This window comes from Cupressus sempervirens, chromosome 2, assembly GCF_028749045.1.
Source record: "Cupressus sempervirens isolate cs-2001-9-10 chromosome 2, ASM2874904v1, whole genome shotgun sequence".
Classification (NCBI taxonomy): Eukaryota; Viridiplantae; Streptophyta; class Pinopsida; order Cupressales; family Cupressaceae; genus Cupressus; species Cupressus sempervirens.
Window position 1 is genome coordinate 686,657,040 of NC_143119.1, and position 72,089 is coordinate 686,729,128.

At 32.6% G+C, this 72,089-nt stretch overlaps 1 pseudogene; it reads right to left on the bottom strand.

The window, feature by feature from the left end:
* Window positions 1–42,390: 42,390 nt before the first annotated feature.
* On the bottom strand, window positions 42,391–50,206 carry LOC149575246 (serine carboxypeptidase 1-like; annotated as a pseudogene).
* Between the last annotated feature and the right edge of the window lie 21,883 nt (window positions 50,207–72,089).

Below are 72,089 nucleotides of genomic sequence, written 5' to 3' on the forward strand. Positions count from 1 at the left end.
CAATATCTGACCGATGTACCCTAGCAAGACCTGGCCCCACTGACATGTGGCGAAAGGGTGCCATGTCGCTATGGTAAAGATCATGCAACTTCACCATGGTGACATGGCACCTTCCATCGATCTGACTTAATCTGATGGCAAGCAAGATATACTACTCCTTAGTGCATCGATCAATAGAAAATGGCCACATACCAACCATCTATATTTTTTGCGCCTCCAAACTTGGACCCACCAAAAACGTGTCCTCCAAGCGCCATGTTGTTAACATAAAATTTTTGCGGCTTATCCATAGCATGATGGCACCTACCGTTGATCTTCGCAGATCTGACGGTGTTGATCTTAACCGTTTCATTCACTGGCGATGCTGACTATATTCTGACCTGGCATACGTGGTTGCTCCTCATTGGCCTAACGAAGCACCACCTTGGTTTGACAAAGCACCAACCTGGAGGGTTTGTACCACCTTGTCCCTACTGAGGGACACGTGTCAACTAGGTGCTATGTCACTAATGAAAAACTCATGAGTTTTCCATTGATGCCATGGCACCTTGCCGCATTTTGAAGCTTTTTGGCCTGGGAAACTGACCGCCCGCCACTAACTTTCCCGGTGACGCAACTTGCCCACCGTCAGACCTTTCCGTTGGGCGTTGTGTCACTATGCAGATTTTCTGGCTAACACATGATAGCGACATAGCGCCCACAGTGCCACAAAATTTTTTCGACCCCCTGAACCTGTTGCCTGGCCTATTGGACCCACCGAACACATGGTGAAAGGGCGCCATGTTGTTAACATAAATCTCGCCCAACTTCTAATGTTGAGATAGCGCCGACCGTAGATCTGACTCAGATCTGACGATAGAGAACCTGCAGGCCATGGAAACTTTTATAAGGTTTGATCGTTTAGATTTTTCAATGTCTCCTAGGCATTAAAATAATATTAATTCAGGGACTAGCCATTGGACGGGCTGGACATTTAAAATTCGAATCCTTGGCAGGTGAACAAATGATAACGGCAACCATCACATAAGTTATAAATTGCCATTTCAGGAACACACCCAAGGCAAAAGGTACATTCTCAGCATGGGATGAGTATATGAGGAAAAATTGGCTTCATTTGATTAATCCTCCCTTAGTTTATCCTAAAAATGATAATATAGCTAAGAAAGAATGTAAATCGGTTGCACCTCTGATAGGATGGAAGAAATTAAACTTTGATGGAGCTTGAAAGTAGGATTGGGCTGTATAGTTAGATTAGAAAATGAAGATTGGATATTAAAATGAGCTAAACCATTAGGTATTGTAACTAATAATATAGCTGAATTGGAAGTATTAAAATAAGGATTAAATTAGGCATCAAAAATAATATTAGAAAGTTAATTATTGAAGGTGATTCAAAAATTATCCTAAATGCAATTAGAAAGCAACAAACACCAAATTGGATATTAAATGCTAAAATAGAAAGTGTACTTAATCTTATAAATCAATTTGAAGAGATTACAATACAACATATTTATTGTGAAGGGAATTTAGAAGCTAATAAATTAGCAAATAAAGGAGTGGAGGGAGAAGACGTTATATATTTAGCAAAACAGAATTAAGTTAAGTAGAATACTAAGATTAGAGCAAAGGATAATTCAATAGAAATATGATGCACCTTTATTAGAAGTAATTATTAGATAGGCATTCATAGCAAGAAAATATACTTGCATTTATAAGACATTTGTGTAGGAATCAATCAATGCTTAACAACCCATGAGTCATCATCTATTATTTAAGACTCAGAATACTAAATCTTTTTATTACTCTTCTTTCTTATCAAACCTTATTGTTTCTTTGTGAGCATGGACTCTACTATTGCCCTCTTTCATGCTTTGGAAGTGTGGACAATGATATTTAGAGGGGTTGTCAAATAGGAGAGGTGGAATACAATCCTTAACCTAGTAGATGATATTTCTAGGTTTGTAATCTCCTAGGCAATTGGGGAGAGCTTGTTTAATTATTCTCCTCTTAAACTCATAAGTATACAATAAGAATAAGAAGAATCAATGAACATATAAAATTATTGAATTTATTTAATATAATTTTGATTAATCTATTCATTCGAACTAGATAAGGACCCTGAATATCTAATCCACTCTATGTATAAACTATAAACTTATTACGTAACAAGATGAGATTCTAGATAAAGATTCATATAAAGCATATTATAAGATCTTCTGATTAACTCTATTGGTACAATTTATGATTTTATTGTACAAAGAGTCTCTCAGTATGTTGATTGTTCTCTTTACTCCTCCCATTTTTATGATTACATTGAAATGGTACTAATCCCATATTGGAAGATAGTTGTATTTTGTCATGCAAATGGTAGATGGATTATTTCTTCTTGATAGTATCCTTACTAAATTTGGTTTGAAACCTTGCCTCTCTCCAGTTTTATGTTCCCTTTTCTAAGGATGTCTATATGTTATTACTTGCTTCATCAAATTTTGTATTAACCTATATAAAGTTTCATATAAACTTGGATATGCCCCTTTTATACTATATAATATAGGACTCAGTCTTGGAAATGCCTCAAGGCTTTCTTGAGCTCTGTTGTTTCCTACTAGTGCCCACTCGAACAAAGAATTCTATAAAAATAGTCATAAATTGATGGAATTATAAAGTAAAAAACTAAAAAAAATGAAATAATATAATATAAAACAAAGTAAAATACCTAGTAGATTGAAAAAAATAGTTGGGGGTTAGCGAAAAACACAAAATGGGCTCCCATTTCTAAGCATAAATTGGACTCCTGTTCCGTAATGAGAATGAAAATAAAAAACCCACAAAAAATGGATTATATGTTTTTTGAAAATTGGGTACTGTTTGAGTACTTGATTTGTACTAAATAACTAGGTGCCCTATTTTTGAATATGGATTGGGCACCCAAAGCATAAGGGGTACCCAATTCTAACAAATTGGGTACCCATTTTTGAAGACGTCTCATTCTACAAAATTGACTTTCGTGGAATTGCGACCCAACTTCATGCATTCAACCACTATGTTATCACTTAATACACAAATTACAATAAGTTACCTTGGTGCTGACCACTTTGGGTCACAAACCACTATTGCAAGCCACTCGTAAAAACATGTACTTTGACAACCTCCCCTAGGCACATAAACCACAATTATGTCCCATACCACAACACTCATAATGATCAAATTCAGTTCCTCAATAGGCAAACCACAAATAAGTTATTTCTTAAAACCCAAGTCATAATATATGCCCATGAAATAAATCTCATAAACATAAGCCTCAATTTTTAAACATAAAGCAGATTGTGACATCTAGTCAAATAATCATCATAACAGAAATCTTAAAAGATGACTCTGGTGCACATCCTAGCTTGGCCAGCTAAATAGTTCACATAAAAGCCATCACAAAATAAAACATCACATTAAAATTTCCAAAATCCATCATAAAATAAATATCACAAAGCCTCAAATAAACACACATCAAATAATACAAGGTTCCATCGAATAATTAGGATTAGATTATTTTCAAAAAATTTGTTTGATACTATAAATGGTATATAACTATAGATAAATTTAGTATGTTAATTAAATACTAAGTGTAGAATTAATTATTATTATTTCAAAATCAATCGTATTTAACAATAAAGATAGAATATTTTCAAAGTTCATACAAATGAGTTTTTATGCATTTCTCTATGTAAATCAACTAGTAATTTAAATGTTATAATCTCATATTGGATGATAGGGATCTGCAACCTATATTGATGGACATATAATTTAATTTCACATAGTTTTCATTATTATGTGTCCTAAAGAAAATCTCATTTGGATGGTCTAAAATATAAATCTTCCTAGCAACACAATTCAGATTTGAAGGTTACTAGTTTAGAAGAAAGAACAAAACTTTTGTTTGGATCTTCATCAAAATCAAGAAATATATTCATAATAGACCTATTTACAATAAAACATAAGATATTTCCCTAAATGTATACTTTACAAAAGTTATAAGTGACTATTTGTGTGTCTCTAATAAAAAATCAAGCTCAAATAGGTCTAGTTTTAGCATGATAGTCAATATTTGACGATGTCCATAAAAAAAAAATTATATATTTTTATATATGTTAAATAAAATCCAAATGGGTTCTAAAAGTATCTTTACATTTTTGATAAAATATAATAAATAAACATTATAGCAAAATTACATGTTTCAAAGCTTCAAATTGACACACAAGTAACTGCAAACAAATTTATTCATAATCAAGAAAACACAGAGAATACAATCTTTCCAATAGAAATTGCAAAGAGATTTAAAAGCCCCTACCTTCAAACACCAAGTTGATTTTTTTAATAGAATAAGAAAACCCAATTGTAGACTTTATTTCCAAGCTTTGAAAAAAAATCTTTTACTTCAAAATCTGAATGCATAACTAGTAAATTTTCTTCTAGAATCTTTATTCTAAATTATCTAGTTGTTCTCCAAAAGTCCTCCTTTTTCCTTTAATTTTTTTTTTTTAAATGACCAAAATGACTTAAAAATAAATAAATAAAACTAATAAAACTAAAGTTTCTAAAATGAGTAAACTTACAAAAGATGGTAACTCAACTAAAATAAAATAATGTATTTTCTTTTTTTTCTTATATTTTTCAAAAATAAATAAAATTACCTTACCTTTTTGTATAGAAAAGAAATAAATATTTTTTAATTTTTATTTTCCTTTCTTTTAATATTAAATAAATAAATATTCTTTATTTATTTACTTTCTTTTCATGAAATAGATTTATCTTTTTATAATAAAATAAATAAAAATCCTTTCTTTTGAATTAAATATCTTATTTTTGACTCAAAAATTTGATTTTAATTTTATTAATTAATGTGCAATTGAATTGCATATAATTAGTTTAATCATTAATAATAATTAAAACCCACTAATTATGTGCAACTCTAATTGTTTTTATCATTGATTAAATAATTTGATAAATCAATATTTAGTCTTTAATGTTTTTATTTATCAATTTTCTTACTTTCACATTTAGACTTTTTAAATCAAGTATTTTAAATAAAATCAAATATGTAATTATTTTAATTTCCTAATTAATTAAATATCATGATATTATAATTCTTTGTTTTAAATTTAAATGATATTTAATAATTATAATACTATGTGATTGATCTAAATATCATAATTAGAACTTTTACCAAAAAAATAACATAGTTAAATTCATATAAGCAAAACCATTCATAGCCCAAACTCAAACAACACATGCAAAGATAAAATTGTGGGTTTATAAAGGGGTAGAGAGTCAATTACGAGTCCTCCTTACAGGACAAGTATTTAGCCTATGGCTAGGATTGGACCAAATCATTATTTTCTCATTATTACCATTGAGTTATTGTGATAGGGCACGCTCATCGTGGTAATTTAGGGAAGTTGATGCCCAGTACCTACAACCTGCATAAGAGATGAGCATGTACACGTATATACATATATATAACTAAACTAGACAGATAATGGCAAGGAGTGGTACATTGTGTAGATGTTCACTAGTAGGTGACTATGACTCCCTCCCTTAACCACATTAGACATGTTAGATAGAAAAGTCAAATAGATACACACACCATATGCATGCAAGTATGGAGTAAGTACCATCACAAATCATGAGTCAACTCATCAAATGCTTAGATATAATAATATATTACTATGAATGCAAAATAATCATCATTAAAGACATATCATTTGACCTCATTATGAAAGAAATCACATTTACTAACTAAGAATCATTAGAACAATATTAACATGTAAGTAATCATAATCATTAGACAACAGATGAAATATAATCAACTATGTAATGTAATCATAAATGATATTTTTAATTTATGAAATAATAACATACCATATATCTCTGAAACTAACACATGTATGAAATAGGCCTAAAAGTGTTCAACATATATAATAGAAAGTAAACTAAGGGTGGGCATTACATCTACCCCCTATAATTAGGCTTACTCTTGGATGCCTACTACTATCACTAGGATAACAAATGTCAAAACACAGTATCAAAAAATAATTATAAACAACTTAACTATGTATATACTTTCAGTCATTAAGAGCAATATGATTCTGGTTTAAGAATAAATTGAGAACTATATTGATCCAACATTCATCTATTTAACCATTACAAAAAAAAATCTAGACCAAGAAACCATCTTTTCTACTGCACCCAAAATCAAGAAGACATCTCAGAATCCATTAGAAAATGTAAGGATGCAATGCATAGACATAAAGTGAGATTCTAGAACATAGATGTTAGGAGTTTTCAAGTTTCACATAAAAAAATTCTATCATTCCAAAGTATGTTGTTCAATTTTTTGGATCTAAGTTTGATGTCAATAAATGTTTATTTTTTAATCATGTTTCAAGTTTACTAATTGTTTAACTAAAGTTGCACAATATGCCTAGAGTTCCCAATGTTGAAGCTCAAGCTCTGATACAAGATATAATGCCCCACTCAAGAACCCAAAATAAATAAACCTAATATGTTACAATGTTTATCGAAATATTTTTTTCTAAAGTTTATAGAACATCAAAGTAACAATGTAGAAGCAATATATACAAACACAACATTTACACATGGAATTACAATATAGATTTCATTCCTAAAGGGTTCCTTCATGTTGAGTCATGTTTAAGATTTTACTATCAATTTTTTAAGACTTAAGTACAGTGTCCATTATCATAAAATATAGCATATTAATCTCATAACAAATGCATGAATATAACTGATACAATGAAATACATATAATGGATAGCATCCACTAAACATGTCGCAGGGTATGTGAGAATAGATACAATTATATCAAAATATAATCTATACATGATAACATATAAATACATCAACTTAATAGAAGTCTACAAGATATGGATAAGAATGATAAAGGTGTACAACTACATCATGAAACTTCCAACATCTGTAAATCCAAGGGGGACCCAAATGGTAAGAAGCCACTACCTCCAGACTATGTGGTTACCTAGTTAGGCTTTCACTCCCACCATGTAGTGAAGATAATGAATGATCCACATATGAAAAATCAAACCATAAAACATTCCTAGGAAAGGAATCCTAATAGCCAAATCTACCTCAAGGGTAACACAAATTACTTAACAAAAAAGAGATAACGAAATATGAAACACTCATCCAATACCAACACCACATACCAACTCAACATACATATACCAAGTATATATCTAATACCAAAATTATGAGTTAAATTCCAAAAAAGATATCCACCTCAAGTCAAAAAAAATATGTCAAAACTATAATCACCATCAATTAAAGTAAACATCAATAGTAAATACATCCAACAATAATTGCACCACTAGAGGAAAATATAAAATCTATGGAGGAGACTCAGGCTATCTACTAGGAAGTGTCATCACATCATCAAACTACTTGAGTTTCCCTAGACTGGTCTCTCATTAGACCACGAACCCTGAAGTGTCAAGTTACCCTGGATTGGTCACTTTGAACCCCAAACCCTCAATGTGACACATGTAGAACTAGAATACCATCTCATGAAGATGAGGAAAAATAGTCATATTTCTCACTAGGTATAATCTCGTTCCCATCCTTAGCTTGTACAAACACTCAAGGCATGTGTGAGGCACATCTCTAACTTATATTTTTAATGTATCTCAAGGAAAAAGAAATAGACAAGATATTTTCATTCCTATGTTATCACTTATTACACAACTTAAAAATAGGTTACCTTTGTACTAAGCACTTTAGGTCTCAGACCTCTATTGCAAGCCACTTCCAAAGACATGTACCTAGACAACCTCCCCTAACCACCAAAATCATAATTATGTCCCATACCACAACACTCATAATGATCAAATTTGGTTTCTCAATAGGCCCATGAAAGAAAATTCTTACTTATTACAATTCTAAAAATTACCATATTTGGTAATTTTTGGGAAAAACAAAATTTTCATTTTTTGGTAATTTTCAAAACCCATCCTACGAATCCTGATTTTTCCCAAGAAAATCCCCTAACTAAGGCAAGATGAATTTTCAACTAATATACAAAATCAAGAATATGATTTTGGATTTATTACAAAAAATAACTTTCTAAAAAATTGGAAAAAAAACAAAAAAAAAAAAAACCTAATTTCAGAGGTCAAGATGATATTGCAGGCTCCCAAAAAAATGTTTAAATAGCCACCTATCAAGTTTAGCTCATTGGAGATCTAAATAACTCCTCATGCAACTACTTGAAAATTTTCAGCCAAAACCCATCTTTGATTCAAAAGTTATGACTCAAAAATTGATGCATCATTCTCCCCTTCTTGAAAGAAACACAAGAACTTTTCCCAAAGCTTTTTTCCCATCTTGCTCCATGTTTTGATGTAATCCTTTTATTTTCTGGTTCATTCCTTTTGAAGGTGATCCCACCATATCATTGCATGTCACTTCAATTTTGTGCAGGAAAGTTTCATCTTCTTTCCCTCTGCCATAGGCTTCCATTCAAAACATTTACCCATCTCATTTAGCCAGTCTATGAACTCTTCTAGCTTACGATTACTAGCATAGTTTGAGACTTCAATCTTTATTGCCTTATTTTTTCCTTCTAAAGCCTAAAGCACTCTATCTTCATAGCTCAACTCTTCTAAGGGTTCTTCTTCATTTTCTTCATTTTGATTAACACCTCTTTGAATTCCTTCTTCATATGATTCATCCTCTCCTTGTGCTACCAGTATTCCTTGATTATCCATTCCCTCATTCAGTCGTTCAATATGCCTCTACATATCAAAAATAAGTCTTTGCATTGGAGTGACACGTCCTCTTCCTCTTCCTCTTCCTCGCCCATCCATTTTCCTGCTCTGATACCAAATGATTAAGCCCAAACCCTTTCAAAATAATACTCAAAAAATATTAACCCAACATAAATTTTTAGAATATTAGATTCTTCATTCAACTTCTCCAACTCTGCTCTAGCTTACAATGAAAGAAAACACCTACTTATTACAATTATGAAAATTACCATATTTGACAGATTTTAAGGAGAAATTGAATTTTTCATTTTTGGTAATTTCCAAAAACCATCATATGAATCCTATTTTTTCCGAAGGAAAGCCCCCAAGTAAGGCAAGATGAATTTCCAACCAATCTACAAAATCAATAATATGATTTTGGATTTATTACAAAAAACAACTTTCTAAAAAATAAGAAAAAAATACAAAAACCTAATTTTAGAGGTAAGAGGATATTTTAGGCTCCCAATTGTTTTTTCCAAATGACCACCTATTGATCTGAGCCCATTTAGCAATCCAAATAACTACTCACACAACTCCTTATAAAATTTTAGCCAAAACCCATATTCGAGTCAAAAGTTATGACTCGTAAAAGTTGATGCATCAAAATCCAGGTCATCACATATGCCCATGAAATAAATCTCATAAACATCAGCCTCTATTTTGAATCATAAAGCACATCCTAACATTTACTCAAATAACCATCATAAAAGAAATCTAAAAGGACGACTATGGTACATAGCCTAGTCAGACCAGCTAAATAGTTCACATAAAAGCCATCACATTAAAATTTCCAAAATGCATCACAAAAAAAATTACCACAAAACCTCAAATAAACACATATCAAATAATACAAGGTTCCATCGAATGATTTGGATTAGACTATTTTCAAAAGTTTTGTTTAATTATATTAATGGTATATATGTATAGATAAATTTAGGATGTTAATTATATAATAAGTTTAGAATTAATTATCATTATTCTAAAATCAATAATATTTAACAATAAAGATAAAATATTTTCAATATTCATAATATTGAGTTTTTATGCATTTTCTCTATGTAAATCAGCTAGTAATTTAAATGTTATAATCTCATATGGGATGATACAGATCTACAACCTATATTGATGCAGAGATAATTCAATTTCCCACATTTATTATTATTATTATGAGTCCTAAAGAAAAGTTCATTTGAATGGTGTAAAATATAAATTTTCCAAGCAACACTTTTTAGTTTTGAAGGCTACTATTTTAGAAGAAAGAGCACAACTTTTGTTCGAACTGTTGGATCTTCATGAAAATCAAGAAAACTATTCATAATAGACTTATTTACAATCACAATGAAGATTATTTTCTAAATATATATTTTGAAAATGTTATAAGTGATTGTTCATTTGTCTCTAATAAAAAAATCAAGCTCAAATAGGTCTAGTTTTAGCATGATAGTCAATATTTGACAATGTCCATACAAAAAAGTCTTATTTGATTTTTTATATATGTTAAATAAAATCCAAATGGGTGACTAAAAGTATCTTTACATTTTTTATTAAAAATATAATAAATAAAAGTTATACAAAAATTATATGTTTCAAACCCTCAAATTGACACACAAGTAATTGCAAACAAATTTATTCATAATCAAGAAAACATTTAGAATACAATCTTTCCAACATAAATTGCAAACAGATTAAGAAACCCCTACCTTCAAACACCAAGTTGATTTCTTAACAAGAATAAGAAAACCTAATTATAGACTTTACTTCCAAGCTTTGAACTTTTTTTTTTACTTCAAAATCCGAATGCATAACCGGTAACTTTTCTTCTAAAATCTTTTTTCTAAATTATTTGGTTGTTCTTTAGAAATCCTCCTTTTCCCTTTTTTTTTTAAAAATGACTGGAATGACCTCTTAATAATGAAAAATAAATAAATAAAACTAATAAAACTAAAGTTTATAAAATGAGTAAACTTACAAAATAAGGTAACTAAACTAAAATAAAATAATGGTTTTTCTTTTTTTTCCTTATATTTTTAAAAAATAAATGAGATCACGTTACATTTTTTTAAAGAAAAGAACTACATAATTTTTGTTTTTATTTTTCTTTCTTTTAATCTTAAAAAAATAAATATTCTTTATTTATTTACTTTCTTTTCAAAAAAAAGATGTATCTTTTTATAAAAAAATGTCTTTTCTTTTAAATTGAATATCTTATTTCTCACTCAAAAATCTTGTTTTAATTTTATTAATTAATGTGCAATTAACTTGCATATAATTAGTTTAGTCATTAATAATAATTAAAGCTCACTAATTATGTGCAAGTCTAATTTGTTTAATCATTGCTTAAATATTCATGATAAATCAATATTTAGTCTTTAATATTATAGTTTTATCATTTTTCCAACTCTCACATTTAGACTTTTTAAATCAAATATTTAATTAATTTAATTTTCAATTAGTTAAATGTCATGATATTATAATTATTTCTTTTATTTAAATATTATTTAATAATTCTAATACTATGTGATTGATCTAAATATCATAATTAAACCTTTTACCAAAGAAAAACATAGTCAAATCCACATAAGCAAAACCATTCATAACCCAAACTCAAACAACACATGCAAAGATAAAATTGTGTGTTGAAATAGGGGTAGAGAGTCAGTTATGATTCCTTCTTGCAAGACAAGTAATTAAGCTATGGTTAGGATTGGACTTGATCATTATTTTTTTATTTTTGCTATTGAATTATTGTGATAGGGCACACTCATCGTGGAAATTCAAGTAAGTCGATGCTTAGTATCTATAAGCTGCATAAAAGATTAACATGTACATATACATGTATATAAATAAACTAGACAGGTAATAGTAGGGAGTGGTGCATCGTGTAGATCTCGACTAGCAGGTGACTATGACTTCCTCCCTTAACCACATTAGATATGTTAGACAAACAAGTAAAATAGATACGCACATCATATGTTAGAGTAAAGCATTAATTTCATTTCATTTATTAAAAGTGCTTTACTCCCTTCTTAAGATTTCACTTTATGCTTCTTTTTCATTCTTGTTTAATAATTAATTAGTAATTATTAAATAGCATTTACCTTTTAGGTTACCCTTTTCAGGTTTCAATCTCCTTCTATAAGAATAAATCATTTTAAATTATTTTACATTTATTCCATTTTTGAGAATACAATTTAAATATTTTCAAAGCAAAACCATTGCCTCCTCTTGTCTTTTTCTTTTCTGTGATAGGTTTTTACATGCAGGTATTCTTTGGGCTTTATGGATTTGTATTGCTAAAATCCTTCATGGTATTAGAGATTTGGCATGCTTGATTGCAAGCATGCTTCCACACCTTTTCAGTTAGGTGTTGTTTTATCTACCACTTTCTCTACTCCTACAATGGATTCCACTTTATAAAGGTCCAACTTGTGGGTAGTTTATTGTACTTGACATACACACATATTGATATTTCCTTTGTGGTTGGACTTGTCTCTTGATTCTCACATGATCCTTGTGAGAGTCATTGGCAAGCTTCCAAATGTATCTTGAGGTATATTTGAGGTACAACATGTTATGGCATTCACTACACATCAGGGGATCTTCACATTGTTGGTTTCACAAATTTAGATTGGGCTAGTGATATTGATGATCACAAGTCTACTTCTATCTTAGTTCTAGTCCTATCACATGGTCTTGCAGGAAGTAACATGCTCACACATTATCATCTACAGATGTAGAATATAGGGCAGTTATTTTGGCTAGTCAGGAGGTTATAAGGCTTCGACAAATGATGAAAAAGTTTAGATTTTTTCGTACTAGTCCCACCTTTCTTTGGTGTGACAATCAAAGTGCTATACACATTTCATGTAACCCAATTGAGTATCAACAAACCAAGCAAATTGAGCTTCACATGCACTTCATCAGGCACCTAATTTAGGATGGCACTTTGAGCTTGGAGTATATTCCTACTACTCAATAGGTTGCAAACATCTTCACTAAACCTTTTACATCCCTGCAGTATTTTTAACTATGTTCTATGCTTGAGGCAAAGAAAGTTTTCCTTGGGGGTCTCAGTGATGAGTCCTTCCTTCCTTCTTTTTCATGCTATCCCTTTTTGGAGTAGAGTTTTTCCCATTGGGTTTCCTCTATTTTTCTATTCCATAGTGATTTAGCTGTGATTTGGTACCTCATCAAACCTTGTTGTGAGGATCCTATTTTGCTTTCAGAATTGCATTGTTTATTCCTTACTCTTTCTATATTGTTAGTAGTTGCATTGTTGCTCATCTTAAGGGGGGTGTTAGAGTAAATTATTAATTTAATTTCATCTATTAAATGTGTTTTACTCCCTTCTTAAGATTTCACTTTATGCACCTTTTTCATTCTTATTTAATAATTAATTAGTAATTATTAAACAGTATTCACCTTTTAGGTTACCCATTTACCTTTGAGATTACCATTTTCAAGTTTCGATCTCCTTCTATAAGGATAGATCATTTGTAATTATCTTATATCTTTTCTATTTTTGAAAATACAATTTTTATATTTTAGAGAAAATCCCTTACCTCCCTTTGTCTTTTTCTTCTCTATGATAGGTTTTTACATGCAAGTATTCTTCGGGCTTTGTGGATTTGTATTTGTCAAATGCTTCATCATAGACATGAAATTATGGGGTAAGTACCATTATGAATCATGAGTCAACTCATCAAATGCTTAGATATAACAATGCATTACTATGAATGTAAAATAATCATCATTCAAGACATACTATTGGACATCATTATGATAGAAATCATATCTACTTAAAAAGAATCATTAAAGAAACATTAATACATAAGTAATCATAATCAATAGGAAACAAATGAAATATAATCAACTATGTAATGTAATCATAAATGATATTTTTAAGTCATAAAATAACATCATACCATATATCTCTAAAATTAGCAAATGTATGAAATAGGCCTAAAAGAGTTCAATATATATAATATAAAGTAAACTAAGGGTGGACATTATAGGAAGAAAAGCACAAGTACAACTACCAATACAAGTGTAGGATTAGATGATGAAGATTCACATAATGTGGAGCAACAAGTACAACATGAAATGCATCTAGAATACTTAGAGATTGATATTTCATCCTCTACAATTGGTATTAGGAACCACGAGGTTCAAGAGACATAAAGGGATGGTTGGGAGTTTGTGGGTGCTCCTAGGAGTACTAGAGAGTGGAGGCAGCCAACCAAGTTCAATAACTATGTGGCATTTGTTAGTTGGTAGATAGTAAGCCTTCTAGCTATTAGGAGGTTGTAGAGCATTAGGTATGACAAGATGCTATTGTTGAGAATATCTGACAATAATGTAGAATGATGTGTGGGAGGTAGTTCCTAGACCAACAAATAAAGAATTAGTTGGATCACATTGGATCTATCAGATAAAGCATGATGTAGATGGTAGCATTGAGAATTACGAGGCATAGTTTTTGGAAAAGGGGTTCTCTTAGGATGGAGTAGACTATGAGGATACATTTGCTCCAGTGGCTAGGTATACTTCTATATGTTGTGATCTAATGTGCAAGACAGATGGGATTGTAGATGCATCAAATGGATGCCAAAAAAACATTCCTTAATAGTGAGTTGAAGGAGGATGTATATATAAAGTAACTAGAAGGCTTTGTAGTACACAAAAAAAAGACCCATGTGTGTAGATTGAAGAAAGTCTTGTATGAAATCAAGTATGATCCCAGAGTGTGGTATGAGTGTAATAATATGTACTTGTAGAAAATGGGATTTGTGAAGAGTGAAGTGGATGCTAACCTCTACTACTTGGTAGTTGAATGTGAGGTTCTCATTCTTGTTCTTCATGTGGATGACTTGTTTCTTAAAAGTTCACTAGGGGGCAAGAGGGACCATGTAGAAGAGTTAAACATGAAAGATCTAGTACTTATACACTACTTTATAGGCATGGAAGTGTGTCAGACAAATGGAGAGATTTTTTGTAGTCAAGGGAATATTTCATTGAAATCTTGAAAAGATTCAAGATGGATGATTGCAAATCCATGTCTACACCCATGATAATGAATTCAAGTAAGGTAGATATATAGAGGGAAAGGTATATTGATTGGTTCAATTATGTATTTGGTCAACACCAGGGCAATTATAACATTTGTAGTAAACTCTTTTAGCTAGTTCATGGTTGAACCAAAGATAATGCATTAGACAACAGGTAAGCATGTGTCATGTTACTTTCATGGTAAAAATGAGTATGGGATCAGATATGTATGAGGTGAAGATATCAGATTGATAGGCTATACTGACACATATTGGGCAACCAATACAATGAACAATAGGAGCACTTTAGGATGTTGTTTCAATTTGGAATCAGGAGTTTCGTCTTAGTTTAGTAGGAAGTAAAATTCTATAGCACTAAGTTCAACAAAAGAAGAATATATAGAAGCTATAATGGTGACATGTGAAGCTATATGACTTTAGAAGTTGTTAGTAGCCTTGTTTGGTCAAAAGGTTGAGACTATTGTAATACACTGTAACAATTAGAGTTGCATCAAGTTGTTTGAGAATCCAATATTTCATGATAGGTCTAAACATATAGACATTAGATATCACTTCATCAAAGATTTTGTACAATGAGGGGTTGTTCAACTACAATACACACCTACAGAGGAGCAAGTAGAAAAAATTCTATTTAAGGCATTGGTGAATGCAAAATAAATCTTCTTTAGAGATAAGTTGGGTGTCATGCAAAACAACTTCCTCGCTAAGAGGGAGTGTTAGTTTGTTAGCTTTGGACAATTCTTTGTCCATATGCTATTATTTAGCAAATAAATGTTTTACTAACTAATGAGTTAGAGTAGGGACAGCTATTTGTTAATTAATTTACTCATTTTAGAAGCAACTAGAAACCAACTTGATTAAGATTGTTAAGTTATTTTTAATTTTGACCATTGATTGAGAATCAATCTTGGCCATTGGTTTTTCAATAGGAGTAGTATATAAGGGGGGTCAAGGGGCATTTGAAGAACATAAGTTGGAGAAACATTTGTAGTGATATCAAATAGTCTAAGTGTAGTATTATCAATGACACATTGATAGCATTAGGGAGAGTAGCAGAAGAATATTAGCAACAGAAATTGAAGGATTGTCAATTTTTTGCTAGTAAGAGGCAAGGAATTTTGTATCTCTTGATTTTATAAAGTTAATATAATTCATGATTTATAGAACTGGTTTTCCCATAGGATTTTTTCTAAGGACAGTTTTTCTCAAAATATTGTGTTCATTGTGTTTCTTATTTCTTTTCATATTTTATTGGCTAAGTCATAGTTGTGTTATTTTTTGATATTAATTGTGAATTAATTTTTGGTAGTTAAATAATCATTTAAGATAAGAGATTAATAATTAGTGTTTGCAATATGAATTTTCATATTGGAACCCCATAAATCCATAGTGTGACTTGCTTAGAGGGAAAACAATGCTTCTTAGTGACATCATCAAAGAATAAGCTCACAATGGAAGCCTTGACCTTATTTATAGTCTTGGAAAAAGAGTCAAGAGAGACAATCTTAGAGTCATAAAGAAGGTCAAGCATTTTGGAAGTGTAGTCAGATTTGTCTAGAATTATTGTCACATTTCCTTTATTTGCTTTTGTAAAGACACCATCATGATTATGAACAAAGTTCTTAAAAGAAATAATTTTAGACTTAGGAATGTTGCACTTAGGTGGCTTGGCTCAGCTAAGAGCCACAACATAATCTTGTCTAACTTCATTATCTATAGAGGAAGGTATACCATGAACCATGTTCTCAATCTCGATAAGAAAGCTAACATGTGGAATAGCCCTTGGACAAATAGAAACATTAAGGCTTCTCTTGAGAAAATTGAACACTAAGAGGTCCAAGCTAGCTTGTGATAAGTTGACCACTAGCTTTGACTCTGAATTCTTGATAACAAAAGACAAAGGAAAATACATCAAAAAGGACCACAAAGGACTTAGCTAAGATGGAGTCCAACATTGGAACATCTAAAGAATGTCATAGAGGAGCATGTGATGGAAAGAAGGGGGCCAAAAAGTTAGATTTTTTTAGAGGAGAGATTGCCAAGTCACAAAAGGGAGTCTCGCCATGAGAACCACCAAGGGAGGTTGACACAAAATGAAAAGCACATACCTTCTGTTGACCAACTTCTTTGGTATATGATAAAACATTCAAGTGAATCCATAGGTCTAGGTGTAAAGAGGCTACTAGCTCAAGATGAAGATAAAAGAGTCTCGAGTTCAACCTATAAATTGTCCTTCTAGTAGACTTAATAAAAAATTTGAGATAGAAAAATTATATATATGTATGTAATTTTTCTCTTCTACAATTTCTTAGTTTTAATGTTCTTTCCTTTATATTGAGTCTTCATTTTTTCTTATTCTCTTCTAGTCATTTCCCCTTTTTGTCTCACATATTGAATAAGAGAATAAGAAGAAAAAAAACACTCAATATAAAGGAATGATAGGCATTAAAATTAAGAAATTGAAAAAGAGAAAAATTAGATACACACACTCAATATATATATGCTTTTACTTTATTGGTGATTTTTCCTCTTTTCTTTGTGGGTTTTTTTCCCTCTCTCTTATTTATATTATTTGGTTTCATTTATATTAATTTTTGGCTAAATTTTCTCTTTAGTGGTTTCTTGATCTTTTGATGGTGCATTTGGGGCACCTCTTTAATTTGTTGATTTTTTTTATCTTGGTGTTTTAGTGCATTTATTTTCCTTCCCTCTAGTCCTTTGAGTTAGTTTTTTAAGCTTTTCCTTGTTGGTTTTAAAAAAAAAAAATTGTAGGAGAGGTCAACATGTTCCTTCCCTTTCTCTCTCTTGCATTTTTTCCTTCTTAATCTGTTCTAGGTCTACAATTTGCAATATTTTTCTTCACTGTTTCTCTCTTCTATTATGAGGATGGATGAGGTAGTGTGATCCAAAAAACTAATGTAAAAAATACTACACAATCAAATCTAAAAACTATATATCAAATCACTATAATGACTTACAAAGCACAATATCCATAGTAAATATAATTAATAATAGGGAGTTCTTGGGTTTCCAAATTGTCTTGAGAAGACAAATGGAATATGATCCATCTAATCTCCTGTTCTTCTACCTTCAAATAATGGTGATAGATAATTCACTAATAAAAAATTAGATGAAGATTTGTGCTTATTGTTGAACATACAATGTGACAATTATAGAAGATATGTAAGATGCATAATCAAGGAAGATCTATTGTCACCAATGGCCTGTAGAATCTTTTTCCCCATCAGATTATATCTATCTTTCTAAAAATTTAATCAATTTAGTTCAATATTTATCTATAATTAAATCTTTGGTTGGAATATATGTTAAACAATGTGTAATCTCTGATGTCACCTTTTTTTCTATAGTTAAAAAGTATAATCCTTGGAATGGAGAGGATTATTATAGTGGTTTATTAGCTAGGAATTCCTCATAGAAAGGTTCCTATTTTATGATAACATTAAATTAGTCCTTGAAACATAAGATTTGGCTACAATGATTTTAGAATAGCTAAGGAGGGGTGGGGTGAGGGAGGTGAATTAGTTATTGATGTGTTTGGATGTTCTAGAAAAACTTGTAACCGCTTTTAAAAAATAAAATTTATTCCTTAGTCCACTTGATCTCTATATCAACTTAACAACAACATAAACTTGTGTTATAGCATTCCAATAGTGACCTACTTGCGGGATGTAAAGCAATGAGCAATAAAACACATCAAATGTATGCACCAGGGTTTTATGTGGAAACCCAATTTGGAAAAAATCACTAGTAACACGCTACCAAAATTTTACTCTTTTGAAGTGAACTCGGTTAAGAGCCAACCTTGTTTAAGGTTACAATGCACACTGTTAAGTGTGATCCTGTTAAAGGATTTAATCACCCTATTAGGATTGGCCTAGTTCAATAGATTTACAACATCCCATTAGAATGTCACCTTGTTTGAAGCATTTACAAATGATTGTTAGGTCAATCCTAATTAAAGGATTTTAATTGATACAATGGTTAGAAAGTAACAATAGGTTGATTTAATAAATGGGTAAAAGTACAAAGTTGTATCACCTTTCAACCTGACTTATTAGAATGACTAAATTTGACTATTTCTATCTAAAACTCAATTTTTTTTAAACATATGATCTAGATAAATTCATTATAGCTAAGTTATATATGGTCTCACACTTTTCCAATTAGAAATGTCTATTAAGTGCATATTTTATACTAGTTTGTATCCAATTACTAAAGAAATAAAATTATTTCAAAATTTATAGAGCTTAGAGTCAAGAATATTCTATGTAGATTTTATAGTGTTTTAATTAGATGTAGTAAACTATAATTCAAAAATTCCACAACCTCTTATTTTAACACTCAAAAAGATGTCAGTTTTGACAATGAAATAAATATTAAATCATATCAAAAGAATCTAAAAATTGAAATCACATTCTAGAGGAGAGAGTTCTCTTCTAGAATGTATGATTCTTCTCCTGGCTAGAATAGATTTTTCTTGAAAAATGTGGTGGGAGATGAAAACTATCGATTTCAAGTGAGTTGAAATTTCAATCCATATAAAAGAGAAAATATAGTTCTAAAGCTGATTTTTATTTTTGATTATTCTAGATATATATGTTATCTATAACGTAGTCTAAGATCAATGAGAAATAAGTTTATTTCCATATTATTTTGTGGTGGGAACCAGACTCCTAATTTTTAGCATTTTTCAGCACCTAAAATATTATCTATAAAAATTAGGAAAATATATCATTCCTTATTCCAAAGAATCATTAAAAATTATAATCCTAAAATTCATCCATTTCTACACATTTCTTTAGTTTACTTCATTTCCAAATTCAAAATAATAATACCAATTCTATGTCATTGAAGGTGAACAGTTATACTTTTGTTAGCCTTTTCCTTTACAAAAGGGTGACACAGGCTTGTGCTTTTACCCAAATATAACTCACTTTAGAAATACATATCACAATGTAGCTCATCTATTGATCCACTAACTAGCCTTCACTTATATCTCTATCACTAATTCACTTGGAAACCCTTCAGGCAATCACACTTCACCTCTTCTCAACTCTTCACAACCTTCTGCTCAAGTTTGCCAATCAATAGAATCAACAAATAATCCAACCTCACTAGGTTATCCTTATGCCTCCTTTAAAAGGTAGCTTTGATATTTTTCCTATTAAACATCATCATTCATCTTAGGGTTAGGTTAGATTCATCAAATCCTTCAGTCATTTTGTTTCCTCCTCCTTCTAGATACTTTTAAAAAATTCTCTTTGAATCCATGCATAGGAACTCTCAAACTTAGCTTATCTTTTATTAAATGCTCTAGGTCATCAATACTTATCCTTCATGCACTTTGACCAATCCAAAAATTCAACTATGTTGGTTGAGAATCTAAATTCCTTCACAAACTATCAAAATTTGACATTTGTTCAATACTAAGTTCGTCAACCTTAGTCACCACTAGATAACTTAGTCATCACTAAAATATTTCTCTTGGCTTATACTATCTTCACTCAGACTTTTATTGATGCTCAGTCAATAGTTTATATTCTCGGCCACAACTGTCACTCAGTTAACATTAGCATACCTCAACTTCAACTATAAGTTCCTTAATCTTCTATTCTATTGCTCAATTTAGCCTATGCATTTGGTCTTCCATTGATCATCTCTACTAGGCTTCACTTAAACTATCTTCTACACTTGGTGTAATGATTAGACAATACATTATCTTGCCAATGTACCAACTAATTAAGTTCTCATTATGTTAGGATTAATCATGAGATAGAAATAACAATTACATGCAAAAATAACCAATAATATAAAATAATAAATCATATAGAATATAACACAAGACACCAAAATTTAACATGGTTCACCCAATTCCTGGGCTACATCCACAAAATAGTAAGTCCAATATTATTATAATCTAGTGATTACAACTTGATTACAATTTGTAATCCCTTATAGCTCAATAATGCTACAAGAAGCAATTTTGTATCACACCTTATTACATAATCCCTAACCCTAAGCCCTTTTATAAAAGTTTTTCTTTCTGCTTTAGTGTTAAAACTAGTTACTACATGTTGGCCATAAATTGGAGAGTGTATAAACAATACCCAATTGATGAATATTAGCCATTGGAAAATAGCAGCCCACCATTGGTGAATAGAACCCCAAAGAATTTCTGAAGTATGTACAATACTTCCCTGATTAGTCACCAAAACCTAACACATTATAGTTCCACATAACTCAACCTTTCTGCTAGGTCTTCTTGTTATCTCTTCTTTTCAAATCCTCTTTATCAATCAAATGATATGGTACTCTACTTAGGTAGCAACTATCTCACTAGTAAGGTTTGACATCAACAGCAACATAACAATTATTCCAATTATAGCTTCCAATAGATTTTAGGTACACAAGGAATGCCCTTCATAAGCATCAATTTTTGCAAAATTCCTCTAGCTAACCAAATTAATGTAAGTGTTAGCGCTATATTCATGCTACTCTTTCAACATGATCATATTCCATGAGCTCATAAGTATCAATTTCTAAGGTTCCAAACCTTAACCTGGTAGCTATGTATTGAAATGATGATGATATGAACATTCATGCCAATGTCGACATTATAGGTTCTTTATATTCCAATTTTTGTTAGCTTCTTTCTTATGAGTTTTGGGAGTTTTCATATTTTCTCACTATTCCATTCAACTATTTTGGCTTCTTCTAGTATCTTGGCATTTTGAATGCATTCTATTTCAGAACTAGATTCTGATAAGAAGTTTTATTGGGAAATCATGTTATTTAGTCTTGACAATGGGTTTATTTTTTTTATGAGGTTTGTAGAGCTATCTTATTGTTCAATTGGCTCTTTCATCAGTTTCAAGTTTAAGATGATAGTATTTTCTATAACGGGCCTTCAAAATATCTAACTTTAAAGAGTCATGTTATCGTAATATCTTATCTTTTATATATTAATATAATTATTGGGATTAATGGTTTTTTCTCACAAAAGGAAACATAATTAAACAAAATTACTATAAAAATAAAAGCTTCCATATGAAATATGAAATGTTAACCACAAACCTCTAAATTATAATAATTATGATAAGAGAAAGCACTTATAAATGAACACCCCTTAATACTAGACACAAATGTAAGCCAAATTTGAAGGAGTTGCAAACAATACTTTTAGATTTTCATCCTTGAAAGACGAGAAACTTCTATGAAAGGATCAACATGATTATTTGTAGGAAAAGTGTTAGAAGACAAGTATAGTTTTAGTTAAAGTCATGTAGAAAAGATTTTTTTTTATAATAACAAATGCATTTTTTATTAAATATATGTATATATTAAGGATTTAATTATCTAGTCTAAAATCCTACCTATGTGAAAGGAGCTTATTTTTATTAGCAATTTAAAAATATATATATATTCAATAAAGTTTGATCTTTGAAACATATAATTTTTCTATTATTTTAGGTTTGGGAACCAAACTGTTAGTCTTAGACTAAATCAAAAGTCATTTAGATAACAATGTATAATATATATATACATGTATGTATGTATGTATATGTCTATATATGAATATATATATATATATATATATATATATACACACACACCTACCTATAGACCCATTATTTGATCCATAAACTAAAGCTTTAGTTGACAAAAAAAAGGTCTCTAGGTTTAGAAAATTTAGTTCACTATACTTACAAATTCAATTCTAAATCCCAACAATGTGTTCCTCATTGTGCCTCATTTCTAGACCTATACTTTTGTGTTGGTTTGTAGATTTTATCTTTCTATTTATGCCAAGGATATTTCCACTTTCTACCATTTTACCTAGTCATTACAAATTAAATTAAAATAAGATCAATATAAAAAAGAGGAAATAATTTATAACAAAATTCAACTCTCCTTTGGGAATAAAGTTAGATCTTGTTATTTTCCTTTGATAAATGATATGATTTTTATTCTTAGGTTATGTCTATATGCTATAACTTTTTTTCTCTATATTTCATCAAGATATTTTTCTGAGCCTCGTCTAGTTTCTTAATTTATTAGTCTAGACCATTTTTGGTTTTTTCCCAATTTTATTACAATAAATTGATTATTCATAATCATATAATTTTTTATAATTTTTTTCTTTATTTACTAATTCAAACCAATTTTTTGATTTAGAAATTGTTGTATATATATCCAATTGAGTTACTATTATTGATCACCAATATATTTGTATATAGTGTCATAATTGTTATAATTTTTGAATCACCTTCTCCATATATTCTTCTACTATTTATGAATTAAATCGTATTTAATAATTCTAGTAATTTTTTCTCATTAATCTATCTCTTTTACTTGTCCCATTTATATAAATTCAAGATGGAGTATATGTAGGATTGCATGAGTATGTTTTGACTTTTTATCATTGTTAAACTTTGTTTCTTTTGTCTAGTTAGACATTCCTTAAAAATATTTATAGCATTGGATTTTTAATTAGGTCTGTTTGGTTGCTGACATAGGAATTAGGAATTAGAATTGAAAATGGGAATGATAATGGGGACTGAGAATGAGAATTAGAAATTGTTATTCCAATCCTATTTGATTCACCTAGAATTTGATTGAGAATACATTAATTCCATGTTTGATTGTACAAAACTAATATTGGAATAGGGAATATGAATGTCCTTATATGGGTAGAAAAGCATGTAGAGTATAGAACAAATATGGGGATTTCAAACTTGGTAGTGATAGAGAGAGTCAAGGAGACTATGGGGTCAATATGGAGGAATCCACTATAGGACATCCCAATAGAGGAGGTCATCAAAAGTGGGCATAGATGCTCTCATCACCTCCCACCTATAGAAAAATGAGACCTCTTTTCCTTCTTCTCTTACAAAACCTTATGTCTAGAGCTTCACCACATGAATGTTGAGCCCAGAGCCTGCTAGGTGTTGCACATGATGTGTAGTCTCGATTGCCAAAAATGTTCTGGACAATGGTAATGAAGGTGATAGAGAATCCACTCATTTTCTATTGGCTATTTGGTTTTCTATACCATTTACATAAATTCTACTCCACTACACATTTTTCTTACTTTCATTTACATTCAATTTTACTACATTTTGCTTGCTACTTTATTTGCACACAATTCACATTTTTCTAGGATACTTCATATATATTGAATTTAACTTTGTCTTCACTACATCATAGTATTACCATTGGGCCAGGTGAAGGAAAGGTGTACAAAGACCCACTCTAGCTGATGAGAGCTTCTCTCCTTTTCTATGCATACATTTTCCATCTTTACACTTTTTGCTTGCTCTAACTCCTAATAACTTGGAATGCTCATTTGATTTCCATACTAAGCCCAAAAACATGAAAAATTCTCAATGATCTCTGATCTCTAATCTCGAGGAGATTGAGAAGGAAGTTAAAATAAACTAGATCTTAAAAAGATATTAAATAAGAAAAAGTTAAAATAGGTATAGGAATAGCCTATTCCAATAACATGTTTTTTTGGGAATGAATAAATGTTTATTTTGGGGAAAAAATGAGAATTTAAACATTCTTATTCACAATTCTGATTTGATGCACCAATCAGACAATATAAAATAAATTCTATTATTCAATTCTTATTCCAGTTGTATTGCAACAACCAAATGGAACCTAAGTGTTATTTATGAGATACAAAGCATGATAGAGGTTGATAGTACACAACCTAAAGAATCTTCTAGGAAAATTAGTCTTCTAGGGTTTTCAAGCATTCTTTGAGTTTCCTTGCATACGGCTCTCAACTCTATGTTTTCCACTTGTCAAACCACATTTATTGAACAAACATCCTCACAGATTTTTCATGAAGGTTTTTCATGAGGTAATCCTAATATTAACCTTCCTTTGCAAGAATTTGATGCTACTTGTGATTGGTTAGAACAACATACCTTGATAGTATATTTTTTGGCTAGGACTCCCCCTAAAGCTATGCTTTGAGAATGGGTTGACAAGAGTTGGACTCCCCATGGAGTCTACCTTGATGCTATGCAAATTTTTTTTTTTTTTTTTTTCCAACATGTCTCAAGCAAGTGCAATGTTTAGAAATGGCCCTTGGTCTATGCTCTCCTCCCTGCTTGTTTTTCAAAGATAGTTGAGAGACTTTACTGTCTCTAATGAAAAAAGTCTTAGGGTCCCTGTGTGGGTTGAGTTCCCAGGTTTATCCTTCTCTTGTTGGCCTTTTATCAAGTCTATTATCAATACTCTTGGAAAAATTATTAATAAGGAACATGAACATTTTTTCAATGCTCATCCTTAGAAATGTGTATGCATTAAGGTTGATCTCTCCAAGGCTCTCAAATATTCTATGGAAATACAAATTGGTTCTCAAACCTTCTCTCAAAATGTTCTCTATTTGAACCTACCCAACACTTGTTATAGGTGTTAGTTAGTAGAACACAAGATCAAAGATTGCCCTTTGGCTAGGCCTAGGGTTAAACCCTCACATAAGGAGGCCCTGATTAAATGTATAGAAGGGAAACAAAAAGATGAATGGAATATATTTGGGTGCAAGGGTAAAACTCTCTCAACTTTGAAATAGTCATCTGATACTATTGTTTTGGTTCCTCCCATTTCAACAAGAGCATAAGCCCCATCCATTGTAGCGCTAAGGCCAATTTTTTTGGATTCAAACCCTGGTGCTTCCTAGGTTTCAAATCATCGAAGTTCATAGGGGATCAAGGTGGCCACAAGGGCTAACACTTTTGTGGTGATTCACAGTCCTCTTGCAACCATTTCCATTATCACCTAGAATGTGTGGCATTCTTGCAGTCGTCCCGGATGTGTTGAGACACCAAAGAAAATATGGGCAATTAGTCCAAAGGATTTTCCTACTAGATTCAACCAAGCTTCCACTTTGTTGCAAAATAGCTCTTCCTATCTTGAGGATGAGGAAGATATGGAAGAGTTTTCATGAATTTTTTTAATCATGGAACATATAGGGTCTTACAAACCTCTCGCGAAAGTACTATGTCAGGGATACTAATCATAGACATTAATTTAGATTTTCTCTACATGCAAGAGATTAAAATTTCTAATTTTATGCTTTCCTCTGCATGTCACATCATTTGGCTAGATGACATTATGTTTTCTTCTTAGAATGAAACTAGTAGAGGTGGTGTATTTACTCTGTTGTCATCATATCTTCATTATGCTATTATTTCTCATGGTTCTGACCCCATGCATAGAATAATTTGGCTTGTACTTTCTATCAACAATCATTCCTTTAGAGTAGTTAATGATTATGTTTCCAATGATGCCATGGAAAGATCTAATTTGTGGGGCTGGATGGCAAACAACTTGGCTCCAACTACTTGGGTTCTATTTGTGACTTCAATATGGTTGAGTACTACATACATAATAAATTGGACCTTTGTGATCCCAATACTAACTATTGCAAGCATAGTGGGGTCTGGCACACTTGGTCCAAATTTTGAGCTAGGTCTGACTGCATTCTAAAATGTCTCAATTGTGTTATTATTGTTGTACAATCTTTTTTCTCCTTTTTTGAGGATCAAGGTCTACCTATCATTTCCTTGCTAGATGTGTTGTTATCAGGGTTAGTCTCTGAATGGTTTTGACATTTGAGTGCCAACACACTTAACCAATTTCTACATTGGAGTCGAGCACACTATGTATGTCGAGCCACAACATGAGCCGAGTCAAAAAATCTAACAAGTGGCGAGTGATCTTCACACATAAAAGAATACACAAACTAGAATTTCTCCAAATTTGCATTGAGCACCCTTTGTCCTTCTTATGGCAGCTAGGTTTTCATTAATCTATTGTAGTTGTAGTTCTGCAAGATCATAAGTATGATCCTTTTTCACCAATTTGTAACTACATCTACTGCAATACATGGTACACTATTGAGTCTATTGGATTGATAGAATTTATGGGAAACAATTTTGATACACTGATGACAAGCTATTTTGAGGATTTCAAGAAATCCATGAAGCGAAGGGTAAGAATACCAGTTTCCTTATTAGAAAAATATACTAATGATATATGCTTCTTAGTTGATATTGATTTTACCTATATCCAAGTAATAATTCCAAGGGTGAGATGGCTAAGGCCATTTGGTTATGAGATCAACATAGATGAAGCATTTGTAGCAATAACTGCATTATTGGCAGAAGAGATAGACAAGAGTGCCCCACACTTTGGCACTTATGATGTGGTAAGGTCAAAGGTAAATATGGAGTTAAAGACTACCTCCACAATAAAGAAGAAAGATAAATTGATGAAGAAAATTAAGAAGAAATTTGGTGAAGGAATTGTGGATGAAGCAGAAGAGGAAGATGATGATGAGGATGAGGATGATGAGGATGAACAAGAGCAAGGCCAAATGGAATTAACTCAAGGCCTAGGTGAAGACAAGGAAGCACCAACCCAAGCCAAGCCAAAGAAAAGAAAGGCAAGAGTACAGCCTCCAGCCTAGCCCAAAAAAAATAAGGATGCTAAGCCAACTCAAGCCAAGCCACAAATACCAATCAAAAGGGCTACCATAAGGGAATCTTCACAAAAGGAAAAGGAACAAATCAAAGAAAAGAAGAAGGCTATTGAAAAGACTGGTGAAGTGCCAAGAAAAAGAAGAAAATATGTAGCACAACTAGATTCTGATGAGAAGGAAAGAACAAAGTCATAAGATATCAGCCAATTCAGAGTGGTAAGTCATCCTCCAATATCAGCCGTAGATAAAATGTGTGAAAATATTAAGAATGTAGACTTTACTGATTTGAAAAGCATTGACTTCAACAAGCTCAGTAAAGAAGAGGAAAACAAAATAGAGGAATCAGTATATGTCATGATGGTTGAATTCAAGACTACACCTCTAGAGCTAGACAATATCATGCTGAGAGAATTATATGAGATAATTGAAAAAAAATGGCATCATTGTCTGAAAATTGAAAAGGAGATAAGAGAATCTACCTTAGCTCAGGTGATGCCTAACCTAACAAGAGGTCAAATAAAAAAGGCTAATAAGAAATATAGTGGCAATTTCACACCAAAGCATAGAGCCTTTTATATCTTACAAAACAAGATTGAAAATGTTGTCAGTAAGTCAATAAAAATATGGAAGTTGATATATGGCTTGACTAATATTAAAGAAGGAGAAGAAGATTCCCTTGAGGGACAAAATAAAGAACATGAAGAACCTAGTGAGAAGGAGGAGGAAGAAGCAAAGACTACAGAGAAAGGAGAAGAAGAAAAGAAGGAAGAAGAAAAGAAAGGAGAAGAAGAGAAGAAGGAAGAAGAAAAGAAAGATGAAGAGGATAAAGAAATAGAGGAGGAGGAGGCACAAAAGCAAGATGAAATGGCAACAACTGAGCAAGAGCAGCAACAATACCAGAGTGTGCAAGACACACAATTGCCACCCTCTAGACCTCCTCATGTACCCATCACACCTGTAAAAACTATAACTGTATAGGATGTTCCTGACACTTCTACTCAGAACATCAATCCATTAACTGTAGAGGATCTCAAAAGAATCCTTGACCAATCCACACAACAAGCAAAATTATGTACAGATCTAGTATTGGTAATTGTGGATGAATTACAAAAAATAGTAGAAAAAACATTTAGAGATAAGGTGAATCCACAAGAACCACCCATCATCTCTAGAGCTACTAGTGGTCAACTTCAAATGCAAACAATTGTTTCATCAAGAATAGTTGACACCATAGTACAGAAACCAAGTGCAACAGGAGACAAAGAAATAGAACAAATAGGACAGACTATTACATTTGATCCTAAAGCAAAAACACAAGGTGCACTTCCTAAAATTTCTATAGTTGATCAAGGTAGTATAGAGGAGAAGGAAGTAGAGAAAACCCCTAAAGAGCAAGAGGCAATTCAAACATTGATAAATTTGCCTACCTCGGGAACTCATTCACAATAGCCAAGTAATGATGCAATGCCATTGCAAATATCAGCACTAGAATCAAGTTCTACAAAAGTTGCAAGGGTAATTCACTATGGAGACCCTAAATTAGATGAAGAGATAGTCATACCAAGTTATGACTCAAAAAAATAAGCATTGATCAAATCAATAAGGTGCAGGAAGCATTGAGTAGAAGAAAAAGGTAGGAGATACTCAAGAAGGAGTATAAACAAAAGAAAATACTACATGAGATTAAGGACATCTTTATGGATGCCTTCAGTTTGCAGTCACCAGATGAGTCAAAGCATATCATGGAGCAATTATCAGATATTGTTGACCAGGTGACAAATGAAGACCAAGAAACAAATGTAAAACTTATGGAATGGTCTGAAAAGAAATTTCAAGGCAAAGCAAATGAGAAAATATCTAGTGAAATTGCACTTTCCCTGGTTGAATTGGAAAAAATGCTTGACAAGGTGAAAAAGGTACTTGAGAATATATTCTCATTGTACAACAAGCTATGTGACTTTTCATACTTCACACAGGAGACAAGCCAAAGAATAATGAACCTGGAGAGAAATATAAAGATTTCAAGAACGCAACTAGCCCAAGGTCTAGCTCAAAGTGAGAAGCACTTTAATCAAATGCTTTACACTCAGAAAGAAGTAGTTGTATTAATAGAAGAAGAAGACACCATCAAGGCCAAACTGATATAGCTCCAATCCTTCATTACCCCATATTTGGAAGTACTCCATAAAGAATAGGTCTATGTAGAAACTGTTCTCAAGAAAGATCCTAATCTTTCTACTTCAGATGGACATGTTCACCTTGCTACCGAGACTGCCATCCAGCATGATTCATTGGAAATTGCTTTGCATAATTGGGATGTAGATCTTAGGATGATTATGGAGGTAAACAACACATTTTTGGCAAAATATGGTCTTAACCCTTAAAACCCTTTGACATAAGTTTCAAAAAGGGGGAGATATTATAAGATGAAAGGGGGAGATATTATAAGATGAATGGGGGAGACAAGATGAATGGGGAAGACAAGATAAAAGGGGAGCATGATATAAAACATAAAATTTTGGTTACCAAGATAGTGCAGATAATGGCACAATCAACTGAGGGGGAATTACAATAATTTTGAGGTATATTTATTGTAAGTTACAAAATTTTGATCAAGTTTTCTTTAAACCTCTGTATATACTGAAGAGATTAGTGAATGTACTCATGAGGTCAGTTAAGTGTTTTTATCACTCATGTCGAAGGGGGAGATTGTTAGTCTCTAACTGGTTTTGACATTTGAGTTTCAACACACTTAACCATTTTCTACATTAGAGCCGAGCACACTACATATGTCGAGCCACAACATGAGCCGAGTCAGGAAATCCAATAGATGTCAAGTGATCTTCAGGTGCCAAGCAGCCTTCAAGTGTCGAGTGAAGATCAAGTGCCGAGTGACTTTAGGTGCCAAGCATTAAACAAGTGTCGAGTGATATTTGACATGCCAAGTCAGAGATGATGCCGAGAAAAATAGAAATGCAGGAAGAGTCGAGTAAGCCGGTTTGTTATAAGTGTCAAGCATCAGAAATCAGTAAGTGTCGAGTAACACAGAATACACATATGAGTTTGTAACTTCACTAATTCAGATGTAAACCATTTTCATGGCCTACATATGATGAATCATGAAGGATTTAACTGATAAGATTGAATCTTTTCTAATTCCTATGCAATCTACATGCATCCAATAAGAAAAATGGAGAAGGCATGTAGCCAATAAGAAAAATTGAGAAGGCATGCAACCAATAAGAAAAGTGCAAGGAATGAGTGGGAAACAGATATTCAATATGGCTCATAGATCCATATCTAACCCTAAGTCTTCAAATGTCTTTATAAGGAAGACAAAATCTCATTGAGGAAATGGAAAAAGGAATGTATGGAGAAATTATACTAGAGTTTAGAGAAAAGAGTATAAAGACTTAGAGGAAGAGAGTAGCAGTGAAATATTTAGTTGATTAGAACAAAGCAAGGGATAAAAACAAGTATCAAATCTTAGAGGATCAAGATTAAAGAAAGTAGATCAAGTGCATGTATTCAGCAATCAAAGGATTGTAAGCTATTAGGTTTATTATACCTAATACTCTCTAGCAATTGTATTAGAAAGGAAATCCTATGTTGATAGCTTAGCTTAACAGCTACTTTGTAGGTCCTTTAAATAGGTGATTAAATCCTTTAACAGGGTAACACTTCATGTAAAGTGTTTTAAATCCTTTAACCAGGTCACTATTGACACAGTGTAAAGCATTTAATAGGGCAGGCCTTTAACTAGGCAGACCATCAGAAGTGGTCAAAAATTATTATTGTAGTGATTTTGTGGGTATCATCCTCACCCTAGTTTTACCTTCTTATTTTTGGAGGGTTTCTGGGTTACCAAAATCTTAAGTGTTATGTGGTGGTACATGTTTGTTTTTCCATGGATGTTTGATATGTTTATATGCATGCAATCTACTTTCAGTTAAAGTTTAATGAGTAAAGTATAACTCTTTTGATTCAACCCCCCCTCTCAGAAGCATTATTCCTATTTGAACATTCCAACAATCGGACCACTATCCCATTTATTTTTCCATCTCTTGGAATATAGCTATCCAATGTGTTGTCAAGACTCAATTTTTTCTCAATATGTTAGTGCTAACACATGCTTCTACTATTGCTCATATCCTACATGTCTAGAATTTGGAGCCATGTCTGCATTCTTAGACTAGTTGGATTTAGTGATGGAATGATGCCATCTCTAGAACTACCAGATTCCTATGCATCTATAGGTGGCAGTTAGTAATTTTTAGACGTTGATCATATGAATCCACTACCACAGCTCTCAAAAATGCTTATGAAGCTCTCACCCTCAACCCTTTTGATGTTGATTTGCAAATTCAGCTTGCCAAGTTTCATCATGACAAGTAGGTTGTAGATAACTATGTTGAAAATGGGGCCCAAGTCAAAGCTTGGTTCCATTGGTTAGAGGTTTGTGATAAGGCTTCTAAGGATTTTTTTTAGGCTCTTAGAACTCATCCTACCAATTTTGGGTTTAAAATGATTAAACAAGACAATCCTATTCCTTCCAGTCTCACTGACATCCTACCACCACAACAAAAATGTGTTTTCTTCATAGGAAAATTTGGTTGCTCAGGAGGAAGCCCTTAGAAAGTGTATTATTGTTACTCCAAACTGACCAGCAATTGAGCAATGAGCCTTTTATGAGTAGTTTCTCACCATCCAAGACCTCAAGGAGGCAATTTTTTCAATGGTTTTTGTCAAATCCCCTAGGTATGATGGGTTCCCCTATGAATTTTACAAACATCTTTAGGAGGCTATTGGTCTAGACCTGCACAAAGTTTATCTTGAAGCCTCTCATTCTAAGAGTCCAAGAGCTATTATTAACAAAGGAAACATCAAATTCATACCTAAATTTGGAGATCCTGAAGATATCTATAATTGGTGACCCATTACCTTGCTTAATGTGTCTTATAAGCTTATTGTTAAGGAAATTTCTCTCAAAATATACCATCTCCTACTCTTAATTGTGTGGCTAGAGAAAATTGGCATTATTAAGTCTAGGTATATTCTTGACAACAACATTATTGTTTGGGAAGGCATGGAGTGAGTTCACAAGTCCAATCAGCGATCTGTATTTTTGAAAATTGACTTTGCTAAAGCTTATGATTGAATCAAATGGCCATTCATTTTGGCTATGCTTTAAGCTCTTGGTTTCGGGTCCAATTTTCTTCAGTCTGTGGAAATGTTTTTTGGAGATGCTAATGCTTGTATTACTATCAATAGCTCTCAATATGAAGCCTTTGTTCTCTTTCATTCCATCTGGAAGGATTGTCCTCTGGCTTTAGCCTTATATGTTCTCACTACTAAAGGTTTTGGATACTTGCTAGCCCACTTTGTTTCTTCTAGTTTGGTGCATCCATCAATTTCTTGCCACATTCCTCCTCCTAGTTGGTCAATGGTCACTTTGCTAATGATTCCTTTCTCACTACTTTTAGGATGACAAAAACATCACTAATGCCTTGCAATGTCTGGATACCTTTTGTCAAGCATCTGGCTTAGCTATTCAATGTCACAAAATGCTCTATTATCGGCAATATTTTCTTCCAACTCCACCATGGCTTGACTAGTTCCAATGGAAATTGGTCACTCACAGGAAAATCTTTCTCTTTTTGAGCATTCCTTTTGCCTTTCAAGCCTCACCATTTGATTTGTGGAATGTTGTGCTTATCAAGATTGAAAAGAAGCTTGACTATTGGGTTACTGAACCCCTTTGTCTTGTTGAGAAATTCTAGATTTTCTCAATGGTTCTGGCAACTATGCATGTTTATTATTCTTCCTATTGGGCTCCCTCCAAAGCTTCTTATCTAAAATTAGAGAGATTACTTCATGACTTTCTTTTTTCTTCTGGCTCTAACCATCATGGCTTCCACAAGGTGGCTTGGGATTATTGTTGCCTCCCCAAAGAGTCTAGAGGCCTTGGCCTTCTTTCCACTCAAAAGAAAGGGCTTTCTCTTTGTGCCAAATGGATCATTTGTGCCATAACTAGAGATGAAGCATGGAAAGTTTTGGTTCGGCATTGCATTTCTTTTGGCTTTCTTGTCAATAGACGTCCATGGAAGGGGATTGGCTTTCAAACCCTTCTTATCATGTGGGAACCTATGCACATATAGGGCTCCTTTTTATCAAGAGAATATGGAAAGCTTGGGGAGCTATCAAGCCTTGGCTTCACTGGTTTGGTGATGGGTTTCAGGATGGACTCTCTTTGAATGAATAGAACATTTGGTTGTATCCTCTGTTTGCCACCCAGGGTATCACTTTAGCCAGGACTCAAGGTGCTTGTGCTCTAAGTTTCTTCAAACATGGCATCAAGACCCCTAAGGACCTCTTTTCTAGGGTTACTATGAGCCTTAGATAATGGGAAGGAATTCAAGTTTAGTTTCATCTTGCTCGTTCAGAACAAATTATTTTTTATCTATTGGTTGTTACAATTCTAGATTATTTACTTCACAAGGTGGGTATTTAGTCTAGTTATCCTTGGTGGATTGAATAGAAATGGTATCCTGCCACTTCCTTCACCAGCTATAAGACCAGCTTGGGATATCGCTAGTGTTCTCTCCATCTGTCGATGGTGGATACTCTCAACTAGGGCTGTCATTTGTAGTCTTCTTTCTCTCAATGCCCATTTTCATTTTGGGGTTCTAGATCCTTTGTGCCCTTTGTGAGGGAAGCTAGAGACTTTTTTGCATATCTTTTGGTTCTGTAGACATGCTCAGTAGTACTGGCACTAGATTCATGATTTTTTTCAACCCTTTTAGCTAGAGCCCTTTTCTTAGCATATGGTTATTTTGGGTGATTCCCCTAGGTTTCCCAAGAAGTTTACCTAGATATGGCATACCTTTTGGATGTAGATTTTGTTTACTTTATGGAAAGATAGGAATGTTTATATTTTCTCTCACAATTTTCTTGACATAAATGTTGCTATGTACACTAATGCATGCATTTGTAATAATGTAATGATGTAGATTCAAGTACAAGCCAACAAGCTAGCTCTAGAGTTGGCCCACCTGTAGGAGCTACTTAACCATTGGGGTAATGCTCCATGTACAATGTCTAGAGTAATACCTAATGTCTCTACTAACCCTACTTCACCTAGGGGCCATTACCAGGGGCACAACTCTTTAGGTTGTCACTTGCACATGCCTCGCTTGTAGGCTTCCCATCATTACTCTCCTAGTGGTGATGATGGTGGTTGGTGTCACCACTTAGTTTCTCCACCTCAAGGTGGAATAGGGTGGTCTCCAGGCCCAATGGCTCCCCCCATTGGTGCTCGATGTGTTATATCTAGTAAATGGCCCATTTTCCTAGATTTGGCCATCTCACCTCCAAGGACTGATAACAAGGATGAAACTCAATCCCTTGATGATGTTCTTGATGGCTGGACTATTGCTAGCCCACTTGCCAATCCTAAGGATGACTGGGGATTTCATAATAGGGATGAACCACCGCCCTTGGCTAGCACTGCTTTGGTAGCCTAAGGATGTTTCTTATAAGTTTTTCTTTTTTTATATGAATAGTTGTTCATTCCAGCTAAGGCCATGTGAAATTTTGTGAGGTGATCATGTATCCCCCAACCCTCTTTTGTGAATTGTAACTTAGTATATTATTTATTAATAGAAAAGGACTATTCATCAAAAAAACTGTTATTTACAAACCTCTCCATATACATGATATTATCCTAGCTTCTATGGTTTTTAGTACATGGAAGTATTTTCTTAATATATTTTTTAAAATTTTAAATTTTATACAAAACTTTTAGAAAGTGTGGAGTACATGGAGAATCCTTCAAGGATCTAGTATAACTTGACATTATACAAAACCATCATCCTTGGAAAATTTCAACCATGCTATGGAAGGAAAATTTAATTATAAACTAAATTTATATTCTTAAAGAAGGTAGGTTTCCTTGGGGGAAATGATTTTATTTATTTCTAACAAAATTTGAAGTTATTTTTAGTGAGTAAATACATGAATGATTATGCTATGTTTGTGCTAGTTCAATTGAAAGTTGGAAAGGATAGATAAATTAAATAGCTAAATGAAAGAAGCAATCTTCAAGAAATATTATGTACAAGGGAATAAATAAGATACAAGTGAATATCCATAAATTATTAATAAAAAATAAAATATTAAAAGTATTATGTTAGGATCTAGGCATGATTGTTTAACATATGTTGGTTTTATTTAATAGTGGAATGTTGGTTACATATGATGGATATTTTGTTTGTAAAGGTGCTACTAGAATTCGGTTTGTATAAGGTATTAAGCTTAATTGTGTAATGTTAGAGAATGGTTCAGTTAATTTATTACTTGAAATTTCTCTACTATATAGTCTATAACAAAATGCAATATAGAGTTTCAAGAAAATGAGCCTATGGACTTGTTCATAATGTACCATTTACAAGTGTAATGGACTATATATAAAACCAATGATATAATTAAAAAATATGCAGGAAAAAAAAATGATGTTGGTATGTCATTTATTACTTTATTATTCTAATGATTGAGAGATTCTTTACTAATTCCTCCACCCACACATACATATGGGATTCTTAATTTCTTAAGCAAACACTAAGTTTTAGTCTTCATATGTAGGGTGACAAAAAGGTTAAAAGGCCACCTCAAGATACTTGTACTTACTTTAAAGCCTTTATTAGGGAACATAGAGGTGCTTTGTATTATACCTCTCTAATAAACCCAACATGTAGTGGACCAATATGGAGTGATGTATAACTCTATTCTAAATTAAAATGTTAAATTTTTACTCAGATTTAAAGTAAAGTTAATATAATTATGACAATAATTTATTTATATTTTAATTAATATTTTAATAAAAAGTAAAGTATTTTCATCTGCTATCTAGTTCTCTTATATATTCCTATATACCGAACATCTATTTATATTTATAATTTATGTTAGACAAACTTCTATAATAGCAAACAATGATAATTTATTCTCTTATTTCTATATACTTTAATATACGTTAAATTTTTATAATATCATAATCTTGTGAAAATATATTTCAAAGACTCTTTTTCATATTTTAATCTTACAATAAACCAAATTTATACAAAATTATTTATTTGTCCAAATATATAAATACTTGAGTCATTATACAATAATAATAAGGTTTTTGTGACGTCCTTCCTTTAAAACAGATTCTACATATACTATTTATAATAATAGTTGTGTTGGTAAATAGATTTGTCATAGTAGAATTGCCCAATGGAGTGTGTGGCAAACCGTTCACAACAGTTGGATATGCCCTTGATATGCGGCCTTCCTCTGCATTTTGAGGGGCAGCTCCCTCGTATGATATAATTTTTAAAGGGCTTTTCGAATAAAGAATCTAAAACTTCAAAGTTCAGGAGAAAGTCATTCAGGACGAATGCACCACATGCCCTCACAACCTTCTTCGGTAAACAAAATCAATAACAGAGGTGCTCAAGAGCTACGCTTGAAAGCAACCAGTATTATTAAGCACATTCATTATCATTCATAAAAACTCGCATAGCACCATGAGAATGTCTACTACAGCATATAACAATTTGGATTTTAAAATAAGAAACCCAAAGCATATCTCATTTCATTTCCTTGCACCAAGAAAGCAATAGAGATTTTTCAATTTAGAGATAAAAAGTGTACATACTTTCCAATATTTATCCCTAGATCAAAATTTCAGCATAGTTTTCCCTTATTTTTCCAACCAAAAAGTCCCTTTACAAAGCCAAAAGGTGTCCTTATATAGACATAGAGGTTAATAACTACCTCTTTGTGGTTAATAACCACCTCCAAAATATGTAATTTTGGAAGGTTAATTAACCTCAAGAAAATTAACCTATACAAGGAAACTTGCAAAAACAAAACTTTAGCTAGAGTTCCTAAAGATATTTACATATACAATCATGGATTCTCCTAGCTACTAACTCTATCTACCCGGACACAATTGATCTATCCCAGAAAGCCCTGTAAACATCTAAGATGATCATCATTGATTCATAGTTTGGAATGAACACATTTTCCATCCTAAGTTTGGCTGTGAAGTATCTATCTTGAATTTCTTCTGACTCTTGTCAATAGGCTGAAATGTTACAATCTCCTAGCGTGACTGCAACCAGGCTAAGCTTCATCATAGTTTCAGCATTGGATACATGGTTCTCTATTTCTGAATGAATCTGAACACTAAAGGAATCAAGGAGAAACTAACAATCAACATGATGAAGATCACTTACTGGTACCCCACCTGTAATAGTAGAGATTAATTCATCTATACTTTTTATTTTCAATTGCTCCAAAGAAGCTATTAGCTTTTCGAACTTAGTGATCCCTTTGCTGATGTTTATCACCTTCCAACCAACACTTTTACTCCAGATACGTGTTTGGTTGTCACTTGGATTGGCAATAATTTTCTCAAGAAGTAGGGTGCTCTTATCTAACTTGGCCATTTCTTTTAATTCATTAGCTACTTTTTGCCAGTTGGACTTATGTTCCTTGCTATTTTCCAGCTCCTTAGAAATTTTCTGTATCTGTATGATGGCTTTCCCATATATCTCTTTCACTCTAGTTATAAGCTTTGAAGCATCTTCTATCATCCTGTTTATCCAAGCTTCGATCATCATACTATGTGACTTGTGTTGGTTGATTCTTTCAACAACAGTATGATCTAAAATACCATCAAGACCTGTTAGAACCGGCGGAGTGACCACGGCTTGGGCATTAGAAGGATTGCTGATTGAATTAATATAAGCCACCATCATCTAAACTTGTTCCTTGAGTTGCTCCTTAGCGCTTTTCTCTTCCTTTGCCCTTTACAAAATCTAAGCAGCAATCACTTCAAAATTCTGGAACTCTCTTTATGCATTAGAAGGACCAAGATCAACCTTTTCTAGAATGAAATCTAATTCAGATGCTTCATCAGCACTCTTTTCAATTATAGGCTTGGCTAATTCCACACACAAGTTGCCTAAAGTTTTATCAATAGCTAACCTTGACATCACCTTGGTCTTTTTCACCTTAGGAGGCTTCTGAAGAATACTAGAGATTACATCAAATGGAGGTGGGACCATTTGAACAACTTTCTTCCTCTTTTGAAGACTATCCTGGAACCACGAATGCATAATTTTTGAAGCTTGTACATCACTTGTTATATTTTCAGCAACCATCATTAAGTCTTCTGAATTAGATAACGGGTTATCTAACTGTGTGATGTCTATTATTGGCATATCAGGAGGAGAAAGACTCAAGTGAGGAATCACTACATCATGAGGGGATGTAACAGGGACATGTGATTCAGAAATTTGAGGACTTCTTTGGTCTTTTTCATTGGATTTATTCCTTTCCTGATTCTTTCTGCCTTTCATTCTTGTCCTTTTTCTTTTGACTGTAAACTTATCTGGCTGATTTAGATCTTCATCCTGTCCTAGAGCACCTGTATCTAGTTATCGTATCTTCTCACTAGAAGTTGCTTCTCTTGCCTTCCGAGATGATTCCCCTATATTTTTTCTCCTCTCTTTATTTTGAAATTCACCAGTTGCTTTTTTGGCTCTGACTTTACTGATCCAGTCTCTTGTTCTTTTAAGAACATAGGAAGACCTCTCCTTCAAGCTTTTCAATTCAGGAATTGACCAATCAATAGGAGGGATCTCTAGCAATTCAATTTTCTCATAATAGTAAGGATCAATCAAAGAAACCTCATCATCATCTACACCTGTCACATCAATGTCCAACTTGAAGTCTATTACCTGTTGTACTATAAGCCGCATCCAATCTCTCTTCCTAACTTCAAAATCATTTTCACAGTCCTCCCAAAAGTCTTGTAGAGCCGAGAAGTGACCAAGACTGGGATTTAACTTTAACTCCTTCACTGCATAGCCCTTACTATCATAAGGGAAACGCATCGTGTAAGGATGAAAATTTATTGTGGCAATAGATCTTTCAATGTTCCTAGCATCTGATGCAGTATCACAACTATAATATCTGATGCCGATAGGAAAAGCTATTTCATCTATCCTCCTGTTCTTGCAAAGTTTATTAATTTGACTAATTTGCCTGCACATTTCAATTAAGACCAGTTTATCATCAACAAATCTAGGTAGCATCAGCGGACACCCATCATAGATAGCTAACCTGATATAAGTAAACTTTGGGAATTGTATGAAAACACTTCCATATTTTTGTACTTTCATCGCTGCTTCCAGTGAAATTCTGAGTCCAATGTTTCCTTGAATTTCCCTTATAGTTAGCATGGTGAATGCATCATTCACTCTTCTAAAATGGTGCAGGCTATGATCATACTGAATTTGAGGAAGATGATTATAAATGATGGTTGTGTCATCATAAACGCCCTGCTGGTTAAGTCCTGGCCAACTTTTGGTGCTTGCGATAGCATAGAAGAGATATGAAGTCATATAAAAGTAGTCATTTTCTTGAAGTCCCATGAGCTATCTATGCAACAAGTTGCTGATAATTTCAGCCCAATCAATATGTTGTTTTCCTTCATAGATCATGTTGATAAACAGGAACATCCAACCTTCAAACTCGTGTGAGTCCTGAAGACCAATGATCCTGCTTAGTAGGGTCACCATGTTTGCCACATCTTCTTTTAACAAGGACTTGTGAATGGATTTTCCTAATTGAGATTTCCCTTGTCTTGGTTTTGAGGACCATGACGTGGCAATGGTGTTTAAACATTGAGTTTGATGTCCAGTATAATACTCTTGGGCAGTTCTCAGATTGATGCTAGCATATTGCATCCGGGTAGGCAATCGAAAAACACTAGCAATAGAGGCAAGATCTAGACGAACAATTACATTATTGTTTGATGAAATAACTTCTCTAGTATTCAGATGATAAGCCTTCATGCACTCCAACACTAAGTCTGGGCACTGTACTGAAATGGGATGTCCGCCTACTTGAGCCAAGCCACTTTCCAATATCTTTCCAGCTAATGGAGTCTTTTCTTCATTCACAAGAGATGACCAGAAGTCTTGAAGGCAGACACTTCCTAAAATGGTATCACCAATTTTTGGAAGCGTACTTCTTACAACAGGAGCATAATCCGGCCTTTGATACTAGTACCTCATGATTGATTATAAATTTTTTGGATATCTTCAGCCCTGTACAACACTCTTTATTCCCAGCTTCAAAGTAACAAACCAACCGTTCAATCAAAAATATTTGCCAACATTACACTTGACTGAAGGTCACCATGTTTTGTATTTAAACATTCACACACATTTGATCTTGCCAGACTATAAATCACTCATAAATTTGCATGATATTAATGATGTTCCAACTTATCTGCAGATTTTCGATTGCCTAAGAAAGTAAGGATGCATCTGAATTTGAAATGAATTAAGGAGTGAAGCTTTTAGAGCTACAGGTCAAGAATGGATATTTCATTTTGTTGAACATGAGTTCAAGTACTCTATATGTTCTGTTCATGATCACCACCTTGTTATTCAAGCATTATGTCAAACAAGTCAAGAGAAATCTCACTCAATACTTGCATTCCTCGTTACATGTCCATGGATTTGAAAATGGACCATTAGATTTCTCTTTGATTCTAGGTGATCATTGTCTTGCATGATCAAATTCTTTTTCCCATGTTTATATTAGTATTTTGTCTTCACAAATACTCGAGCTAGATAGTTCTCCAATCATATTTGTAGATGGGTGTTGTCCACAACTTATATTTTAAATGACTTAAGGCAATTTGAAAGCATTATGGGCCTGAGTCAATATTTTATACTTTGGGCATGTAGCTGGTACTGTACCTGCATATTCTTAGACTTAGCGAAGGCAGCATAAACTCAAGTTTTAGTATCATACCCACTGCTCACCAGTTGACATGTTTGTTAAATAAACCAAAAATGCATTTGGTTCTTTAATGCATCCTTCCCTTGCTCACATGGATAGAAGAATAGACTCCTCTGTATCGCTCAAGCACTCTAGCGTGAGGTTGGCTGGTGGAGTGATTGTTTAATTAATCACATTAACCAATGTCCATTTGAACTTGTGCCACGTTATGGCCCCATATGGCTTATGAAATTTTGAAGCATCTCCCACTATGAAGGAAAGCTACTGCTGAAAATGATCTCAATAAAAGTAGAATCGTGGGTTGGCAACGTATTGAATGAGGTGGTGTGAAGTTGTTTGATAAACTGCACTTTATTGCTCCTTTAAAAATGTTCTTACCCTACACTTTGTGAAGAGAATAGCTTACACATGATTGGTCTCTATATAGCCACTACTCAACCAATTTAATTTCCTTATCATTATGACACCCTCTACACCAGCATTTGCTATAGCTACGTATGCACAGGTCTTAATTGTTTGCATTCCAATCTTCTATCCGACTATTGCATTATTAACCAATGTTGCATATGTCACCTTAACAGGTTAATAACTACCTTATAGAGGTTAATGAAAATGTGTTTTTGAGCGTTATCATTAACCTTTTGAGAGGTTAATGAAAATGTGTTTTTGAGCATTATCATTAGCCTTTTGAGAGGTTAATGAAAACATGTTTTTGGATGTTATCATTAACCTTTTGAGAGATTAATGAAAACATGTTTTTGAGCATTATCATTAACCTTTTGAGAGGTTAATGAAAACGTGTTTTTGGATGTTATCATTAACCTTTTCAGAGGTTAAGAAAAACATATTTTTGATGGCTATCATTAACCTCTAATAACTTGAAGCTCAGAAGTCAAATTTTAAAAATTCCAAGTGCTCTACAAAGCTGATAACAAGCTGGAGACATGGAAGTTTAGAGGTTCATGAAAATTCAAAGATAAAATGGCCAATTGAAAGCTTAAAATTGGGCAATTTAACCAAGGCTTATAAAATTGAAAGAATTTTATAACTGGACAACAAGTTGTAAAGCCATTTGAATCATGTTATTTGAAATAGAAATGTTGAATTACTATGATGGGAGAGGCTTGCCAGCTAAAAATGATTTGGTCACGGTCAAGGCTCTAGAAGGTTGATAACTAGGAACTTCATATCCCACTCCTCTCACAGTTGCAAATGTCAAGCCTTTGTAAATTACACTATAACCCCCGCATCGATCAGATCTCTATTCATCCAAGGATACCATGCTTTCTCAATTGGAAGCTTTAATGCACTAATAGAATATCTTGTGCTAGTCACAAGAACCACTGAATCCACATCTCCACTAGTACAATCAAAAGAAATTATCACTAATTACTTATTGCAACCAAATCTTTATTAGATTAAACACTTTTTCACAATAGTAATATTGTTTGTCTCTTTTATACCTGTAAACGAGTATTCTCAATCCCGCTCCCATCATTCTTTGGTATATTGGAAACATTGTCGTTGCAGTCCAATTATATGAAAGTACACCATTATTCAAAGAAGAAGATTGACAAATCATTAGATGCCAATCTTCTAAAAATGACATGCATATAATCATACCTCCATTCGGTCCATGCAAAAGGTAGGTAAGTACATAATCAAAACTACATTTGCGTGAAGAGCACTTTGTCCTTCTCGAGTGTTAAGGTAGGTAAGTACATAATCATAACTACATGGATCAAATCCATCTAATCCACTTGTAAGAGTATCATGCTGCAATAGAGAGAGACAGAGAGTGAGTATTTATGTCTATTTAAAATGAATCGCAACGCAGACTAGCATGTGTAGGTTACAGGAGATGATATCAATGCATGTGTCCATGTGTAATCGATAGAACCACAATCATCTTTCTCCTTATTCATAAGTCCATTTCCAATCTATAAACCAAAAATTTTCATTAAATAAAATTTCTAAATAATACCATATTTCCTTCATTAAGAATTATTCTACTTTGACCATGGGTTTTCCAATAAGATAAATGTAATTAGCATGCGCAATAGACCAGTTTCAGAGGGAAAAGGGGATAGGAAAGAAACCGTACCATAACTCCTTTGAGATTAATGAAGGATGTGCTAGAATTCTTGTTCTTAAGAATTGTATCTGCTAATTCAGGCACATAGAACTGTACATCGACAAATATGAGAGTTTGTTTATAACAAGAAGTTGATTTTTCTATGTTTAGATATCATAGAATTGCTCGCTTGACATACCAGCGTAGCTTTCTCCTGTTAAATAGAAATCTCGGTTCTCATACTGTGGAAACCTTTCAAACCGATTTAGAAGAAACGTGTAGGCCCCTTGAACTTGTTGAAATTTAATCTCCAACTGCTTCATTTACTTGTCCGTATTGTTTTGCCGGCAGTTGCAGTTTGTTTTTGCGTTTCTTTTACTCCACCAAATACTTCATTTATTTCAGCATGTGGTGGACTCCAAATTTTATTTTGCTATATTTAATTTCTTCTCTTCTAGGACATTCTTCAGTTGTTTCTTTAATTAGTGTACTGGAGTATTTGTAGTGTGAAAAATGCAGAAGTCATTGTGTAAAAACAGAGCAAGAAGACAGAGTGCTGGAGTTTTTTTTCTTTAAACTGTGTAATTTCAGCTGTAGCAACAACAGTAAAAAAAAAACAACGTATTGAAACGTGCAGCTCCAGATTTTAGTTTAAATGATTAAAATGTGTTTTTAATTGCTGAATTGAAGTTGTTTAATGTTTCAACATTTTTGCTCTATTTATTTGTGACTTAAATTATCAATCCTCTGCCTCATTCCATCAGTGGTATCAGAGCTCAAGGTTTTTTAGTGGGTCTGAAGCTAAAAGTTATTTGAAGGAGTTTTCTTTAAAAGAATTTCAAAAGATAGAAGTTTTTTTTTCACTGTCAAAAATGGCAGCGAGCACAAGCTTGACAAGTCTACAAATGATAAGTAGGAGATGATTTGTAGTCTACAAATTCCACAGTTTAATGGCAAAAATTATGATTACTGGGCAGTCACAATGAAGGCCTTATTTTCTTCACAAGATTTGTGGGATCTTGTTGAAAATGGTTTCATAGAACCAGCAGATGCAGCAGCATACAATGCTTTGTCTCAGGCAAAGAAAGATTTGTTGAAAGATAATAAGAAGAAGGATTCAAAGGCACTTTTCTTTATTCTCCAAGGTGTGCATGAGATCATTTTCCCAAGAATTGCAGCAGCAACAATGTCCAAACAAGCTTGGGACATTCTTCAAACAAGCTATTAAGGTATGGAAAAGGTTAAAACTGCCAAATTGCAAATGTTGAGAAGAAATTTTGAAACAATCAACATGAAGGAAAATGAATTAGTAGATTCATTCTTCACTCAAATTATTGGACTAGTAAACCAAATAAGATCACATGGTGAAACCCTTGAAGATAAGAGAGTGGTTGAAAAGATTTTAAGAAGTTTGCCTACAAAATTTGAATCTATCGTGGTGGCCATAGAACAAACAAAAGATCTTTCACAATTTTCAGTTGATGAGCTTCATGCATCACTTATCTCTCATGAGCACAGGCTGAGCAGGTCAACAAATCCATCATTAGAGCATGCTTTTAACTCACAAGTTTCAATTGGTCAAGGTAGAGGAAGAGGAAGAACAAATTTCAGAGGTAGAGGAAGAAATTCTTATAGAGGTGGAAGAGGCAGCTCACCAAACACAAGTGGAAGGGGCAACAGTCCGTCAAGTTCAAGTGGAAGAAGTAACACCCAAAACCCAAGTCAATACTCAGCACAAAATCACCCTCAAAGCCAAAGGTATGACAAATCCTTAGTCCAATGTCATTATTGCAAGAAATTTGGGCATTATATGAATGAATGTAGGAAGAAGCAATTTGATTCTAGACATCAAGATGCAAATTTCACAAAAGAAAATCAAAATAAAAAACCTGATCAAAATATTATGTTTTTAGCATGCAATGTAGCACAAGAAAATGAAAAGGATGTGTGGTTTTTAGACTTAGGTTGCAGCAATCACATGACTGGAAATTTAGAAATGTTTTCTAGTTTGGATGAGAGTGTAAAATCTGATGTAACTTTGGGTAATGACAACAAAGTAGAAGTCAAAGGAAAAGGAAGCATCAACATTCTAACCAAAATGGGGGAGAAGAAACACATGAATGATGTCTATTTTGTTCCCGGTTTAAAACACAATTTAATGAGCATTGGTCAGCTTATTCAAAAAGGGTATAGAGTATTTTTTAACAATGGAGAGTGCACAATTTTAGACAAATTACCAAGTAATCAGCTCATAGCAAAGGTTCAAATGACAGGTAATAGAATGTTTCCTTTAAAGATAAGATCAAATTTGAATGTAGAGTTCTCTCAAGTAGACAACTCAATGAACTCACAAATGAATGAAGGAAAAGTCGCAACAGTCACTCAAGTGATCTTCCAAGCAGAGATTAAAGATGAAAATTGGCTTTGGCATTTAAGATTTGGCCATTTAAATTTTTCAGCATTAAATCTACTTCATAAGAAAAACATGGTGAAAGGATTGCCTTTAATAGAGAAACCAGATAGAGTATGTGAGGGGTGCATCTTAGGAAAGCAACATAGAGAATCATTTCCAACCGGTATGTCAATGAGAGCCAAGGCACCATTGGAGATAATTCATTCAAATTTGTGTGGTCCAATGCAAACACCTTCAATAGGTGGAAGTTTCTATTTTATTACATTCATTGATGATTATTCAAAAAAAAAATGGGTTTACTTTCTAAAGCATAAGAGTGAGGCACTTGAATATTTTTGTCAATTCGAAGCACTTGTTGAAAAATAGAGTGGTTACTACATCAAAGCATTGAGAACAGATAGAGGTGGTGAGTACATCTCAAATGAGTTTCTAAATTTTTGCAAAGAGCATGGAATCCACAAGCAATTTACCACAAGGTATACCCCACAACAAAATGGTGTGGCTGAAAGGAAAAATAGAACAATAATGGAAATGGATAGAAGTATGTTGAATGCTAAACATTTGTCAAATGAGTATTGGGTTGAAGCTATATCATGTGCAACCTATATAATGAATAGATGTCCAACCAAAAGTGTAAAGAATATGATTCCAAAAGAAGCACGGAGTGGAAGAAGACATAGTGTTTCTCATATGAAAGTTTTTGGATGTGTAGCTTATGCACATGTGCCAAATGAGTTGAGAAGAAAATTGGATAGCAAAGGAGAAAAATGTATTTTTGTGGGATAGAGTGATGAATCAAAGGCATATAAGTTATACAATCCAATCAGCAAGAAGGTTATAATCAGCAGAGATGTGAAATTTGTAGAAGATGAAGCATGGGATAGAAGTATAGACAAAACAATCAACATAATAGCCAGCATACCACAAGAAGAAAATGAAGAAATTATACCAGTAGGTATTCCTTCAAATGTGGCTCCTTCCACACCCATTCAAACTCAACAAAGTGGTCAAAAGACATCATCATCAAACATAAGGACAAAAACACATACACAAGCAAATACACCTTCAAATGTGCAACAAACACCATCTTCAATCAAAACTTTTGGTGCTAGTCCATTAAGTCCACAATCTATAAATTCAAGTGACATGTCAAACCCCACACTAGCAAGCTTAAGAAGACAAAAATTTAGAAGTTTGAGAGACATTTATGAGCAAGATGATAGTGAAAGTAGTGCAGGTCAGAATTTTCTTTTTGCATTGTATTCACATGTTTCTGATCCAACACATTTTGAAGAAGCAATTAAAGAAGAAAAATGGATAAATGCAATGGATGAAGAAATTGACGCAATAGAAAAGAATGACACATGGGAGTTGATGAGTCTTCCACAAGGAAAAGAAGTGATTAGAGTGAAGTGGGTTTATAAAACTAAATTGAATGCAAATGGTGATGTGCAAAAGCATAAAGCTAGGCTTGTAGCAAAAGGTTATTCACAACAGCTCGGGGTTGACTATAATGAGACATTTGCACCAGTGGCTCATGTTGACACTGTGAGAACTATACTTTCCATAGCAGCTCAAAACAAGTGGGAAATGTATTAAATGGATGTGAAATCAGCATTTCTCAATGGCATTTTAGAGGAATAAGTTTATGTGGAGCAGCCACCTGGATATGAGATTTTGGGTCATGAAAACAAGGTTTACAAGCTCAAGAAGGCACTTTATGGACTCAAACAAGCCCCAAGAGCATGGTATAGTAGAATTGACTCTTATCTCTTGAAAAATGGCTTTAATAGGTGCAGCAGTGAGCCTACTTTATACACCAAGATGAATGAGCAAGGTGAGATCTTAATTGTTTGTTTATATGTTGATGACTTGATCTTCACCGGTGATTTATCAATTGATATTTTTAAGGCAGCCATGAAGAAAGAATTTGAGATGACTGATTTGGGTTTAATGAGGTACTTTCTTGGCATTGAAGTGAATCAAAATGATAAAGGTATTTTTATTTCACAATCTAAATATGCAAATGACATCTTGAAAAGGTTTAATATGATCAATTGCAAATCAGCTCCAACACCAATTGTGAAAGGATTAAAATTGAGCAAGAAAGATAAAGGAGTAGATGTAAATCCAACCTTGTATAAGAAACTTGTTGGTAGTCTCATGTATTTAACAACCACAAGACCAGACATAATGTATGCAGTAAGTCTCATCTCAAGGTTTATGCAAACTCCAAAAGTTTCACACTGGAAAGCAGGAAAAAGAATTTTGAGATATGTTAGTGGAACAAAGAACTATGGAATTCTCTACTCAAGTTCAAATGATTTCAGATTGATAGGATACACTGACAGTGATAGTGCAGGTTGTATAGATGAAAGGAAGAGCACTTTTGGTTATGTTTTTCATTTTGGATCAGGCATAGTATCATGGGCTTCAAAGAAACAACCAATTGTTACTCTTTCATCTGCTGAAGTAGAGTATGTAGCAGCCACAGGGGCAGCGTGCCAAGCAATTTGGATGAGAAGGATCCTTAAAGAATTAAACTATGAACAAGAAGAGGCAACTAAAATCTACTGTGATAATAATTCGGCCATAGCTTTGTCAAAGAATCCAGTTTTTCATAAAATAAGTAAACATATCGACACAAGGTATCATTTTATCAGAGAACTAATCAGCAATGGAGAAATTTATTTGGAGCATTGCAAATCAAATGATCAGTATGCTGACATCTTCACCAAACCACTGGGAAAGAAAAGTTTTGAGCATCAAAGAGACAATTTGGGAATCATGGACAGCAGTTGTGATTAAGGGGGAGTGTTGAAATTTAATCTCCAACTGCTTCATTTACTTGTCCGTATTGTTTTGCCGGCAGCTGCAGTTTGTTTTTGCATTTCTTTTACTCCACCAAATACTTCATTTATTTCAGCATGTGGTGGACTCCAAATTTTATTTTGCTATGTTTAATTTCTTCTCTTCTAGGACATTCTTCAGCTATTTCTTTAATTAGTGTGTTGGAGTTTTTGTAGTGTGAAAAATGTAGAAGTCATTGTGTAAAAACAAAGCAAAAGGAAAGAGTGCTGGAGTTTTTTTTCTTTAAACTGTGTAATTTCAGCTGTAGCAAGAACAGTAAAAAAAAAAAACAATGTATTGAAATGTGCAGCTCCATATTTTAGTTTAAATGATTAAAATGTGTTTTTAATTGCTGAAATGAAGTTGTTTGATGTTTCAACATTTTTGCTCTATTTATTTGTGACTTAAATTATCAATCCTCTACCTCATTCCATCAGAACTATTTACCCATGAAAAACAATGTTTTAGTCAGTAAACAAGTATTGAAAATTCTTTTTGTTAAATCTTCACTATATACATTCATGTCACAAATTTTGTTTTTTATAATTTATTAATTGAAATACCAGTATTCTCATCATTTCCATTTCAATAATCAGAGGTGGTATTGGAGTACGAAAATCCAACCCCAGCTGGTGATTCCAAAAATAAGGTGTTTGCCACTGCAAAATACAAAAGTTAAATGAATCTCCGACTAATGTTCAACAACTTACAACAATGATTACAAAAAAACTAAACATATCAATATTCTTGCAAATGGTTTACGCATATGACTTGTGGAGAAATATTATTAAGACAACTTAAACATCATACATTAAGGCTTGAGGCTTGTTTCATAGGATAAACATATTAAATAGTCATAGTTGACTTGTTCTCCCGAGCTTAATTTCTTCCTTAGTGTGTGATGTTTGAGAATAGTCAACATTATCAACTGTGAGGAAAATTATTTTTAAAAAGCTTGGTTCCATGTATATGAATTCTTAGAAAGAGTTTTGACTTCTGGTTGTACGACCCAATTCTATCATTGCCCCCACACCAAATGATGAGCATCTTGTCCCTGAATATACAACTTATAACAGCCTATAAGTTGCAATTATTCATGTGGCAATTATATTTCTCATGAGATCTCTCTCCACTATTAATTTGTACTTATTTTGATATGATGACATAATCTCCAACAATCCTTTTCTCTATATGTACATCTTCATTGAAAAACAACAACATATGTAAACAATAAAAAATTCCTCCATCGAGCTAGAGGAGGAGAGGCTTTGTAGATGGGTCTTTAGTGGCCTCTACAAAATAGTAGAAAAGTTCTCTCCCTGCTTGTTCATCAATTGTCACATACTTTGGAAATGTTATTCCTTCTGGTTGGCTAGGCAGAGAAGTTATTTTGTCATTCTCCTACAATCCATCTTGAGCATAATGATTGATCATCCATGAATATTCACTGCTAATGGAAGGAGCCACCCATTCCTTTCCCTTACTAGTCCTCACGCTAGATTTTGATAGTACTTCATAGCAACTGAGCTGATGAGAAGGATGAACTAGAATGGCTAATGTTATCACAAACACTATTGAATTTCTCATTTTGAATCTCATTTTGAACTCCCTAACAGAAAGATATACTGAAAAAAAGTACAAAAATTAAAGCCTAATAAATAGAACCCATTAACGTATGCCTCTCATTTGTGTAAGGAAGCTAAAGTGTGTGGAATCACTTCCTACACTAATCTTTGAGGGGATGATTATGTAAATTCAACTAACTATTGTAGAGATCTCAAGAAATGCATAATAACATAATCAAAATAATAATGAACTCATAGCACAATGATTAGTGTGGGGAAACCCTTTCGGGAGAAAAAATCCACCCTCCAAAACCCACACAATGTATTCTCAAATCAAGAATATTACAATACACATGCAATGCAAGTTCTTACAAGAGTGCATCACCATGACTCGAACTCAAACTCATACTCAAAGAGATACTCCTTCTAGCTCCAGTCTTGTAAACTAAACTAGATGATTCAAACACCTCCCCAAGCCCTCCTTTTATAATGATTTACCACTTGGAAACCATTTTTGGTTTTACAAAACCATGGGCAAAACAACCATGCCGCATGTTACCCACTTGTCATTTGTAACTCCAAGAATACCATTTTTGTCCATAATTCTATCCTCTAGTTTAGAACCCATAAAAGTCATATAATGAGTTGTTTACACTCTAAAAATACCCCTTCTATATTGTTCTAGAGACTAGACATATCCTTAACAACTCATACACATTTTTTCCAACTCATAAACCTATGGAAAACTACAACAAACAAATTCTATAATTTTAAAAAAAAATTCTTGAGTTTTCTAGAAAAAGATTGCAAGGTTGAGACACAATTCTCAACATTCTCCCACTTGTCAAACGCTTTGCAAGAGTTAGTGGATCCACAGTTTCATGGAATTAATTGCTAGTGGCCAAGAGGCCCATAGACTCCAAACACCATTTGAATTTCTCTATGTTCAAGAGCTTAGTTAATCCATCAGCAACATTCACCAAAGTCTCTACCTTATCTAGCTTCACCTTGTTGTCCTTGACCATATCTCTCACAAAATGATATTGTACATCAATGTGCTTGGTCTTGGCATGAAATTTTGGTTTCTTCGCTAAGTAGATTACACTCTGATTGTCACTATAAATTGTCACTACACTCTATTTGAACTCTATATCTGAATACAATCTCTTAAGCTAGATGGCTTCTGTGTAGGCATGAGTGGCTACCATATACTCTGCCTCTATAGTGGAAAAAGCAACCACAACTTATCACTTTCTCATCCAACTGATTACACCACCTAATAATGTAAACAAATATGCACTGGTGGATCTTCTACTATCAACATCACTAGCCCAATCTGAATCCACATAGCCTCAAATATCAAGGGAATGCTCATATCCTATTCCATGAAAACATATAGATTACTTTGAGGTACCTTGCAAGTATCTGAAAACTCTTTTTACTACATATCAATGTGATTTTCCTAGTTTAGACATATAACAGGAAAGTAATCCCATTGCTTGGGAAATGCTTGATCTTATACAGACCATAGCATACATCAAACTTCCAACAACACTCTGATAAGATTCTTGACTCATCTCTTCCATTTTTGATGGGGATGAAGGACATTGTAAGCTAGAAAGCTTTGTTCCCATAGTAACAAGAACACTCAATGGTTTGAAATCCTACATATTGAATCTTCTTAGAATAGTACCAACATACTTACTCTATCCTAGCCAAAGCTTTCTATTTTGTCTATCTCTTATAATCTCCATTCCTAGAATGTACCTTGTTGCACCAAGATCTTTTACTTCAAACTTTTTTGAGAGCTAAGATTTTAATTCTGCAATCAAACTATTTCCTTTCTTAATAAACAACATTTCATCAATACATAAGGCAATAACTAGGAAATAATCACCATTAGAATTGTAATATATACAGTGATCAAACTTGGATCGCACAAATTCAAAACTCAATACATATGTATCAAACTTATGGTACCACATCCTAGGACTTTGTTATAGACCATACACATATTTCTTCAATTTACAGACCAAATGTATTTTACCTTTCACCAAAAAGTGCTCTGGTTGTATCATATAAATTTCTTCCTCCAAATCTCCATGAAGGACAGTTGTCTTTACATCCATCTGCTCAATTTATAGATCATAAGTTGATACAATAGAAAGTAAAAAATGAATGGATGTCATTTTTGCTATAGGCAATTTCTTTTTACCATAATCAATTCTAGCAACTTGGGAGTAACCTTTTGCAACCAAACATGCTTTATACTTCTCAATGCTTCCATCTGAAACCATTTTCCTTTTGAACACCCATTTACAACCCACAGGCTTCCGTCCTTCAAGCAATGGTACAAGGTCCCATGTGTCATTCCTCTTAAGATCTACCATTTCTTCTTCCATGGCTATCTTCCAAGACTTTGAATCATTCATACCAATATCCTCTTCTACATATTTTAGTTCATCAATATTTGCATTCAAAGAAAATATACACCTCCAATCATTAGGAGAATATCCATACCTTTCTGGTGCTTTCCTCTATCTACTAGACCTTTGAACAAGATTTGATTTAGGTTTAGGTTCATGATCAAGTTCTCCCTCTTCCTTTAATGATTTAGAACTCATAGATCTCTCTTCAACACCTTAACTTTCTAAGGGCCTTGATTAAACTTTCTCAAGTGTAGTAGGAATTTGAATCACATATTTTTTTTTTTTTATCTATTCTAGTTGCATTATAATAGAAGACAGCTTAGCTTCTCTAAAAATAACACTTCTAGAGTAAATTACCTTTTGTGCAATAGGATCCCAAGGCTTGTATCCTTTCACACGATAACTATATCCAATGAAGATACATTTGACAACTTTGTTGTCTAATTTTGTCCACTTCTCCTTTGACACATAAGCATTTGCCTCACAACCAAAAACTCTTAGATGTCTAAGTGAAGGCTTGTTGCCCAACCATGCTTCCATTGGTGTCTTATCAACAAGAGCTGATGTAGGAGACCTATTTATCAAGTTGTAGGTAGTGGCTATAGATTTAGCCCAAAAATTTTGTTCCAATCTAGCTCCACTCAACATACTCCTAGCCTTCTCCATCAAGGTCATGTTTATTCTTTTTACAAATCCATTCTGCTATGGAGAATACAGAGTTGTTTTCTCTCTTTTAATACAACAATCTTTACAAAATGTGTCAAAATCATTGGAACAATATTCATTTCCATTATTAGTTCTCAAATGCTTTATCTTCTTTCTATTCTACAACTCAACCATTTCTTTAAATTCTTTGAAATGACTGAAAGCTTTAGATTTACTTCTACAAAAATAAACCCATGTTCTTCTACTAAAATCATCAATTAAAGAAATATAATAAACTAATCTACCATTAGAAGGAACATCAACTAGACCAAAATACATCCGAATGGATTAGATCTAAAATATATGAGGACTTATGAGAACTTGAGTAAACTTCAATGTGGTTTTGTTTACCATAGATACAATGCTCACAAAAATCAAAATCAAGATTGTAGTCATTCAACCCATCAACAAGCTTTTTGTTCTTTAAGGTTGGTAGACCTTTCTCACCTATGTGGCCAAGTCTCCGATTCCATAACATAGTCTTCTCTACAGGTAACTTTGATTCAATAGATAGACCAACCTTGGGTACCTGTAAATCATGACCATCCATTGAAAGAGAAACCCTCTCCTTCTCCAACAAAGTAGTCCTCTTCATAGTCTTATTAGAAGTATTGTTGCACTTAACCATGCTTTCATCAAGCTGTTAAAGTGTAAAAAATTTGCTTCCTGTTGCTATTAGCATAGCATCTCTCACCATTTTCACATCTGCTTCAGAAAACTGTACATGCACACCCACATGTATTAGTTTACTAACATATAAGAAATTTCACAGTAGTCCTAGGATATGCAAGACACCATAAAATCTTCTACTTCTACCATCAGAAAATTTTACACCAATACTTCCATGTCCAACAATATCAAGAACTAAGTTATCATCCAAATACACCTTACCACCATCAAAGTTGTCATACTTACTAAACTGATTTATATGAGGATTCATGTGAAAAGATGCACCTGAGCCTATCAACCATGCATTGTGATTTTTATGAGTAGCCAAGGTTACCATGAAAACATCTCCATCTTCCTTCTTGGACTCAGAATCAGAATCTTGCTTCTTCTTCTTTTTCTTCTCCTCCTCTTTGCAGTCCTTTTAGAAGTGTCCAGGTTTTCCACAATTCCAGTAGATCATCTTGGACTTACCAAGAGATTTTGATCTCCCCTTATTCTTGGACTTAAAATGACCATGTTGCTTTTTGTTCTTGCCTCTTTCTTTTGGTCTTCCTTGAACACTCAAAGCCTCTTTAGCATTCAAAGAGACCTTACTTATCATCTCTTCAGAAAGTAAAGAACTAACAATGTCCTCCATCTTTAAGACAACTAAAGTGCTCCCTATGGCTATGAAAAGGTTGTCCCTTGAGTCTAGTAACAAACATAGCAATATTTGGCACCTACCTTCCTCATCCATCCATACCCCAACTGATGTCAACTAAGTCATGAACATATTAAAACTTTCAAGATGCTCAAAAATTCATCCACCTTCTTTCATTATCAAGAAATACAACTTCTTCCTCAAGAAAATCTTGTTCACAAGTGATTTCACTTTATAGATCTCACTTAGCTTCTTTCTAAAGCTTCTTCATAGTAGGTTCTCCATGGACATTAATCAGTATAGATTCTGCAAGACACAATCTAATGAGACTTTTAGCTTTTCATCTCTCACATAATACTTTGTGGTTGAATTTGGATCTGTGGGCCTCAGCTTGTTTTCATCGATTGCATCCCATAGATCCTAATGAATCAATAGATCTTCCATCTTTAGCTTCCAAATTTCAAAGTTTGTGACAAAAATCTTCTCTACATAAATCCTCCCTAATGTGTTTTCCATATTTTCAATCCTACAACACAAAAATAAAAATCTCTCCACAAGCTCCCACTCAAACCTGGATTAGCTCAAGAAACCATGTACCCAACAAATAGAACCAAAATTGGCTAGGCTCTAATACCACTTGTAAGGAAGATAACATGCGTGAAATCACTTCCAACGCTAATATTTGAGGGGACAATTATGAAAATTCAACTAACTATTGTAGAGATCTTAGGAAATGCATAATAACATAATCAAAATAACAATGAACTCATAACATAGTGATTACCATTGGCAAACGCTTGTGGGAGAAAAACTCCACCATCCAAAACTAGCACAATGTATTCTCAAATCAAGAAGATTACAATACACTTGCAATGTAAGTTCTTATAGGAGCACATCACCACAACTGGAACTCAGACTCGGACTCAGAGAGATACTTCTTCTAGCACTAGTCTTGCAAAGTGAACTCGATGATTCAAACACCTCTGCTAGCCCTGCTTATATAATGATTTTCCACTTGAAAACCATTTGTGGTTTTACAAAACTATGGGCAAAACAACCATGCCACATGTTACGCACTTTTCATTTGTAACTCTAAGAATATCATTTTCGTCCATAGTTTTGTCCTCTAGTTTAGGCCCCCATAAAAGCCATATAATGAGTTGTTTACACTATAAAAATAGTCCTTCTACATTAATCTAGAAACTAGACACATTCTTAACAACTCATATACCTTTTTTCCTACTCATAAACATGTGGATAACTAACACAAACAAATTCTAGAAGTATTCAAAGGATTTCCAAAGTTAGAAGCTCCAAAGATGATTGAATACATGTAATCTTGTTATTCTTGAGTTTTAATTATTCATGAGAATCTTGCCCTTCCTGACACTAAAAGGAAAAGACAAAAAAATGAATATCAATATACAATTTACCTTAAATAAATGTAAGCATTGTACATTTTGATACACCATGCCCATTAATGTATTAATTATTAGGGTTATAGAATTAGGTAAATACATTTAAGCTTTGGTAGTTGTTAAGTAGCGGTTGAACTACTATATGACTACCTATTTATGTAATGAATCTTGATGAATGAAAATAGTAAAGTTTTTCTTATAACTTAATTATTTTCCATTATATCAGACTTTTGGCCTAACAGTGGTATCAGAGAAGCAAAGAAAGAATGTGAAATATTACAAGCTCTCTTGTTGTTAGCAGCCATGGCCATCAATATGAATGCATAGAAAATAGTTGATGGCTATAGGTTTAGATTTGTGAGTTTATGTTATCTTTTATATCATAATTGATCAACAATAAAGTGTTGTTTGGATCACTATTTTATTTCCTCTTTGTTTCATTTCAAATACTCTCATATATAGATATTATTGGGTTTGCTGACACAAGAATCAGGAATTGAAAATCAGATATTGTGAATTGCATGATAATTGCTTTGAATGGATAAAATAAATTTTTTATTTCATAATTATTTTTGGGAAAAAATTGTATGAGTTTTTAGTTTGAATTTTTGACTGATCAGATTTCAGCAATCTCTTTATTGACACCTTTTTGGGTTTGAGTTACCAAGCACAATGCAATCAGTATGAGAAGTAGATTGGCATAAATAGTGTAAAAAGGATCAAAGATTACCTACTCCTGCAAGATATTTTTGGGCATGACCATCTTCACCTACAATGATAAAGACAAGTTTTAACGATTGTATAGAGGCATACAAAGTTGGTTTGGGTCCATAATTTGAATTTTAAAAAATTAAAGCTTTGGCCAGATTTTTGTTTTTTTTTTTGTTTAAGATTGATATCTAGATGGTAGGGTATTGCTATCAAGATTATATAGTAGGGAAATTTTATAAGATTTCTAGTTAGAGAACTCATAAAATTTATAAGTGCACAAGCTTTGAAATGTAACTACAATTACAAAGAAGAAAATAAAGTATATGAGGAACAAGGATAGGTGTATTTTCTTCATCATGTTCTTGAAATAAGAGGTATGCATTTCATCTTAGTCTGATAATAGTTGCAAAAGATGATTATTATTTCTCTTAGAAATTTGAGTAGTTATTCTAGTTAAATAAGAAAGAGACACAAGGAGGAAGTAACATTTTTGTTTTATTAAACCTTAGTAAAAGATGTTGGCTTCAAAATATTCAGTGATTAATTCTTCAATATTGCAATTTAAAAATAATAATATCAACAACATGGATTCAAAAGTATCAATTAAATAGAATGTATTAAAATGAATAATGGAGGATATTTGGTCACTTGTCTATTAAAATGGAACAAGAATGGTTAAGGGAAGATTTATAGAAAATGATGTTGAAGATATATGGATTTTTGAAGCAATGAATATAAATATTTGGTATCTTATCAAATGGCTTATTACATGAATTTATGTTATTAAAATCATTTCCTCTCATCTACCAAGGGGAGGATATTTTGTATATGCCAGATTCAAGTTCAAGTGAATGCAATTTCAGATTCAAGTTCAAGTGAGTGCAATTTTAGATCTAAGTTCAAGTGTGAAATATTTATAAAAATTCATTCTAGGTTCAAGTTCAAATGAAGGAAAAATATCAATGCCCAATCTACTTTTTTATTGCACTTAATGTCTGCTATTATAAAAATTTCATATGGACAAAACAATTTATAACACCCAATGTGTGTCATTTCATAGCACCCAATGTATGCTCTTATCAAATTGTAATATAAACAAACAAGTCCATAACACCCAATGTGTGCTTTTATCAAACTGTAACATAAAAAATACAAGTTCATATCAAAATGTAACATGAACAATACAATTGCACCCAGTGTATGCTAATTGAAAAGGGACAAAATAAATCTCAAAGCGATAGCTATCAAGGCAATAGGACGAGGAGTTCAAAATACTCCTAATTTCATATAACCCTTTCCAATTAAGGGGGGATGTTAATGTATTAATCGTTAGGATTATAGAATTATGTAAATACATTTCAACTTTGATAGTTGTTAAATAAAAGTTGAACTACTATATGACTACATTATTTATGTAATGAATCTTGATGAATAGAAATAGTAAAGTTTTTCTTATATTTTATTATTTTCCATTAAATGAGATTTTTGGGCCTAACACACATGAACCTCCAACTAGTTATTGCATCATATAATTGATCTTCAATTAGTTTGGTAAAGATTGAATCATCCATTTGACTCCTAAAAATAAAATAAAATTCTACACATTGTTCAAATGATGAATATGACTAGGAAAGTTTTAGGCAACAACAACATGAAATTAAATATAAAGAAGCTTATGCACAAGACTGCTGGGTAAAAGTAAAACGCTATGTCACCCTTTTACAAAGAAAAAGGATAACAAAAGTATAACTATTCAACTTCAATGACGTAAATCTTGTATTATTATTTAGAATTTGAAAATGAAGTAAACTAATGAAATGTGTTCAAATGGATGAAGTTTAGGCTTATAATTTTTAATAATTATTTGCAAAAATAAATGATAGTTTTTTCTTATTTTTTAAAGATAAATTTACAATTGTAGGAAAATGCTAGAAATTAAGGGTCTAGTCCCCACCACAAAAGTACAAGGAAATAAACTTATTTCCTTTTGATCTCAGATTATGCTATAGATAATATATGTATCTCGAACAATCAAAAACAAAAATTGACTTTAGACCTATATTTTCTCTTTTATAATGATTCAAATTTCAACTTATTCAAATTGATAGTTTTCATCTCCCATCAAATTTTTGAAAATAAATCTATTGCAACCAAAAGAAAACTTATAGATTCTTGAAGAGGACTCTCTCCTCTAGAACATAATATAATTTTAAATTTTTTTGATATGATTTACTATTTTTTCTTTCTCAAAATCAAAATCTTCTCCAGTGTTAAAATGTGTACTTGTAAAAAATAATTAATTACAATATATTATATCTAATTAAAGCACTATGAACTCTATATGAGAATATTCTTGACTTTGAGCAATATATATTGGTTTTTGTATGTTATTAAAAAATATCGTAAAAAATACTGAGTAATTGAAACATCATTTTTCTGAAATAATTTAATTTCTATGGTAATTTGATGCTAACTACTATACAACATGCATTTAGTACATATTTCCAATTGGAAAAGTGTGAGACCATATATAACTTAGCTAGAATAATTTGAACAAGATTATATGTTTGAAAAAAAAAAAATTTAGATAGAAATACTCAAATTTAGTTGTTCTGATTAGTCAGCCTGAAAGGTGACACAAATTTGTACTTTCACCATGCTCCTTGGCCAACGACGATTAAGTGATGGTCCAAATATAGAATCTTAAGCTGGGTTTAATTTTCACACATTAAGCATTGTCAGATTTGGTGGTGTATGTGAGGCTCTTGGGCTAAAATCTTATAGTAACCTAGGCATTATTGAACCAATCCATTCTTGATCAAATACCTTTTTGAATTTTAGAATTATGTAGCAAAAACCTTCATGTTCACTTCTTCTCATTTTGTCCACTCTTTTCCCCCAAGATTATTTATTGTTCCATTCTCTCTTTACATTGTCATAACAAACATTTTCATTACTAGAATGGGAGAGTTATTTAGCTCTATTAGTTTTAATTAAATCAATTGAATTGGCATTTCATGTATTTTCTTAAGTATTGTACATAATCCCATTTTATTTTAGTTTTTAACTTGTAAATAGTTTGAGAAAATATTTCCTTGCACAAATATACATAACTCTATCACTTTATCATCTTCTCATACACTTTCTATCTCAATTATAAATTAAGAATCCTAAATTATATTTTTTATTGTTTATTTGTAGTTGATGTTTCACTTATTGTTGCACTTAATATGTATGTCTTGCTAAATATTACATATTGATTCACCTATCTCTCCCAACAAAGATCAATAAGATTAACAATTCTATTTCAATAGTTCCCAAAATAATTTGTTAAGGAGACTTTATAATTTTTCTATTATTTGTTACAATTAAAAGTATATTAGCTTGTCCCAAAACTATATCCTATTCTGTCATATTCAATATTCTAACTAAGCCACAACATAAATCAACCAAACTTTTATTTACCAAGTGCTTATTTATTAAGGATTGGAAGTACCCAAATCTAAACTTATATTTGTATAATTTAATTTTTCCTAAATTATATAATTTACTACTTTTCTACCATCTTGAGTTTGAAAATTCAATAATTAGCTTTCGACAACATTAAAATTATATATACACACACAAACACAAACATTTGTATATGTACCTATATACCTACATATACATGTATATACAATAGGTATGTATGTATACATAAATACATACATACATACATACATATACATTTGTGTGTATATAAAAAAATTGTTGGACATATTTTTCTATTTATTAATTATTTTTAAAAAAATTGTTTTAAAAATACTATTTAAAACCAACTTATATATCAGATTTAAAAAGTCAATTGTGCGCATCCTCTACAAAATCAAATTTTATAAAAAGAATTATTTGTAAAAGGTCGAGGCCAAGATTTTTATCATTAGTTAATAAAATTTATACGTAACTCCTTTCAAGAAGGCACTCAAAAAAGAAAGGAGTCAAGAAAGACTCGTGTCTTGCCCATTACTTATGTCCACTAAAGATACAAAAAAATATAGGGGCATTCCCCTATTTACAAAAATATAGAGATTATGTGGATTGTTCCTCATTTATATGTGTAATTCCCTTTTCACTAGCATTCTTCTTGCTACTTTGACTTTCAATTAGATTACACAACTTATATATCTACACACACTCACCTGACCAAGATCATTGTTAGTAATATTAAATGAAAGGCTTTTATTGTCATGAATTAAATTAAATTACATATTTAAAAGATGGTTACAAAATCTTACCCTTTTTATTTTTAAACTATATCAATATTCTAAGTGAGTGCTTAGAATTTTTACTCCAACTATGATGAAATTTGATTTTCAAGATAAAGATTTTTTTTTTTTTTTGTAAAAATTAGATCCATTATTTAATCCAAAATGAAAACCCTTGAAAAATACAAGGTCTTTAGGTCTAGGATATCAAGTTCACTATATTGACACGTTCAATTTCAAATCCTAATAACAAGTTCCTTATTACATCTCATTTCTGGATTTTCATTTTTGTGTTGGTTATAGATTTTTATATTTATATTTATGTTAGGAATCTTGTCATATTCTTAGAAATTTACTCGGTCATTACACATTCACATCAAATAAAATTAAAATTAAATTTTGAAATAATCATATACAAAATGTAGCTGTCCTCTAGAGTATAAGATTGGTTTCCTTCAGGTAATGATATTTATTTGGATATTAGGTTTTGTTTCTAAGCTAGGAATTGATTACAATATGCCCACTTTTATTAAATTAAAACTCAATATTTATGATCATGCCTTTTTTATAATTTATTTCTTAGCATACTTTATTACCTACTTCAACCACTTCATCTAGCTATCATTATACTTATCCCTCTCATTGAGTTACTATTATTCTTGATGAAAATATATGTATGTGATTATTATTGTTATGTAATTTGGATCATATTCTTTATATTTTCTTCTAGTGCAATATTTAAATGCATTAAATAATGTTTTGTAATCTTTACTTAATCCTTTATCATTAATCTATCTTATGTATAAGTGACATTCATGCAAAATTAATCCAAAGCCTTATAGAGGAATGCATTATTGGAAATTTAATTGGGAAAGTAAGATACTAAGAGAGTGAGGGGTGGGTGGTGGTGGTGAATCATGACCTATGAAACTTCAACACTTTAAACATGAACCACATTTGATGTCTCCATTATAAACTTTCATTTAAATCTTAACCTTTTATAAATGCAATCATGTACTTCAACATAACATCATATCTAATATCTAATTACATGAATAAAACTCATAAACACATAACTCACTTGACACAGAGATCTGGTATCACAAAAACCCTCCAAGGTGAAGGTAAAACTATGGTGGGGATGAAACCCACAAAATCTTCACTACTGCAAGAATAAAGTGTGCAATGTTAAGGTGACACTATTTGATCACTTTTGACAGTCTACCCTATGAGGGGCTTGACCTGTTAAACTCTTACAAGACGATTAGGCCTACCTTGATTAAAGGATTTCACATCACAAAAAAGTGAGTACTTTGTTAGGAGATTTACAAAGGCTTGTAAAAGCCACTCTATTAAAGGATTTAAACTTTGAAACACCTATTAGAATGTTCAGTACTCAATCCTTTAGTATGCACTTCAATGTTGGTAATAGATCTCCTCTATCCAATATGATATCACCTCATTGTGATTGATCGTCAATGACTCCTCACTGCACTACTCATCTGTCTTTGTCTTTCAACTCTAATTCATCTCAAAAAAAATCATCTAAACTCCTCTTAATAATACACTCTTCTCATTGCATATGAATTAGGTCTAAAACCCTCCTTATATAGCTATTTGACAAAGCTTCTCGATCATGATCAGTGATCTAGATTCATCTATTTTCTCATTTGGTCCTTGAAAATTTTTGATTGGTGGATTCCCTTTTATAGGGATTATTGATCTTAATTCTCATGTGTAATCAACTCCTTGATTAGCTCCTTGATTTGTAAGACATGATTCTAGCTAGACAATAATGGTTTACATAAGCTTTTGTACCATTAAAAATGCATATACAAAAACCTATTTTACTCAACACTAACACTCTTTTATGCTCAATGAATACTATTCTCCATGTTTTCCCTTGGCCTTAATTAGGCTAGGATTATATCGTAAAGTTTCTATACCTCGCTAAATGTATATTGTATATCTTGAATCATTCAACATTCACTAAACTATTTGATGACTCTTAAGTGTACTAGTACTAACTAGTGCTTGGAATGAACTAAATATGTATACTTTACATTAGACTTGCTCAACCTATATAATGGCTCGGTCATAGTGTTGATCAACCAACCTTGGCTAGAAAATGATGAAGTATTTTGCACTAATAAAGAATACCAATATTTCCTTTAGGGTCAACATTCTCCCCCTTTGGCTTTAGTAGAAAAACCACTTACCATGGTCAACATGTCATGCCCAATAAATCTTCAAAATTAAAAAATCTGCATAAACTCCCCCTTAGGTTGTGTTCCATACCTTTTCTTACTATCTTTATTTCCCCTTTATCTTGACCATATATCATTTCTCCCTTGTTTTTGTCACAATTTCTATGAGGTTGTAGAAGGGGTTAAACCATGCTTATGGAAAAATGATTTACAAATATGTGAAATTTTTGCCAATGAGCTATCCCAAGTAACCCTCAAATACATTATTACCTAAATCTCAATCTCAAATTTAACCATGTGATCTACCATATTAGCTGCTATTAGCAAGTTTGGATCTCTCTTTATTAGCTCTTTTTAATTCTATAAATCCATTTGCATTACTTCCAAATTTTTGATCTTAGATTGATTTTGAGAAGTGAGTGTCAATGCACTTAAGCCATTTACTCAATTCATACCAAACTTGTAATACATGTCGAGAACAACATGTAAATATTAGACCATGTCAAGTTCCAATGATTTTTGAGTCAGTCATGTATTGACTCACTCAAGTACCTAGTAGATAGACCATGTCGAGTGATTTAGGAGCCAAGTACATAGTGAATGCTAAGAAATGCAGTGTTGAGTCATATTATATAGAATAGTGCATGCTGAGCATCAAAGACTTCATATGCCAAGTGACACAGTTTTGCATTTTTTTTTGTAATGGCACAAAAAACCATGTAAACTATTTTTGAGCTGACTTAAGGATAGATTACAATCTTTTGGAGATAAGGATGAGTCTATATTTGGATTTCCTATGCAATTGCATGCAGTCAATCAGAAAATGGGAAGGTTTAAGTGGAAATATGGATGCACCTTAACCATAGATTCATACCTTACCCTAAGCCACCAAAGTCTTCTTAAGGAGGCCAAAGCCCTAAACACTTTACAATGAGCGAGTAATCAAATTGGAGGAGCAAAAAAGACAATTTTCATGTAGAGCATTCAAGGTGACTTAGAATTAAGAGTGAATTATAGAATTAGTTAGAGAAGAATAGAAGATAGAGCAAAGGATACAACATTAAGACATTTGATCGTGAAGGATCAATTAGACATTGTATAGAGGTGATTTGTTATCATGCAACTAAGTGCCAATCATAGGATCTATGCTGAGACATTTTAACAGGTGATTTTAGTTAAATCTCTTAATAGAGTAGTCCTAATAGGCTATATGAAATCCTTTAATAGGGTTCTTACTTAATTGTAAGTTGAAGTCCTCTAACCAGGCACACTTCTAACAAGGTGTTGAAATCTTCTAACAAGGTGAGATCTAATAGTCTTTGTCGGCCTTTAAAAGGGTAGACCTTTCACATGGTAGACCATGATTCATGGTCAAATCATTGTAACCTTCATTAGATACACTTTATTGCTGTAGTAGTGAAGATTTGTGGGTGTCATACCTACCCTAGTTTTACCTTCTCACTAGGAAGGTTTTTGGGTAATCATATTTGGTGTTATGTGTGTGATTGCTTACATATTTACATGATTTAGGTGCATATGCTTTATATGTTATTTTAGTTTACATATTGTATGCATATTATTAATGAATGGAAAAAAATTTATGCGTCCAAGTTTAAACTCTTGATTCACCCCCTATCTCAAAAGTTTACTATTTCCCCTTGTAATTTCAATAATTAGTACCAAAGCCAAGCTCTCTGAAAGAGAAGCTTTGTAGCTTTGAGGAAAGATCTTGAAATGGAAGTCTACAAGTTGGGAAAGACTATTGAGAAACAAGAGATTGAAATACATCTCGTACTACATAACCTGAATGAGGTAAGAGAGAAACTAAAGAAATCCTTCAAGAGAAGGAAAGAAATTTCTATTGTGAAGAATGACACACAATATAAAGAGATAGACACTACTAAGCTATTTGTAGATGGCGACTCCAATGAATTTGATGCAACAATTGTAGATTTAATGGAAAGGAACAAATTCCAAGTTGAGGAAACCAACAATCTCAAACTAGAGAAAGAATCACAAGCTATACTACTATGTTAGGTGACTGAACAAAAGAAGAAGGCTATAGAAGACAAAGCCATGGTTGAAGAAGATAAAATAATTTTGGAAAAAAATTTGGAAGAGAAGTTAATAGAGCTAACCAAGATTTCCAACATGCAATTGGACACTCTAAGTCAAATGATGAATACCAAGTATGAATTGAATGTCAAGGACATTGAGGTAACTACATTGAAGTTGCAGAATGAACAATTTTAGAGTGACCTGAAAAGAGAAAAGGAATTTGCTAAAAGTTTCAACAAGCCAAATGAAGCCATCAAATACTTTGAGCAATTATTGAGATTGCCTAAACCTAACAATGATACATCAAGACTGGGATACACAAGCACTGAAGAAAGAGAATCATTCAAAGTTACTGAAGAAAGGAGCATCCAAGGTAAGAACTTGAAACCTACTTGTCATAATTGTTGAAGGAAAGGACATAATTCTATTGTGTATAAGAGAAATAATATAAATCAAAATGTCAAGCCTAAGAACATGACTCATTGTCATAACTGCAACAAGAAAGACCATCAGGCACATGAATGCAGAATTAGGACCATGTATAAACAATGATTTTAAGGATATTGCTACAACTATTAGAAGTATGGACATAGAGCTTTTTAATGTATATCCAAATCCATGTGGTCATCAAACAAGCCAACAAAGGTAAGAAGCAATGGGAACTTTTATAATTGGGATTATAATGCAAGATATAGTTGTCATTATTGTCAAGAATATGGACATATTCCCAAGAATTGTATTAGGACACACTTTAGTAGCAATTGCAAAAGATGGTTGAGTCAAACCATGTATTTTAGTTGTTTGAAGAATGGTCACATCAGTAAGCATTGTCCAACTAGTCAAAGGATATCACATTAATAAAGGCAAAGGCAAGCTAGACATTGAACACATAAGAGATGAGAGGAACAAGACATTGGAAAAGAAGGATGATTGTAGCAAATCAAATGGATAAGGGATCACTTCACCCAATGGGTCAAGTGATCACACCTCATCAAAGTAGGCAATGAAGAGGTATGTGGGACTGATATTCAAGTGTTATATCATATATCAGTTCCAAAGGAGGTAATACTAAAAAGACTACATTAGTATGAATAAAGATGCAAGATGTTGTTGAAAATTCAAGTTAAATCCTTAAGTTTTTCATGTTGTTGTCAAGTATGTAAATTTTCTTGTATATGCTGAGTGGAATGTTAGTTGATGTCAAGCTACCCAACTATCTTGTTGATGCCAAGCTCATAGTAGCTGACGAGTGATGGAAATATCAATGGATGTTGAGTGAACCCAAAAATGGTTATTACCAAGCTTACAACTATGTAAGCACTCAACATTAAATGCAAGGTTTTTGAAAGGTATATGATCAATTTTTGCTCATTATTCATCATTTCAAATTTGAGAAAGAGTAAGCAGAGAAAAAGGTGATTTAGAAACCTATTCAAAGTGTTTACGAAGATTTTGGCAATGATCTCACACCAATTTATCAAATTTCACGAGGTATTTATCACAAGTTGAGCTACACAGTTTACTTTTGCATAAACCATAGTTTGACAAAATGGCATCTAGTTCAAAAAATGTTGAAAGGAAAGAAGTTTTAAATGTTCAGCTTGTCAGTAATGAAGTTAATAAACCTATATTTAAAGTCATTCCTGACATTGCCTATAAACAAGATCCTTCTGGCACATTGTCAATGATCCCACAAAATGTAATTATGGTGCAAGATGTGAGGAAATGTTACAATTGCAAGGTAGGAAGTATAGGAGATATGGAAATAAGAGATACATATAACAAATTGTGTGAAAATGGAATCTTGAAAGAGGAATACAAAATTGTTGAGAAAAAGGGTTTAACATGAGCCCTAGATTTATCTAATGTATTTAAAAAATTGAGTGGATATAGATTTTTCTTAGCTGAATTCACGATGGTTCTTTATGGCTAGAGGGAGGATCTATCAAGATTACCAAGAGAATAATTCATAAGGTTACTAGTTACCCAACCCTAGATTGCCCAAAGACACTCAGAAGTGATTCCAAGGAAGTAATTGTAAAGAATACTAGAGAAAAATGGAATAAGAGTGGCATGACAATAGATACTATTGCTGATCCATTATTGAACTTTTCTATAAGGATAATCTCACACATATTTTATCAATCTAGTAGATTGAATAGTGTACCATGCATAGCTATGGATATTGGTTACAAAACTATCAAGAAAGATCATACATATGATCTAGCAGAGCCACAATTACAAAAACTAATGGAGAATCTTGAAGTTATCAAGGAAACCAAGAGTGCACAATGCATGTTTGGTTCTACTAGTTTGTATATTCTTTTATGTATAGAATATATTTTCCTCTTTTGGTAATGTAGGGTGGAAAATAAATAGATCAATTGTAGTACAGATCAATGAGTTCATTGAACATATGGGAGAAAACTATGAAAACTTGATGACAAGTTAATTTGAAGATGTGATCAAGAAATCAACTCAAATATGGAAACTTATCTATGGGTTGACCACTATGAAACAACGAGAAGCTGACCCTTCAAAGGGTAAACTTGATGATAAAGATGATGATAAGGATGATAAAAAAAATGATGACAAGGAAGATAATACAATTAGGGAAGAAGTAGAAAATAAAAATGATCAAAATGCAATACCTGAGTAGTAGCAAGATGAACAAAGTGTGCAGGACAGAAAATTTTTGAGTGTCAGTCCTCCCCATGACACAACCAAGACCACTAAAATTATAATTGTTAAGGATTTTTTTGACGCATCAGCTCAAAACATCAATCCACTTACTGTAGAAGACTTGAATAAGATTCTAGACCAATCTACACTCCAAGCTAAACTCTATGAAAATCCAATTTTGGTTAGTGTAGAAGAATTACAAAAGGCAGTAACTGAGGTCACAAGGGAAAAGATGAATCCAAAAAAACCACCTTTTGTCATCACTTTAATTACTCATGTACAACCTTTGATTCAAAAAATAGTAGATACATCTATTAAGGTGAAGGAACGGGAAGCCATCTAGGCAGTGATAGCCTTACCAACATCTATCATTCCTTCTACACAAGCTCTTCAAAAGCTTGGCATAGAAGCCATTCCATTGCAAATTTCAGTGCCAAGCCCCAGCTCATAAAAGGTAGAAAAGGTTATCCATAATGGAGACATAAGCCTTGATGAAGAAATTTTGATTCCAAAATATGACTATTACACTATGACATTGGAGCAAATAGGCATTTTACAACAAGCCTTAGAGAAGAAAAAGCATCAATAAATGCTTAGGAGAGAACACAGGCAAAAGCAAGCACTCCAAGATATAAAGGACATCTTTTTGGATGCATTTAGCTTGCCAAATCCTGAAGAGACCAAGCCACTTATAGAACAACTAACTGATATAGTGGGAAAGGTCACAAATGAAGACCTTGATACAAATTCAAAACTTTTAGAATGGTCTAAAAAGAAATTTCAAAGAAAGGTAAATGTGAAGATGTCTAGAGAGATAGCACTACAAAAAGTGTCTTTGACGAAAAAGGTTGAGGATGTGATGAAGGTACTTGAGAATATATTCTCACTGTACACAAAACTATGCAATCCTACATTCTTCACCCAAGAGACCCAAAGTCACATTTTGAGTCTAGAAAGTCAAATATCTACATCAAGTGCAAGACTACCATCAAATCTAGCTCAGAGTGAGAAGCATTTAAGATCATTTTTTCAGACACAGAGTTAGTTAATTGTCTTAATAGAAAATGAGGCTAATATTAGAGTCAAATTGACAAGTATTTAGGCTACCCTTATCCCTCATATGGAGATAATGCACAAGGAGCTAGGCTATGTCAAGAATTTACTAAAGAAAGACCTCAATCTTTCTACTCTAGATGGTCTAGTGCACCTTGCTGCCAAGCTTGCAATCCAAATTAAGTCATTGGATGTTGCATGTGACAATTGGGATGTAGCTCTAAGGATAATAATGGATGTCCACAAATCATTTTTGGACAAATACACCATAGGTGTATAACCCATTTGACATAAGTGTCAAAAAGGAGGAGATATAATAAAGGGGGGGATTTTAAAGATATAAGGGGGAGATATAGTATGATAAACATATTTAAGAAACATATTTGGGGGAGTATTAAAAAAAGGGAGAAAAATAAAAAAGGCAGAACATATCAGATGGAAGAGTATCAGATACAATGCATTGAAGTTAGAAAGGAGAACATATTTTGGATACAAGGGAGACACATTAACTCAAGAGGAGTTATCAATTTTGAGGTATATGAGTTAATGCAAAACTTTTGAATTTTTGAAGTTTGGTATATAAGCTGAGTCATGGATATGTTATGCTTGAGAAGATTAAGATTGATCATGAATATTCAAGAGTTTTTGACACTCATGCCAGAGGGGGAGATTGTTGATCTCAGATGGGTGTTAACAAATGAGTGTCAACACACTCAAGCCATTTACTCAATTAATGCTAGACTAGTAATACATGGCAAGCACAACATGTAAATATTAGACCATGCCAAGTTGCAATGAGTGTCGAGTCACTCATGTACTGAGTCACTAAGTGCCAAGTAGATAGACCATGCCAAGTGATTTAGGAGCTAAGTAAATAGTGGACGTCGAGTAATGCAGATGTTGAGTCATAATATACAGAACAGTGCATGTTGAGTATCAAAGACTTCATATATTGAGTGACACAATTTTGACATATTTGTTTGTAATCCACAAACAACTATGTAAACCAGTTTTGAGCCAACTTAAGGATAGATTACAATCTTTTGGAGATAAGGATGAATCTATATTTGGATTCCCTATGCAATTGCACCTAGCCAATCAAAAAATGGGAAGGTTCAAGCGGTAATATGGATGAATCTTAGCCGTAGATTCATACCTAACCCTAAGCCACCAAAGTCTTCTTAAGGAGGACAAATCCCTAAACTCTTTACAATGAGTGAGTGATCAAATTGGAGGAGTGAACAAGATAATTTGTTTTCAGGGTGACCTAGAATTAAGAATGAATTGCAATATCAATTAGAGAAGAATAAAGGATAGGGTAAATGATACAAGATTGAGACATCTAATCATGAAGGATCAATTAGATATTGTGTACAGGTGATTTATCATTAAGCAAGCAAGTGTCAATCACAAGATCTATGTTGAGATATCTTAATAGGTGATTTTAGTTAGATCTCTTAACAAAGTAGTCCCAACAAGTTTTATGAAATCCTTTAATAGGGTGCTTACTTAATTGTAAGTTGAAGTCCTCTAACTAAACACACTTCTAACAGGGTGTTGAAATCCTTTAACAAGTGAGACCTAACAATCTTTGTAAGCCTTTAATAGGGAAGACCTTTCATAGTGTAGACTATGATTCATGATCAAATCATTGTAACCTTCATTATATACACTTTATTACTGCAATAGTGAAGATTTGTGGGTGTCATTCCCACTCCAATTTTACCTTCTCACTTGGAGGGTTTTTGGGTAATCATATCTAGTGTTATGTGTGTGATTGCTTACATGTTTACATGATTTAGATGCATATGCTTTATATGTTATTTCAATTTTCATATTGTATGCATATGATGAATGAATGGTGAAAGTTCTATGGGTCCAAGTTTAAACTCCTGATTCACTCACCCCCACCTAGAAGTTTACTCTTTCCCCTTGTAATTCCAACACAAATGAGGTGTTAGCGTAGCATGAATTGAAATAATATTTTCTCTTATTCTACTATCTTCTGCCTACAACTCAACTTCTCTCCCTTTCAAAAATCTTAACTTGTGAAAATATATTGAATTAGAATTTACATCCATGTTCAATGTACCTTAAACTAGCTTCATTTTTATCCATTATAACTCTTATTTCTTTTGTGAAGATTGATACATCACATAATTTCCTAAACAATATGTGTACATTTTTAATATCATTTTCCAAATTATCTAGAAGTCTGGAAAGCTCTAACTGTCTTATAAAAATCTATGCTGCAATATTTTCCATTAACTTCTTTTCAAATTTCCTCATTGACTATTGCATTCGTCTTTCATTTGTGTCAATGTCTAGGTCATTAAATCTCTCCACAATTTGAACCAATTGTTTAATGATTAAATCTTTCTCACTCATATTATCAACAACTATATTAAGGAATATGTCCTTGATCTCATAAAATATCTCTTTCTATTGTTGTTCTCTTCTCATCTCCTCTTGTCTGATGTGCAACTCTTGAAGTGTCTTCATTTCATCATCAGTTAGATTATGTGTGTCCCAAATTAGAATTAAAATCACTTCATCAAGGATAGAAGCAAGGAGTTGGGTATTAATTCTGTGAAAGTCCACGGATTGAGACTATGTTTTTTTAGAAACGGGTACCCATTTTTTAGAAATAGGTACCCATTTTAGGCTCGAGTACCCAATCCAAAATTTTAAAAATGGGCACCTGTTCTTTTAAAAATCAGTTACCTATTTTTTATTTTCAAAAAAAGGGTATCCATTTTTGAAAACATAAACAATTTCTATTTTTTAGAAATGGGTACCTATTTTTGAAAAGTATAAAGTGAGTACCCATTTTTTACTTTTAAAAAATGGGTACCCATTTCTAAAAATTTAAAATTTTATTTTTTGAACAATATTTTCTATGCCGATTTGACTTTTTCAAAATGGTTACCCATTTTTTGAATTTCAAATAATAGGTGCCCATTTCTTACAACATTGGGTGGGATTTTTATTCTCCTACCTTAGATTTTGGTTTGGGATAGGCTTTGTGAGACCAAGCCTATGTCTTGACCTCTCAAGATTTGGCTAAGGCATTCAACTAACAAATTCAT